Source organism: Pleurodeles waltl, chromosome 4_1 (genome assembly GCF_031143425.1).
Source record: "Pleurodeles waltl isolate 20211129_DDA chromosome 4_1, aPleWal1.hap1.20221129, whole genome shotgun sequence".
NCBI classification, from domain to species: domain Eukaryota; kingdom Metazoa; phylum Chordata; class Amphibia; order Caudata; family Salamandridae; genus Pleurodeles; species Pleurodeles waltl.
The window spans coordinates 992,121,784-992,193,872 of record NC_090442.1 but is presented as its reverse complement, the minus strand read 5'-3'; positions in this window follow the sequence as shown (position 1 = coordinate 992,193,872).

Sequence of the window (72,089 nt, the reverse complement as noted above, 5' to 3'; positions counted from 1 at the left end):
AGGTTATAGGAAGGTGGTATGTGCTTATATGGTAAGAGATATACTTTTTATTTGTAGTTTATCACTTCTGCACTTTCAGTGCCATATGGTTTATGATAGGTACAGTGTCTCACTGTAGGAGGCTGGCCTGGTTTGTAGTGGGTACCTTGGGTACTTACACCTTTTACCAGGTCCAGTTATCGCTTGTTAGTGAATGTAGTAGTGTTCTAGCATCTTAGGCTGATAGAGGTAGCTATATCAGAGCAGCTTAGGCCGAACTAGGAATCATGCAAAGCTCATGCAATACCACTTATAGTTACATAGCACTGATACACAAGTCAAAACAATACTCAGTGTTTCCAAAAATAAAGGTATTTATTTGGGTGACACAGTACCAAAACTTTCTTAGAGACAATACTCCTTCTGGAGGTAAGTATTATACACAATATATACACTAGACACCAAAATTAGACAAGTAAGTAGTCATAGAACAATGCAAACGGTAAGAAATCCTATAGAATGCTATGGGAGAAAATAGGTCTAGGGGCAACACAAACCATATACTAAAAAAGTGGAATGTGAATCACGAATTCCCCCTAGACAAGTGTAGTGTGTGCAGAATCGCTGGGAGAGTAAGAATATAGAAAAGGTAAGTAAATTACCCCACCCCAGAGCCCAGAAATGCAGGAGTAAAGTACTGCAAGTTTCCTTAGGACACACTACACCTCGTTTTTGGGATTTTGCAGCAGCCAACCAAGTCTGCAAAGAACAACTGCTGGATTATGGGACCTGAAGACCTGCAAAGGAAGGAGACAAGTCCAGAACTTGAAAGAAGTTCCATGAAGGACAGGAGCCACTGCCTACTCAGAAGAGGGTGCAAAAGAAGAGCCCCTGGTGAGTCGAAGACTGCAGAAATACACCTTTGGAAGTAGCCAGTGGCTTTCTGCATGATGCAAAAGATGTCCCACGATGTGAAGATTGTTGCAGATGAGATTTCGTGTTGGAAGGCACCAGCAAGCCTTGGCTACGACAAAAGTGCATTTTCCATCAAAATGGCGCTGGATGGATCCAGTAGGGACCTGGGGCCTCAACTCTGTGCAAGAAGGAAGAGGTAGCTCTCAGCACTTTAGAGAGCCCTCAGGATGCCAGCCAGCACCCCCAGAAGCCACTGGGATCCAGGTTCAAAGGAGGTGCAAAATGCAGTTGATGCAGCACAATAAAAGAAGGTCCCATGCCACCGGAGAACGACTCAGCGAGTTGAGCATCACAGGGTGGAGTGATAGGAACCTGGGCCAGGATGTGCACAAAGGAATTTTGAAAAGAGTGCACAGAGGCCTCAGGAGGCAAAGAAGACACAATACACAGAGGTACCATCGTTTTTGGGGAAGGCAAGGTCTTACCTCCTCCAAATTGCATCAGTAGGACCTCAGGGCAGTCTACATTGATGTCCACCCTCTGTGTCCTTAGGAGCACGCTCGTCACCATGAGAGAAGTCCCAGGGTACCAGTCGTCACTTTGAAAGGTGCCTGCTTAGAGCAGGGGAGTGACTGTCACTCCACGGAAGATTCCTTTGGTCCTTGTGGTGCAGGATGAAGACAGGGAGTCCCCAGATCATGCACACCATAGAAACTGTTGCAGTTGCTGACTTGGAGCTGAGGTTGCTGAAGAAAAGTGTCTCTTGTAAACACTTTGTTGCAGTTACAGCATTTCTTGTAGCAGGCTGCGGTTGATCCGAGGTCAGCAGAGTCTGAAGCTGTTGCAGAGGATTCCTGAAGGAAACTTGCAAGCAGTATCTGAAAATGACGTCACCTGCTGGCACTGGCCACTCAGAGCCCTCCAGAGTGACCCCACACCTTGCAAAGCAAGATGGCCGAAGTCTGGGACACACTGGAGGAGCTATGGGCACCACCCCTGGGGTGGTGATGGACAGGGGAGTGGTCACTCCCCCCTCCTTTGTCCAGTTTCCCACCAGAGCAGGGGAGAAGGGATCCTGAACTGGTGTAGACTGGCTTATGCAAGGAGGGCACCATCTGTGCCCTTCAAAGCGTTACCAGAGGCTGGGGGAGGCTGCCCCTCCCCAGCCTGTAACACCTATTTCCAAAGGGAAAGGGTGTAACACCCTGCTCTCAGAGGAAATGCTTTGTTCTGCCTTCCTGGGACTGGGCTGCCCAGACCCCAGGAGGGCAGAACCCTGTTTGTGAGGTGGCAGTAGCTTAGCTGCAGTGCAAGCCCCAGAGAGCTGGTTTGGCAGTACTGGGGGTCCATGGTGGAGCCCCCAGGATGCATGGAATTGGCTCCCCAATACCAGATTTGAAATTGGGGGACAATTCCATGATCTTAGACATGTTACATGGCCATATTCGGAGTTACCATTGTTAAGCTACATATAGGTATTGACCTATATGTAGTGCACGAGTGTAATGGCATCCCCACACTCACAAAATCTGAGGATATGGGCCTGAACTATGTGGGGACACCTTTGCTAGTGCAATGGTGCCCTCACACTTAGTTACTTTGCACCTAACCTTCAGCAAATGAAGGTTAGACACATAGGTGACTTATAAGTTACTTAAGTGCAGTAAAAATGGCTGTGAAATATTGTGTGCACTATTTCACGCAGGCTGCAGTGACAGTCCTGTGTAAGGGTTTGTCTGAGCTCCCTATGGGTGGAAAAAGAAATGCTGCAGCCCATATGGATCTCCTGGAGCCCCAATGCTCTGGGTACCTACGTACCATATACTAGGGACTTATAAGGGGGCTGCCAATTGAAATTGGTAAATGTAGTCACTGGCCTACAGTGACAAATTTAAAAGCAGAGAGGGCATAAGCACTGAGGTTCTGATTAGCAGAGCCTCAGTGACACAGTTAGGCACTATAAAGGCATACACATTAGGCGAAACTATGAGCACTGGGGTCCTGGCAAAACACACTGACATAGGTTTTTATCTATGAAGACTGGGGTCCTGGCTAGCAGGATCCCAGTGACACAGTAAAAACACACTGACACAAACTCAGAAACAGGTCAAAAGTGGGGGTAACCATGCTAGAATGAAGCTACTTTCTCACACTCACCTATATTCACAAACCTGTTCTATAAAACTTAGGGCATAGTTATGAAAATTAGGCGCTGCACCTAGTGCAGCAACACTTTTTCAGCACCCCTTAGCACCCCTCTAACACCACCATTTTTGCAGCGTATTTAATATACGGTGTACCATGGCGGTACTTAGGAAACTAGTGTCATAATTTGACGATAGTTTGGCACTTTGCAGGATTAGTGTCAAAAATGTTGACGGTAATCCTGCAAAGCACTGAGAAGCCCATGATAACCAATAAGAGCCTCATTTTAACGCCTGAAAATTGCTGAAGAAAATGACGCAAGGATATCTCAGATTTCTTTGCACCATTTTAGGCCCCCCTAACAGGGGAACACCCCCTTTGCATACATTATGCCTGGCGCAGGCATAATGTAGCGCAAGGGGTTAGAAAGTGGCGCAGTGCATACATTGCACCACTTTGTAAATATGCAGCTTTATTGGCCATCTAACACCATATTAGCTTAAAAAATGACAGTAAGATGTTGTTAGAACGGCGATAGGCCCTCTTAAATCTGGGTCTTAGTGGTTGTGCTCGTGTAGAGGTTGCAAAGGGTCAGGGACCCCTAGAGCACAGCTGGTTTTCTGAAGCAAGGTCCAGAGAGTCTGGGTGCAGTGCAGATAGATCAGCGAAGGGTCGTGTGTCAAGGAGCTTTTGGAGCCAGGTTCAGGTCACTTGGATGGTGGATTGCAGTTCAGCAGGGCCACTCTTTTGGGGGGGTGGGTCTTGGGTGTCCTGAAGTCCCTCCACTGTGCTTGCTTCTGGTCCTCAGAGAGTCCTCAGTGGACTTTTCTTCTGGGTGTCTGAGACTGGGGGTCCAGCACCCTGGTCTATGACATGTCTCAGCCACTGGAGGCTGCAGTGCCACCAAACTTTCCACACTGACAGGGTTTGTCATCTGGGTCCACAGAGTTAAATTTGGATTGGCTGCTGTGTCCTGTTCATTGGTCAGCCCGTCAGTGAACTAGATTTCACTGGTTCTTGCTTGTTGGGTGGAAGGAGTGATGTCTTAGCTCTGGAGGGAGGTTCTTACCAATTTTTGGAAGGTTGGAGGTCCTCTGGGGTTCTTTAAGTCTGTCTGGTGACCAGTTGACCCATCAGCACTGATTGTCGAGTCCTGGGTGCAGCAAGCAGGGTTCAGTACCTTTTTTTTCTTGCAGCAGGACTTCTGTTCTCAAACCTTGGGTCTTCTTTGTCACTGATGTTATTGTGTCCATCAAATCTCATATGCAGATCTAGGAATACCCACTAAATATTGCATTTAGTGGGTGTTTAGGGGAGTACCTGTTAGTGGCCAATGGGCCACCCACCTTAGGGTGGCCACACCCAGTATGTGACCACTTCCTGTGGAAAGAAGTCACATCGCTATCAACGTTTTGGTTCCACCTGCTTCTCTTTTCAAGGCACCACTTGGCAGGGTAGGGGTCTCTGCAATAGACTCCAGGTGCTGGCCGAAGATGTCTTTGATGGACGTGAGACTTCAGAACAGGGGGCAAGCTTAATCCAAGCCCTTGGAGACACTTCACAAGCAGGAAAACACAGCAAAGTCCAGTTGTTGTCCTGTCAAAGGCAGAAGCAGCAACAGCATACCACCCCAGCAAAGCACACTTACAGGCAAAGGGGCAGTACTCCTCTTCCTACTCTTCAGCTCTTCTCCTTGGCAGAGGCTCCTCTTGATCCAGAAGTAATCGAAAAGTCTGGGGTTTTAGGCTCACTACTTATACCCCTTTCTGCCTTTGAAGTAGGCAAAGTTCAAAGGAAAGTCTCTATTGTTGACAAGATCATCTTTTGCCCAGGCCTGGCCCCAGTCACGTACCAGGGGGTTGGAGACTGCATTGTGTGAAGAAGGACACAGCACTTTCAGGTGTGTTGGCTCCTACCTCCCCACTCTAGCCCAGGAGACTCATCAGGATATCCAGGAAATTCCCCAGCTCCCTCTGTGTCACCGTCTTGAGGGAATTCACAAACAGCCAAACATCAGTCTGACCCAGGAGTGAATTCCACAGACAGGCAGAGGCACATAATTGTTAAGCAAGAGAATGCCCACTTTCGAAAAGTAAGATTTTCTTACTGACAATCTAAAAAAACAACTTTACCAAAAAGATGTAGTTTTAAATTGTGAGTTCAGAGAACCCACACCTCACATCTTATCTGCTCCCATTGGGAAACTGCACGTAAAAGATATTTAAAGGCAGTCCCCATGTGAACCTATGAGAGAGATAGGCTTAGCAGTAGTGGTAGTATTTCAGGACATGTAAAGCACATCAGTACATGTCCTACCTTTAAAATACACTGCCTCCTGGCCATGGTGCTACCTAGAGCCTACTGTAGGGGTGCCTAACATGTACAAAAAGGGAAGGTTTTGGCCTGGCAAGCGGGTACACTTGCCCGGTTGAATTGGCAGGTTAAAACTATACACAGAGACACTGCAGTGGCAGGTCTGAGCCACGTTTACACACTTACTCATGTGGATGGCACAATCAGTGCTGCAGGCCCACTAGTAGCATTTGATTTATAGGCCCAGGGAACCTCTAGTGCACTTTACTAGGGGCTTACTAGTAAATAAAATATGCCAATCATGGAAAAGGCAATTACACATACAGTTTACAAAGGGAGCACTTGCCCTTTAGCACTGGTCAGTAGTAGTAAAGTGCCCAGAGGACCAAAACCAGCAAAAACAAAGGGGGTCATTCTTACCTCGGCGGTAAAAGGCGCTTTCCGTCGGTCAGAAGACCGCCATAACACCGCCGCGGGCGCAGTAAACCGCCACGGTCATTCTGACCCGCAACTGGCAAACCGCCAAAAACCCGACATCCACAAAAGTCCGCCACACCAACGGCCAGCGAAAAACTGGCGATGACCAAACCTCCACCGTCACGCCAACAGAAATACGCCCATGCCATTACGACCCACAAATCCCTGCAGCGGTCTTTCAACCGCGGTATTCCATTGGCGTACACACCGCCGCGCTCAAAATACACACACCTTTACAAAACACAGCCACATTGGACAATTCAAAATACACACACCTGAGACACATACACACAACACTCCCACACACCCAACACAATATAAAACACACACCCACATCACCCACAAACCCTTATGACCAAAAAATCCGACAGAAGGCCAGAGAGAGACAGCACAGAATAGAGAACACCATCACACAGAGGCAAATCACACCATCACCCACACAATATCCACGCACAAAACACCACAGACCACCACACTCACCACACTCTACAAAACATACACCACCCCACACCTCATCCACACCACCCCATGGCACCCCAAATACACCCCCGGTTTTCAGACGCTGAACTCCGGGTCATGGTGGAGGAAATAGTTCGGGTAGAGCCCCAGCTCTTCGGGACACAGGTGCAGCACACCACCAATGCCAGGAAGATGGAGCTATGGCAAAGAATAGTGGACAGGGTCAACGCTGTGGGACAGCATCCACGAAATCGGGACGACATCAGGAAGCGTTGGAACGACCTACGGGGGAAGGTGCGTTCCATGGTATCAAGGCACAACATCGCGGTGCAGAAGACTGGCGGCGGACCCCCACCTACTCCCCCAGAATTCACAGCATGGGAGGAGCAAGTCTTGAACATCCTGCATCCTGAGGGCCTTGCAGGAGTAGCTGGAGGAATGGACTCTGGTAAGTCAAATCTACACTACTTCATTCCCCCCACCCCACCTGCATGCCAAATCATACCCCCACCCTCACCCCCACCCCCATCACACCAACTCCTTGCAAATGGCTCACCATCACAACCCACCCATCCCAACACCTAGCCCTGCATGCGTCCACAAAGCATGGACACCCATCACCAAAGCATGCCCACTGCACATACCCATCTCCCCCAGAAGCCACCGTCACAACAGCCCCCACAAGGGAATGCCAGCACTGGGGTACACGGGCACCCACCCATTGCACACTATGGCACACACAGAAGCAATAACCATACTCTTATACCCCTGCAGGACCCGAACGCCACCACACCGCCCAGGAGGGTCGAGAAATGTCCATTCCACCCCCAGAAGAGGCCCACAGTGATGACAGCAGCTCTGTCTCCCTGGACCCAGATGACCAGCCCGGCCCATCGGGGACCTCGGGACAGTCGGTTCCCCTCACACAGCCACAGTCCACAGCAGACCTAACCCCCTCTGGGAACACCAGCACAGCTCCCACCCAGCGGGCCCATGCCTCTGTCTCCAGGACACGTCAATCAGCGGTGTGTCCACCACTACAGGGCACCCAGGTTGACCCACCACCCCAACAACAGCAGGGACCTGGGGGCAGTGGTAGTGGGCACACGGTCCAGGGGACAGAGGCCCAGGGAAACAGGGGAACTGGGACGGCTGCTGTGCGACAGGGGGGGGGACAGGCCCAGGGAACCCACTCTCCACGAGGCCCTCTCCTCCATCATGGGAGCATACCACCACTCCCAGGAGACGATGGCTACGGTACTGGCCAGGTTCCAGGAGATCCAGGTACTGCAGGAGGAACAGTACATGGGGTTCAGGGAAGAACTCCGAACCATTAGTTCCGCAATGGAAACCAGATTGTCACCACATTGCGGGACCATGTGGCACCACAAAGGGCCCCTGTCACTAGCATGGACCAAGAACAGGCTACCACCTCCGCTAGTGGACAGGAGGCCCCCACACAACAACAGGCCACCAGAACCCCACCTCCTGCAGAAGAAGAACCACCCCGCAAGCGGGGCCTGAGATCTCGGAAGAAGACAGAGTAGGATGCCAAGACCCTCGCCAGCAAAGGATACCCCCTGATGTCATCCTACTGTCCCACATTGTCACCCTGTCCAACCTTAAACTGCCCCTGCTCCATCCATCCACAGGCATATGGACAATGCACCTGTGAGACTGAAAATCTGGACTCTGCCATGGACAATACTCCACCATCACCCATCACCGATTTGCAACCATGTCCCTAAATTTAGCACTTAAATAAAATCACTTATTGCACAAAAACAATCTGGAGTCTGCTTGTATTTTGAACAAATGTATTAGACATAACAGTGCCAAAATGTTCAGTTACATTGTGATGACAACATACCACTGTCACACAGCTGAAGTCCATGGGCAAACAAAGCAGAGGTCACGCAGTGGGGCCCACATCTCTGAAAACGGAAGGGAAAGTCACAACTCAGTTAACATACACTGGGGGGAAACTCAGACAGTAGAGAGGCACGAGACTGAAAGTAATTGTAAAATGGCGGTGTTGATTCTTACCTGTGTGTTATTGAAAATACTGTTGTATCACTGTGTTCCTGTTGTCTGTGTCGTCCCTGTCGTCTTCCTCCTCTTCACTCTCCACAGGCTCCACAGCTGCCACAACACCACCATCTTGACCATCCTCCTGCAGGAAAGGCACCTGGCGTCGCAAAGCCAGGTTGTGAAGCATACAGCAGGCCACGATGATATGGCACACCTTCTTTGGTGAGTATATTAGGGACCCACCTGTCATATGCAGGCACCTAAACCTAGCCTTCAGGAGGCCGAAGGTCCGCTCGATCACCCTCCTAGTACGCCCATGGGCCTCATTGTACCGTTCCTCTGCCCTGGTCCTGGGATTCCTCACTGGGGTCAGTAGCCATGACAGGTTGGGGTAACCAGAGTCACCAATTAGCCACACACGGTGCCTCTGTAGCTGTTCCATCACATAAGGGATGCTGCTATTTCGCATGATGTACGCATCATGCACTGACCCAGGGAACTTGGCATTGACATGGGAGATGTACTGGTCAGCCAAACAGACCACTTGGACATTCATTGAATGATAACTTTTTCTGTTCCTGTACACCTGTTCACTTTCTCTGGGGGGAACCAAAGCCACATGGGTCCCATCAATGGCACCAATGATGTTGGGAATATGTCCAAGGGCATAGAAATCACCCTTCACTGTAGCCAAATCGCCCACCTCAGGGAAAACAATGTAGCTCCGCATGTATTTCGTCAGGGCAGACAACACTCTGGACTACACCTTTGAAAACATAGGCTGAGACATCCCTGATGAAATGGCCACTGTAGTTTGAAATGACCCACTTGCCAAAAAATGGAGTACTGACAGAACCTGCACTAGAGGGGGAATCCCTGTGGGTTGGCGGATGGGTGACATCAGGTCTGGCTCCAGCTGGGCACACAGTTCCTGTATAGTGGCTCTGTCAAGCCTGTATGTCAGTATGACATGTCTTTCTTCCATTGTCGACAGGTCCACCAGCGGTCTGTACACGGGAAGATTCCACCATCTCCTCGCAAGTCCCAGCGGATGGTGCCTAGGAAGGACAACATGGAGCACAGAGTCAATCAACCCACAGGTACGTTCCCACAGCTTACACAGTACACGAATCTCTATGCATTGAATGGCTTGTATGAGTGGCGATGCAAGGCCTAGGCCTGTGTGACGCAGTAGAATTTAAGCCATGTGGGCCCTTGAAATGGCGTCTGCCTGACCTGTGAAGTGTGACAGTGGGATGTGAGGTCAATGCGCTGGCGTGGCACACCGTGGCGGTAGGCGGTCGCAGACCGCGGTGCAAAGCCGCATTGGTTAACATTGAACCCTATGGGTTTCAGGAGCCAATGACGATGTGCGCCGGCGGTCGCGGTACGCACCGCCGCGGTACGGACCGCCGCGGGCGTGACCGCCATTTTTTATCAGCTTAATCACTCGAGACCTGATCATCCACAGGAGAGGACCTATACTGCAAGTGCTGCTGTGACCTCGGTCTGGAAGAGACAATGGCTGCTGCGACTGGGGAAAGGGCCCCTGCCTTCACTTCTGAGGAATTGGAGAAACTCGTGGATGGGGTCCTCCCCCAGTATGCGCTACTCTACTGTCCTCCAGACCAACAGGTAAGTACACTGGGACCATGCTTTACCACCAATGCCTGGGTTGAGTGGGGTGAATGAACGATGGTGGGGAGGGGAGCGAATGAGGCATGCATCAAACGACAGATGAGAGCATGTGCCATATGGCAAGGGTGGGGAGGGGGTCCACTCACATCGAGCATGCAGAAAATTATGATATTTTATTTCCTCTCCCTGTACATGTCACATAGGTCAGCGCCCATCAGAAAATCGACATTTGGCGTGCCATCGCCAAGGACGTCCGGACCCTGGGGGTCCACAACAGACAGGGCACCCACTGCCGCAAGAGGTGGGAGGACATCCGCCGCGGGAGCAGAAAGACCGCGGAGGCTCTGCTGGGGATGGCCTCCCAACGTAGGAGGGGTGCCACTCGTCAATTGACCCCCTGATGTCTCAGATCATGGCGGTGGCCTACCCAGATTTGGATGGGCGCATGAGGACATCACAGCAGACACAAGGGGGTGAGTACCAGCACATTCTGCTATCTTAGCGCGCAGTGGAGGTGTCTGGGTGGGGGAGGAGGGCTGTGGGTATCCCTAGGCCATGGCGATTTCTGTAGGCTAGTCCCACCCGTAAGGCATGGCCCTGTGCCCCCACCTCTGTAGGGTGCCAAGTACAGCTATCCATGGCCCTGTGTCACATATGTGTGCAGTTGTCGTCCATTGGCTTGTAGGGCAAGTCTCACTGATTGAGTAGTGTACCCCAAGTGCGCGGCATAGTGCAGGGGGCTTCTGTGTCTGTCCTCTCCACCAACTGTGTTGTCAATGCATGCACTCAACATGTCTTTATGTCCCCCCCCCCTTTTTTTGCTGCTCTTCCTGTTCATGTGTGCATTAGCATCATCAGGCGGAGGAGAAGTGGCATCGGAGCACGAGGGAGCTGCATCTCACATGGCCCCGGAGGGCCATGCAACGGACTCTGATTTCACCAGTGAGACGGAGGGCGAGGGGGGCTCCACAACGGGGACCCGTGGAGACATCAGCGACACAGACACGTCCTCGGAAGGGCGCTCCCTTATGGTGGCGGCAACATCCGTGCCCACCGCAACAACAGGTACAGCCGCCACCCAGCGCACCCGCTCTGCCCTCCAAGCAGCTCCTCAGCATTCGCCCCGTGCCCGCTCGCACACCAAGGCGGGCATCTCCTTCGCCCCAGGCACCTCAGGCCCTGCCCCAGTTACCCCTGCTGCCCTCAGTGAGGAGGTCATTGACCTCCTCCGGACGCTCATTGTTGGGCATTCTACCCGTTTGAATGCCATCCAGGGTGTAGAAAGGGAGGTGCACCGGAGCAATGCATCCCTGGAGGGCATTCATTCGGGTCAGGCTGCCCATCAGCGATCGTTCAACGCTCTGGCCTCAGCACTGACGACAGCCATTGTCCCTGTCTCCTGCCTCCCTCCTCCAACTCCCTCCACCCAGTCCCACTCCCCTGTTCCTCTGACTATCCCAGACACACCTACAGACCAGCCTGCACACACCTCAACACCCAAGGGCAGCTCATCCAGACATAAGCACCACACATCACACAGGCATTCACACAAGCAACAGCCACATGCAGACATACCAACAGCCACTGCCTCCTCTGTGTCCCCCTCCTCCTCGTCTCCCTCCTCCCTCCCTGTGACGTCTCCACTCACACTTGCATGCACAACATCATCAGCCACTACGTCCATCACCAGCACACCCACCAGAACACTCCGCACACGTGCAGTCACCAGCCCCACTGCCATTTACACATCCCCTGTGTCCTCTCCCACTGTGTCTGTCACCCCCTCTTCCAAACCACACAAACGCAGGCAGCCACCCACCCAACAGCCATCCACCTCACGACAGCCTCCAGCACAAGCACCTGCACCCAAAGACAGCACACTTGACTCTCCTACAACCACATCCTCTTCCTCCACTCCCATACCCACTGCCCCTACCCTTCCCATTGCTCCTAAAAAGTTTTTCCTCCCCAAAATTAACCTCTTTCCATCACCTGACCCACCCCCTCCATCTCGTAAGAGTCCAATCAGCACCTCAGCCACCACAACCCCTGGACCTACAAGGACCATAGTCCAGGGATATTGGAGTCCACCACCTTCAAGGGCAGGTACATCGGCCAGCAGTAAAGGGACAGCCAGCCCACCCCCTGGGAAGAAATCCAAAAAAGGGAAGGCCCGGCGCGAGAGGACAGAGACGGCAGCCTCCACAGGCACTACCCTGGCACCGTCAGGAAGTGGGGTGCCACCTAGCACATCTACAAAGGGAGGCAAGGGCCACAGAGACTCACGGAAGGATGGCAAGGGCAGCACGGCCGACAAGTTCGGCAGCAGGCGAGCTGCCCAGGAGGGGCCAACCAGCCCCATTCCGGGGTTGAAGGAGGACATCCACGGGCACGGGACACCAGCACAGGAGGGCCCGCAAGCGAGAAATCGGATGGCGAGTGAACACCATATATTGGCCGGATCTGGTGCCCTGGAGACACATGTCAAGCACCGCTGAACAAGGCCCTTCAAGACAAGAACCGCTGAAAAGGGCCCTTCAAGTCAAGCACCGCTGAACAGGGCCCCGCCGTCTCAAGAACCGCTGAACAGGGCCCTTCAAGACAAGCACCGCTGAACAGGGCCCTTCAAGACAAGAACCGCTGAACAGGGCCCTTCAAGTCAAGCACCCCTGAACAGGGCCCGCCGTCTCCAGAACCGCTGAACAGGGCCCTTCAAGACAAGCAACGCTGAACAGGGACCTTCAAGTCAAGCACCGCTGAACAGGGCCCGCCGTCTCAAGAACCGCTGAACAGGGCCCTTCAAGACAAGCACCGCTGAACAGGGCCCTTCAAGACAAGAACCGCTGAACAGGCCCCTTCAAGTCAAGAACCGCTGAACAGGGCCCTTCAAGATAAGCACCGCTGAACAGGGCCCTTCAAGACAAGCACCGCTGAACAGGGCCCTTCAAGACAAGAACTGCAGAACAGGGCCCTTCAAGTCAAGCACCGCTGAACAGGGCCCCGCCGTCTCAAGAACCGCTGAACAGGGCCCTTCAAGACAAGCACCGCTGAACAGGGCCCTTCAAGACAAGAACCGCTGAACAGGGCCCTTCAAGTCAAGCACCCCTGAACAGGGCCCCGCCGTCTCCAGAACCGCTGAACAGGGCCCTTCAAGACAAGCACCGCTGAACAGGGCCCTGCCGTCTCAAGCACTGCTCCGCTGGGCCCATCCTCTCAAGCACCGCTCCGCTGGGCCCTTCCTCTCAAGCACCGCTCCGCTGGGTAACGCCGTCTCTGCACCGCTCCGCTGGGCCCTTCATCTCAAGCACCACTCTGCTGGGCCCTTCCTCTCAAGCACCGCTCCGCTGGGCCCATCCTCTCAAGCACCGCTCCGCTGGGCACCGCCGTCTCTGCAACGCTCCGCTGGGCCCTTCCTCTCAAGCACCGCTCCGCTGGGCACCGCCGTCTCTGCACCGCTCCGCTGGGCCCTTCATCTCAAGCACCGCTCCGCTGGGCCCTTCCTCTCAAGCACCGCTCCGCTGGCCACCGCCGTCTCAGCACCGCTCCGCTGGGCCCTTCCTCTCAAGCACCGCTCCGCTGGGCCCATCCTCTCAAGCACTGCTCTGCTGGGCCCTTCATCTCAAGCACCGCTCCGCTGGGCCCTTCCTCTCAAGCACAGCTCCGCTGGGCACCGCCGTCTCTGCACCGCTCCGCTGGGCCCTTCATCTCAAGCACCGCTCCGCTGGGCCCTTCATCTCAAGCACCGCTTCGCTGGGCCCTTCCTCTCAAGCACCGCTCCGCTGGGCCCTTCATCTCAAGCACCGCTCCGCTGGGACCTTCATCTCAAGCACCGCTCCGCTAGGCCCTTCATCTCAAGCACTGCTCCGCTGGGCCCATCCTCTCAAGCACCGCTCCGCTGGCCACCGCCGTCTCAGCACCGCTGGCCCATTGGCAGAAGGGGCAGGCCCGGATCTGTGTCAGGCAGGGCTGCACGATACACTCTGGGCACCAAGACTCCTCCAGTACCAGTGGAGTCTGTAATCCACTTGAGTGACTGTGGCTTTGCACTCCCCAGGATATGACAGTGGGCAGCCAACCCACTGTAGGGACTTGAGAGACTGTGGCTTTGCACTCCCCAGGATATGACAGTGGGCAGCCCACCCACTGTAGGGACTTGTGAGACTGTGGCTTTGCAGTCCCCAGTATATGACAGTGGGCAGCCCACCCACTGTAGGGACTTGAGAGACTGTGGCTTTGCACTCCCCAGGATATGACAGTGGGCAGCCCACTCACTGTAGGGACTTGAGAGACTGTGGCTTTGCACTCCCCAGGATATGACAGTGGGCAGCCCATCCACTGTAGGGACTTGAGAGACTGTGGCTTTGCACTCCCCAGGATTTGACAGTGGGCAGCCAACCCACTGTAGGGACTTGAGAGACTGTGGCTTTGCACTCCTCAGGATGGCACAGTGGCCATGGAGGCCCCTCGTGGATCTGGCATCATGGACTCATGTGGCTGAGGTGCCCCCCCTTCCCTTCCCCCTGAGGTGCCTGTAGTTTTGCTATCTGATGCCCCTGCAGTGTTCTCTCCAATGGATTCGGGTCTCCTGTGTGGGCTTTGCCCATGTGTTGCGGACCATTGGCCCACGTACAATGACTGAAAGCCTATTTTGACAGGACAATTTACATATGTGTATATAGTTATGAGATGTTCGAATTATTTTTTTACTTAGCCTTACAATATATTTGAATTTCATGATAATATTATTTTGTCTTTGCATTCTTCCGGGGGGTTTGGGGGGTGTCACTCTGAGTTGTTGCTCTGCATTGATTGGGTGTGTTGCGTATGTGTGTGCCCGTAATCTTTTCTCCTCCCCCCTCCCCTGTGTCGTAGGTGCAGTTCTCACCGTTGTCTTCTGCGCCGGCGTTCGTGCTCCTGGTAGAGGAGCAGGTAGACAATAGCTGGTAGGATGTGTAGTTCTGGTTCCATGCTGTCCAGATTCCTCGTGGAGTGTGTAGAGGTGAGCGTTTTCCCGTTCGTAGTCTGTTTCCGCCGGAAAAGGTGGCGGATTGGTGAGTTGTGATAGGATGGGCGGTACATTGTCTGCCGCCTGTCTGTTGGCGGTGACCGCCGCGCTGTTTGTTTGTCCCGCCGTGGCGGTCGGAGTGTTAAAGTGGCGGGCTGTGTTGGCGGTTTCCGCCAGGGTCAGAATTCCATTTTTTTGACCGCTTGCCTGTTGGCGGTTTGGCCGCCGCTTTAACACCGACCGCCAGGGTTGGAATGACCCCCAAAGTCCTGCACACAGTCAAAAACACAGGAAGCAGAGGCATAAAGACAGGGGAAACCACACCAAGGATGCCAGGTCTAGCTGTAAGTTTGGGCCTATCTAGTACATGAAATAGAGTGTTAAGGTCTTTCCCAAAAAAACAGTACCTAGCAGAGTCTGACTAGCAAAGTACAGACATTGTGAAGTCAAATATGTTGGATACATTTTATCCAAGAAGAAGTCCAGATCCAGAAGACACGTGTCTTTATGAAATTCTTCAAAAAATAGAAGCAATGTAAGTGAAAACATAGAAAGGAAATATGCAGTACTTGGATGTGTCAGTGGTGTGGTGGTACACGCAAAAGGAAATCGAATTAACATCTGAAAAAGTAGCTGTCAAACAAGAGTTTTTTCATCGTGCTCTTCAACTGTTCAAAACTTGGCGTAGAGAATTGGAATTACTGGGAGACTATGGGGGTCATTACAACATTGGCGGTAAAAGCCGCTTACCGCCGTGCAGAAGACCGCCAATACACCGCCGCGGCAGCGGTAGACCGCCACAGCTATTATGACACACATCACGGATTCCGCCGAAATTCAGACACCCACACAAGTCCGCCACACCAAAGGTCAGCGATACTAATGCGGAAACAAATCCTCCACCTCCACGCCAACAGAAACATGCCCATGCTATTACGACCCACGAATCCACGCGGCGGTCTTTCAAACGCGGTATTCCATTGGCGGTACACACCACCACGCTCAAAATACACACACAGCTCCAAAACACCGCCACATTGGACAATTACAAATACACACAACTGATACACATACACACACCACTCCCACACACCAAACACAATATAAAACACACACCCACATCACACACAAACCCCTACGACCACAATTTCGAGACGAAGGCCAGAGAGAGACAGCACAGAATAGATAACACCATCACACAGAGGCACACTACACCATCACCCACACAACATCCACGCACAAAACACCACATACCACTACACTCACCACACTCATCAACACATACACCACCCCACACATCACACACAACACCCCATGTCACGCCAAAGACACCCCCGCTTCTCCGAGGAGGAGCTCAGGGTCATGGTCGAGGAAATCATCAGGGTAGAGCCACAGCTATTTGGCTCACAGGTACAGTACACATCCATAGCCAGGAAGATGGAGCTATGGCAAAGAATAGTCGACAAGGTCAACGCTGTGGGACAGCACCCAAGAAATAGGGAGGACATCAGGAAGAGGTGGAACGACCTACGGGGGAAGGTGCGCTCCACGGTATCCAGGCACCACATCGCGGTACAGCGGACTGGCGGCGTACCCCCACCTCCTCCCCCACAACTAACAACATGGGAGGGGCAAGTCTTGTCCATCCTGCATCCTGAGGGCCTTGCAGGAGTCGTTGGAGGAACGGACACTGGTAAGTATAATCTTCACTATCATATCCCCCACCCTACCTGCATGACATCACACACCTCCACCCTCACACCCTCCCCTATCACCCTAACTCCTCACTAATCTACCCATAACACCAACCACCCATCCCAACCCAAAGACCTACATGACACAACTAAGCATGGACACCCATCACTAAAGCATGCCCACTGCACAGACCCACAACACCCCCCAAACATCACCACACAAGCCCCCACACAGGAATGCCTGCACTGGGGTTCACGCACACCCAACCATTGCACACCATGAAACACACACATGCCATAATCATGTACTTATACCCCCGTAGGAACCCGAAGGAACGTCACCACACCAGAGGGTCCAGACAACACCACTCCACCCCCAGGAGAGGCCCACAGTGACAACAGCAGCTCTGCCCTACTGGATCTTGATGACTAGCCCAGACCATTGTCGGCCTCAGGACAGTCGGTTCCCCTTGCCCAGCCACAGCCCAACACCGAGATTACACCCTCTGGTAACACCAGCACAGCACCCACCCAGCGGGCCCATACCTCCCTACCCAGGACAGGTCAATCAGCGGTGTGTCCACCACTACAGGTCACCCAGGGTAACCCACCACCCCAACAACAACAGGGACCTGGGGGCAGTGGTAGTGGGCACATGGTCCAGGGGACGGAGGCACAGGAACACAGGGGAACTGGGAGGGCTGCTGTGCGACAGAGGGAGGACAGGCCAAGGGAACCTACTCTCAACGAGGCCCTATCCTCCATCATGGGAGCATACCACCACTCCCAGGAGACAATGGCAACGGTACTGGCCAAGTTGCAGGAGACACTGCATCTGCAGGAGGAACAGTATTTGGGGTTCAGGGAGGAGCTCAGGACCATCGGCTCCGCCCTGGGCACCATCGTAGGGGTGCTGACGGACATTCAAAAGACCTTGAGGGACTCCGTGGCACTCCAAGGGGCCCCTGACACTAGCCAGGACGATGAAATGCCCACCACCTCCGCCGGCGCTAGTGGACAGGACGCCCCGCCACAGGACCAACACACCAGCACCCCACCCCCTGCAGACGGACAACCACCACGAAAGCGGGCCCTGAGATCCAGGAACAGGACAGAGCAAGATGGCAAGACCCTCACCAGGAAATAAGACCAGCCTGATTGTCCCCCCACTGTCCCACTTTGGTACCCTATCCAGCTTGGAACTGCCCCAGCTCCACTTCCAATGGCCAGATGTGCAATGTACCTGTGAGACTAATAGACTGGACTCTGCCATGGACATTCCTCCACCATCACCCATCACCATTTCACAAACCCCCTACATTTTTATGCACTTCAATAAACACCCTTGAAACCTCAATAATATTGGAGTCAGTCAATGATTGTGAACTTTGTATTGTCAATTACAGTGTTAAAAAAGGTTACCCATTGGAAGGTCAACATACCAATGTCACACATCACAAGCCTTTCAAGGGTGCAAGCTGTTGACACGTAGGTTACCACAATAGTGAAACTGAAAGGGAAGGGGACAACTCAGTTACCAAATAGGGAGTGAAATGTAGGTAGAGGATAGAGGTAGACGTGTGAAATGTAATATAATGTGAAACATGAAATTGTACTCACCTGTGTCTCATTGAAAATATTGCTGTATGACTGACTCCCTGTTGTCGTTTTCATCTTCATCAGCTTCATCCTCATCACTGTCCACAGGCTCCACAGGCTCAACCGCTGCAACAACACAGTCATCTGGATCATCCTCCTGCAGAAAAGGCACCTGGCATCGCAATGCCAAGTTATGGAGCATGGAGCAGGCGATGATGATGTCGCACACCTTCTTCGGTGAGTAGAATAGGGACCCACCTGTTATATGGAGGCACCTGAACCTGGCCTTCAGGAGGCCAAAGGTCCACTCGATCACCCTCCTAGTCCGCCCATGGGCCTCATTGTACCGTTCCTCTGCCCTGGTCCTGGGATTCCTCACTGGGGTCAGTAGCCAGGACAGGTTGGGGTAACCAGAGTCCCCCAATAGCCATACACGGTGCCTCTGGAGTTCACCCATCATATCAGGGATGCTGCTATTCCACAGGATGTAGGCGTCATGCACTGAGCCAGGGAACATTGCATTTACCTGCGAGATGTACTGGTCTGCCAAACAGACCATCTGGACATTCATGGAATGATAACTGTTCCTGTTCCTGTACACCTGTTCATTCCTGCGGGGGGGACCAGAGCTACATGGGTCCCATCAATGGCACCTATGACGTTGGGGATATGTCCAAGGGCATAGAAGTCACCTTTCACTGTAGGCAAATCCTCCACCTCAGGGAAAATGATGTATCTCCTTACGTGTTTCAGCAGGGCAGACAACACTCTGGACAACAACAACACGTTGGAAAACATAGGCTGGGACATTCCTGATGCCATGGCTACAGTTGTCTGAAAAGACCCACTTGCAAGGAAATGGAGCACTGACAGCACCTGCACGTTGGGGGGATTCCAGTCGGATGGCGGATTGGTGACATCAGGTCTGGCTCCAACTGGGTACATAGTTCCTGGATTGTGGCACGGTCAAACCGGTAGGTCACGATGACATGTCGCTCTTCCATTGTCAACAGGTCCACCAGCGGTCGGTACACCGGCGGATTCCGCCATCTTCCAATATGTCCCAACTGATGGTGCCTAGGAAGGACAACAGCGAAGAAACTGTCAGCATTCCTCCAGGTATGTACCCACAGTCACACACAAGACTACAACAGACAATTAATCCATCCGGGAAAGGTTTTGAGTGTAGGCCTCGGTATGTGTGACGCAGTAGTAATTAAAGCCATGTGGGCCCCTGAAATGGCGGCTGCCTGACCTCTAAACTGGGACATTGGAATTGTGGGGTAACTGCGCTGGCATTGGACACCGTCGCGGTAGGCGGTCGTAGAGCGCGGCGCAATGCTGCATTGGTTAACATTGGACCCTATGGGTCCCAGGAGACAATGAACAGGTGCGCTGGCGGTGATGATGCGCACCGCCGCGGACGTCACCGCCGCGGACGTCACCACCATTTTCTATCTGTTCAATCACTAGATACCTGACCTTCGACAGGAGAGGACCTACACTGCTAGTGCTGCTGTGACCTCGGTCTGGAAGCGACGATGGCTGCTGCGTCTGGGGAAAGGGCCCCTGACTTCACTGCACAGGAGTTGGAGAAACTTGTGGATGGGGTCCTCCCCCAGTATACGCTACTCCACAGTCCTCCAGACCAACAGGTTAGTAGACAGGGAGCACGTTGTATGGGCTAGGCCTGGGTGGAGAGGGCTGGGTGGATGAGGGAAGGGGGCAGAGTACATAGAACAGTCATGCATGGGGATGAATGGGCCACAGGGATAGAGTTGGGAGGGGGCCAATTACAACAACGGTGCTGTAGGTAATGACTGTTCCTCTTTCCTTGTGCATGTCATGTAGGTCAGCGCCCACCAGAAGAGGGACATTTGGCGTGCCATCGCCAAGGAAGTCTGGACCCTGGTGGCCCACCAGAGACGGGGCACCCACTGCCGGAAGAGATGGGAGGACATTCGCCGCTGCAGCAAGAAGACGGCGGAGGCTCAGCTGGGGATGGCCTCCCAACGTGGGAGGGGTGCCCGTTGCACCATGACCCCTCTGATGTTCCGGATCCTGGCGGTGGCCTACCCGGAGTTGGATGGGCGCTTAAGGACATCACAGCAGACACAAGGAGGTGAGTACAACCTCATCCTATGGACTTTGCGTGCAGTGGAGCTGTCTGGCTGGGGGTGGTGGGCTGTGGGTGTCCCTAGGCCAGGGCGAGTTAGGTAGGCAAGGCACCTCCGTTATGTAGGCCATGTGGCACTCTACCCCAGTTAAAAAAAAAAGGCAAATTGATGTATACTTGCCCCTTTGCCATCCATGTGGGCTGATTTCTACCATTGCCATGTAGGCCATATCCCAGAAATTGCATGTGCAGAGGGCAGGAACATGGCGTAATGCAGGGGGCTGCTGTGTTTGTCTTGTCCGCCAACGGTAGCAGTATGCCATGCACTAAACCTCTCTTTCTTCTGTCTCCACCCTTTTTCTGCTCTCCCTGTCCTTCTGTACATCAGCATCAACAGGCGGAGGTACAGTGGCACCGGAGCACAAGGGAGCTGCATCCCACATGGCCATGGAGGGCCACACCACAGACTCTGAATTCACCAGTGGGACGGAGGGCGAGGGGAGCTTCACGTCGGCCACAGGATCACCAAACAGCGACACAGACTCGTCCGCCGATGGGAGCTCCCCTGTGGTGGCGGCACCATCTGTGTGCCCCACTTCTACAGGTACAGCCGCCACCTCCCCTACCAGCACCGCCATCCCAGCAGCCCCTCAGCGTTCGCCCCGTGCCCGCTCACCCAGGAGGGTGGGCATCACCTTCGCCTCAGGCACCTCAGGGTCTGCCCCAGTCACCCCTGCTGCCCTCAGTGAGGAGGCCATTGACCTCCTCAGGTCACTCACTGTTGGGCAGTCTACCATTGTGAATGCCATCCAGGGTGTAGAACGAGAGTTGAAACACGATAATGCATTCCTGGAAGGCATTCATTCTGGTCAGGCTGTCCTTCAGCGAACCCTGCAATCTCTGGCCTCAGCACTGATGGCAGTCATTGTCCCTGTGTCCAGCCTCCCCCCTCCAACTTCCTCCACCCAGACCCAATCCCCTGTACCCCAGCCCATCCCAAGCACACCTACAGACCAGCATACACACAAGTAGCTCAAGCAAACATAGGCACCACACACACCACAGGCACTCACACAAGCATCAGACCCAAACAGACACAGCAACATCCACTGCCTCCACTGTGTCCCCCTCCTCTTCTCCCTCCTCCCTCCTCCCTCCCAGTGTCGTCTACACACACACCTGCATGCACCACATCTACAGGCACTAGGACTTGCACCAGGACACCCAGCACCACTAGCCGCTCACCTGTACTCACCACCTCCACTGCCATTTACACCTCCCCTGTGTCCTCTCCCAGTGTGTCTGTGACGCCCCCTCCCAAAGTACACAAACTCCGGCAATCACTCACCCAACATCCATCCACCTCACGACAGCTTCCAGTACCTGCACCCAAAACACCTAAAGTGACACCTCCTACAACCACCTCCTCTTCCTCCACTCCAAGAGCCCCTCCAGCTACCCATCCCAGTGTACGTCAGAAACTGTCCCTATGTCAAATTGACCTTTTTGCCCCCACCCCTCCTCCAATTCATCAGTCCCGTCGTAGCGCCTCAGACAAAAAGCCTCCAGTACCAGTGGTGCGTGTACCAGGTTTTTGGAGTGCCCCGTCCACCAGGGCAGGCAGTAGGACCCGGAGCCAAGGCACTGTCAGCCCACCCACTGTAAAGGCTTCGAAATTGGAGAGTGGACGACGGGACCGTGTCAAGACTCCTGGTGGGACAAACAGTTACATGGGATCCAAGGCGATTGGTGAGTCATCTGTAACTCAAAAGAAGGTGGGGAATGTCCAGAGGAAGTCTCCCCAACCTGTTGTGAGTGTCACAGCGGAGAAGTGCGCCATCATTTCCGGCGGTCCAGACCCAACCGCCAGCACCGTCGTTACTGGTCAGGAGACCACCGCCAGAGTCATAGCCCAGGAGGGCCCAAGTATCGTTACTGGTCAGAGACCACCGCCAGAGTCATAGCCCAGGAGGGCTCAAGTATCGTTACTGGTCAGGAGACCACCGCCAGAGTCATAGCCCAGGAGGGCTCAAGTATCGTTACTGGTCAGGAGACCACCGCCAGAGTCAGTGCCCAGGAGGGCCAAAGTATCGTTACTGGTCAGGAGACCACCGCCAGAGTCAGTGCCCAGGAGGGCCCAAGTATCGTTACTGGTCAGACCACCGCCAGAGTCAGTGCCCAGGAGGGCCCAAGTATCGTTACTGATCAGGAGACCACCGCCAGTGTCATAGCCCAGGAGGGCCCAAGTATCGTTACTGGTCAGGAGACCACCGCCAGAGTCAGTGCCCAGGAGGGCCCAAGTATTGTTACTGGTCAGGAGACCACCGCCAGAGTCAGTGCCCATGAGGGCCCAAGTATCGTTACTGGTCAGGAGACCACCGCCAGAGCCATAGCCCAGGAGGGCCCAAGTATCGTTACTGGTCAGGAGACCACCACCAGAGTCAGTGCCCAGGAGGGCCCAAGTATCGTTACTGGTCAGGAGACCACCGCCAGAGTCAGTGCCCAGGAGGGACCAGGATCCCACAGCCCCGCTGGGCGATGATGGAACGTCATGCCACACACCAATGTCCAGTGTGGAGTTCGTCATGCCACACACCAATGTCCAGTGTGGAGATCGTAATGCCACACACCAATGTCCAGTGTGGAGTTCGTCATGCCACACACCAATGTCAAGTGTGGAGATCGTCATGCAACACACCAATGTCCAGTGTGGAGTTCGTCATGCCACACACCAATGTCCAGTGTGGAGTTCGTCATGCCACACACCAATGTCCAATGTGGAGATCATAAAGCCACACACCAATGTTCAGTGTGGAGTTCGTCATGCCACACACCAATGTCCAGTGTGGAGATCGTCATGCCACACACCAATGTCCAGTGTGGAGTTTGTCATGCCACACACAAATGTCCAGTGTGGAGTTCGTCATGCCACACACCAATGTCCAATGTGGATATCGTAATGCCACACACCAATGTTCAGTGTGGAGTTTGTCATGCCACACACCAATGTCCAGTGTGGAGATTGTCATGCCACACACCAATGTCCAGTGTGGAGTTCGGCATGCCACACACCAATGTCCAGTGTGGAGATCGTAATGCCACACATCAATATCTGTACCAGAACCGCCATGGTGAAGACTGCTGAACAGGGCAAAGACCGCCATGGTGAAGACCGCTGAACAGGGCAAAGACCGCCATGGTGAAGACCGCTGAACAAGGCCAAGACTGCCATGGTGAAGACCGCTGAACAGGGCAAACACTGCCATGGTGAAGACCGCTGAACAGGGCAAAGACCGCCATAGTGAAGACCGCTGAACAAGGCCAAGACTGCCATGGTGAAGACCGCTGAACAGGGCAAAGACTGCCATGGTGAAGACAGCTGAACAGGGCAAAGACCGCCATGGTGAAGACCGCTGAACAGGGCAAAGACTGCCATGGTGAAGAGCGCTGAACAGGGCAAAGACCGCCATGGTGAAGACCGCTGAACAGGGCAAAGACCGCCATGGCTAAGCACCGCTGCACAAGGCCAAGACCGCCATGGCTAAGCACCGCTGAACAAGGCCAAGACTGCCATGGCTAAGCACCGCTGAACAGGGCAAAGACTGCCATGGTGAAGACCGCTGAGAGACTGTGGCTTTGCAGTCCCCAGGATGTAACAGTGGGCAAGCCACCCACTGTAGAGACTTGAGAGACTCTGGCTTTGCAGTCCCCAGGATGTAACAGTGGGCAAGCCACCCACTGTAGAGACTTGAGAGACTGTGGCTTTGCACTCCCCAGGATGGCACAGTGGGCAACCCACCCACTGTATAGACTTGAGAGACTGTGGCTTTGCACTCCCCAGGATGGCACAGTGGGCAACCCACCCACTGTAGAGACTTGAGAGACTGTGGCTTTGCACTCCCCAGGATGGCACAGTGGGCAACCCACCCACTGAAGTGACTTGAGAGACTGTGGCTTTGCACTCCCCAGGATACATCAATGGGCATGGAGCCCCGTCGTGGATCTGGCTTCGCATTCATGTGGCTGAGGTTCCCCCCCTTCCCTTCCTCCTGAGGTGCCTGTATTGTTTCTATCTGATGCCCCGGCAGTGTTCTCTCGGATTTGGTCAGGTATCTATTGTGGGCGTCGCCCATGCATTTTTGGACGGTTGGTGCACGGACATTGTTGTGTACATATCTGCACTACTTCTTGTATTGTACATTTATTTTCGTCAGATTTCGTGATATATATATCTGTATATTTTTTAATGAGTAGTATATTGACACAATACAAAGTTTGACCGCTATTCGCTTTGTCTTTGCATTCTTCCGGGGGGATTGTGGGTTGTTACTGTGATTTTTGTGACTGCATTGGTGTGTATGTTGTAATATGCGAGGGTGGGAGTGTTTGGTGGGTGTCCCCGTAACTTTTGCCTCCCCCCTCCCCGTGTCGCAGGTGCTGTACTCACCGGTATGTTCTGCGCCTACGCCGCTGTTGCTCGTAGATGAGCAGGAATGCAAGGGCAGGTAAGATTTGTAGTTCCGGCTCCATGGTGTCGTCGTTCCTCGTGGGATGTGTTGAGGTGAGCGTTTTCCCATAGCAAAGGCTGTTTCCGCCGTGTTTTTATCCATGGTGAATCCGCCCCGGAAAAGGTGGCGGATTGGTGTGTTGTGATAGTGTGGGCGGTACATTGTCTTCCGCCTGTCTGTTGGCGGTGACCGCCGTGCTGTTTGTCTGTAACGCCGTGGCGGGCGATGTGTTAAAGTGGCTGTCTTAGTTGGCGGTTTCCGCCAGGGTCGTAATTCCCTTTTTTTGTCCGCCGGCCTGTTTGCGGTCTTACCGCAGCTTTAACACCGTCCGCCAGGGTTGTAATGACCACCTATGACTACTATGAAGATTCTTTCAATGCTGTCAAATATACTATTCAGTGTTAAATTTTCACTAACTATTTACAAATGCTAAATTATGAAATACAACAAGAAGAAATGATTGCTGCTGAGGTAGCTAAGGATAGTTCTCAAAACAGCCATAGTTCAGGACCACTGAGTCAGGATCCTTTTAGACAACCTATTATTGAAAATGAAGCTGCCATAGCTATGAATGAAGCGGAAACTGTAATGGAGCAAGCAAGACAGGAATCTGTTGACCTGGAACAGTTAGTTGCACAACTCAACAATGAACAGAAAGACATTTATATTGAAGTAAAATGCACAATCGATCATGGATATTTTCATTAGTAGAAACCATGCAATTGTTCATCATTCAAGCCCATACTATTATATATTAGTGGTCAAGCTGGTACCAGGAAAAGCTTTTAAATTAAAGTGAATCTCTACTTACATACCTAAGGCTACAGAATCAAACATACTGTTTGTAGGAACAGCACCTACTGGATTAGCTGCACAGAATATCAAATAAATACTTTACGTAGACGACTTATGCTACCGGTTGAATATGGCAATGAACTGGAATACCAGAAGTTATCTGGTGAAGCTTGTCATGAAGTGGCAGGAGTTTTAAAGAAATGTAAGCTTTTAATTATTGTTGAGGTAAGCATGGTTTCAAATTTAATGCTTGCCTTTGTTCATTTGAGAATGCAACAAATTTGAAAAACAGAATATGACATCTTGTTTGGAGGAAAGCATTGAATTGTTTTTGGTGACCTACTGCAACTAACTCATGTAAAAGAAAAGCCTGTTTTCAAGACTCTTTTGCATGAAGAAACCAGGAACTCATTGAGAAGTATTGGAAATCTAAACATCTGGCAATACTTCAAGTACCAGCATGACATGGAATAGGGAAATATTTTTAAGGACGTTAGAGTATGAGTTTTGACATAGGAGGGAAAATGTACTTTGGGAAGTCAACTTAGCAAGAAACTGATTTCCTCTAACAACTCAGCTGCAGGGCTAATATTTAATTTCTGAAATGAGGGGAAATCCATAGTTTCTTTAGTGCCTACTCTTCAAGAGTGTGCCAATTTCAATTCAGAATTATTGGTACTGGAAAAAGAAGACATTTTGGAAATTACAGCTATCAACAAAATGGAACACCAGGGAGGGACAGTGCTGCTGAGTGTAAAACTACAAGAAAAATTGAACTCTTTGGAGAAATCTGTATCCCGGACTGCTGGACTGGAGAAGTGTTTATAAGTGTGCAAAAACTGTAGAGTAATTTTGAGACTTAATTTAAATGTTGAAGAAGGACTAGTAAATGTTGCTATAGGTAAAGTTACTGATTCCCTAATGGTGATGAGGTTAAATTCTTAGCTATAAAGTTCGATTAGGTTGATGGCATAAGGCAAATTAGACAATGGCCCTCATTACAACCCTGGCGGTCGGTGTTAAAGCGGCAGTAATATCGCCAACAGGCCGGCGGTAAAAAAAATGGGATCACGACCATGGCGGAAACTGCCAACATAGACAGCCACTTTAACACTCCGACCGCCACGGCGGTAGAAACAAACACTGCAGCGGTAACCGCCAACAGACAGAGGGAAGACAATTTACCGCCCACTGTATTACAAGGCACCAATCCGCCAGCTTTTCTGGGCGTGGTACCAACGCCATCAAAAGCACAGCAGAAACAGTACACAGAAGGGAAACCACTCACCTCTCGACACCCAACGAGGAACCAGGATGCCATGGAGCCTGAACTACAGGTGTTACCAATGTTGGTTTCCCTCCTCTTCTACCAGGAACATCAAAGACGGCGGCGGCGACGACCACAGTGAGTACTGCACCTAGCACACAGTGGAGGGAGGGGGAGGGAAAAGAGAGTGACACACACACACACACAACACGCATCACCCCCACCCTTACCCACAACACCATGCACACAAATACATGCAGCAACATTACACTTACCCCCCGTAACCCTCTGGAAGAATGCGAGGACCAAATGAAATGATTGTAACAAGTGTAATCATTGAAAATCCAGATAGGGAAACAGGTCTGTAAAAGAGCAATATATACAAAATGTACAGCAACTACACAAATCCGGATAGTGTTCCATTCATTGTCCGTGGACCAGTGGTCCTAAAATGCACGGGCGAAACCCACACATGATACCTGCCTCTAAACGGAGGGAACACAGCAGGGGCATCAGGTTGAAAATAAACAGGCACCTCAGGGGGAAGGGGAAGGAGGCACCTCTGCCGGATGATGGGACGACACCACTACGCCATGAGGGGGCTCCATGCCCACTGCCTGGTCCTGAGGAGTGCAAAGCCACAGTCTCACAAGTCTCTCAAGTGGGTGGGTTGCCCACTGTTTGGTCCTGGGGAGTGCAAAGCCACAGTCTCACAAGTCTCTCAAGTGGGTGGGTTGCCCACTGATTGGTCCTGGGGAGTGCAAAGCCACGGTCTCTCTAGTGGATCCTTTTCTCCACTGGTTCTGGAGGGTCTTGGTGCCCAGAGTGCGTCATCCTGCCAAGGACTGGGGTAGTGGATGTATCTCTCCACTGGTTCTGGAGGGGGCTTGGTGCCCAGAGTGCTTCATCCTGCCAAGGACTGGGGTAGTGGATGTATCTCCACTGGTTCTGGAGGGAGCTTGGTGCCCAGTGTGCTTCATCCTGCCAAGGACTGGGGTAGTGGATGTATCTCTCCACTGGTTCTGGAGGGGGCTTGGTGCCCAGAGTGCTTCATCCTGCCAAGGACTGGGGTATTGGATGCTTTTCTCCACTGGTTCTGGAGGGGGCTTTGTGCCCAAAGTGCTTCATCCTGCCAAGGACTGGGGTAGTAGATGCTTTTCTCCACTGGTTCTGGAGGGGGCTTGGTGCCCAGAGTGCTGCACATGGTGTGTGGCAGTTCCCATTCCCTCGCCTGGGTGTGTGAGCCACGAGATTTTCTGGGAAGAGGTAGCATGATACTCCATGGAGGAAGAGACGCACTCCACCCTGTGGCTACTTTGCCTGCCAACTGCTGGTACTGCCAGTGCTGGTTGTGATGCCTCATGCAGTCTGTGCAGGGTCCAGGATGTCTCCTGCAGCCTTGGACGACTGCCCACTGGGAATGATGTTCATGTCGGCTGCGGTGGCACTGTCTGAGCACGTCGCGGGGCATGTGACGGTGGTGTCTGTGGCGGAGATGCTGGCGATGGTGCATGTGTCAGCACCTGTTAAGGGAGACAGCAGGACGTCTCCTGCAGCCTCGGACGGCTTCCCACTGGGGATGATGCTGGGGACTGTGCAGAGGCAGCAGACGTGCAGGTGACGGTGCAGGTGGCGGTACAGGTAGCAGTGCAGGTGGAGGTGCAGGTGCAGGTGGAGGTGTTTGCTGCATTGGCCACCGCCTTACAGGTTGCTGTTCTGTCTTGCAGAAGGGGTGATCAGTCCCTCACCCGGAGGCTCTGTGCCCCGAGCTGACTTTCCTTTAGCCTTGCGTCCCTTCCCCACCTTGGAAGTCGCTGCTGGGACCTTGGCACTGTCCTCTTTTGTCTTGGATGATGGCTTGCTGGGTGGTTGGTGCGGCTTTTCCCTACGGCACATGGGCCCCTTCTTCACCTTGGCAGGTGGTGGAATAGGGTGATCCTTGGCCTCACTAGATGGCACACTGGCAGCCCTGATGGGTGCCGCCTTTCATGTTACTGGACTTGAAGGGATCACAGTGCTTGAAGATTTTGTGGCTGAGGTGCTGGGCTGGGATCTGGACATCCTGGCCCTGGGGAAGGATGGGGTGTGTAGGGAAGAGGTCAATGTTAGCCAGGAAAAGTTTTTTAGACACACTGGGATGGGAAGATGGAAGGGGTTTGGGAGTGGAGGAGGAAGTAGTGGTTGTATGAGGTGTACGTCTGCTGAGTTTGGGTGAGGGTGCATGGGCTGGAGGCTGTTGTGAGGCGGATGGCTGTTGAGTCGGTGTGTGCTGGCGTTTGTGTACTTTGGGAGGAGGGCTCACAGACACACTGGGAGAGGACATAGGGGACATGTGCATGGTAGTGGGGGTGGTGATTGCACGTGAGCGGTGTGTGGTGATGGGCATGCTGGTAATGGAGGTAGTGGCTGAGGATGTAGTGCATGCAGGTGTGAGTGGAGACGAGACTGGGAGGGAGGAGGAGGAGGACCTGGAGGAGGAGGACACAGTGGAGGCAGTGGATGTTGGTGTGTCTGCATGGGGATAGTGCTTGTATGAGTGCCTGTGGGATGTGTGGTGCTTATGTTTGCCATGTCCACTGTTGTGTGTTGATGTGTGCATGCTGGTCTGATGGTGTGCTTGGGATAGGCTGAGGTAGAGGGGATTGGGTCTGGGTAGTGGAAGTTGGAGGGGGGAGGCTGGACACAGGGACAATGGCTGCCATCAGTGCTGAGGCCAGAGCCTGAAATGCTCTCTGTTGGACTGCCATGCCAGAATGAATGCCCTCCAGGTATGCATTTATTTGTTGCAAATGCCTCTCGACACCCTGGATGGCATTCAGAATGGTTGATTGCCCAACAGTGAGGGATCTCAGGAGGTCAATAGCCTCCTCACTGAGGGCAGCAGGGCTGACTGGAGCAGGGCCTGAGGTGCCTGGGGCGAAGGAGATGCCCACCCTCCTGGGTGAGCGGGCACGGGAACCACGCTGAGGGGCTGCTGGGAGGGCGGTGCTGGTAGGGGGGGTGGCGGCTGTACCTGTTGATGCGGTGGGCACAGATGTGCCCGCCTCCGCAAGGGAGCTCCCATCAGAGGAGGAGTCGCTGTCACTAGTGTCTCCTCCTGTGCGTGTCGTGGAGCTCCTCTCGCCCTCCGTCCCACTGGTGCCTTCAGATTCCGTACATTCACCCTCCTGGGCCATGTGGGTTGCAGCTCCCTTTTGCTCCGGTGCCAATGCTCTTCCGCCAGATGATGCTAATGCACACAAGGACAGGGTGACAAAACCAAAAGGGGAGGCAAGACAGAAGAGACACATGCTCAATGCCTGTAACACCACAACACAACACAACACACAGGGAGCAGCCCTATGCACTAGGCCATGCACTAACAGTTCAGGGGAAAATCACATGCCCCTGGGGGACGGTGCCTAGGCCCATTTGATGCACACCTGGAACCCACAGGAGCCTGACTAGGTGTAGAGGGCCACTACCACTTTTGAGGTGGGAGTGCCACTGAGCCTGCCTAACAATGGATCTACCCTGGCACGTCTGCCCTAGCCTAGGGGAACCCACAGCCCACTTTCCCCACCCAGAAACCTCATAAAGCGTGCAGAGTCATCTGAATGAGACTGTACTCACCCCCTTATGGCTGCTGTGATGCCCTCAAGCGCCCAGCCAACTCAGGATATGCCACCGCCAGGATCCGGTACATCAGGGGGGCCATGGTGCACCGAGCACCACTTCCATGTTGGGAGGCCATCCCCAGCTGGGCCTCTGCCATCTTCTTGCTCCAGCGGTGCAGGTCCTCCCATCTTTTGCGGCAGTGGATGCTCCGACTGTGATAGATCCCCAGGGACCGCACTTCCTTGGGCGCTGACCTAGAGGAAAAGTGAAGTAAGAATAGATTTTACTCCCCCGTCCGGTTCTTCTTACTCATTGGCCCCAAACCTCCCACCCTAGCCCAGGAACACATACACTGACCATCCTCACATGCTGGCCTCTGCCCCCCGTATCTTCCATCCACGCCACTCCATAAATTCATGTCCCATCCATCATGCTCACAGTGTACTCACCTGTTTGTCTGGCAGACCGTAGAGTAGCGTCTACTGGGGGAGGACCCCAGCCACCAGGTTGTCCAACTCCTCTGCGGTGAAGTCAGGGGCCCTTTCCCCAGACACTGTAGCCATTGTCGCTTCCAGACTCAGGTCACAGCAGCACTTGCAGTGTAGGTCCTCTCCTGTTGAAGGTCAGGTATCAAGTGAGTGAACAGATAGAAAATGGCAGTCACACTCGCGGTGGTGCGTACCGTCACCGCCTGCGTGCATCGTCATTGGCTCCTGGAACCCACAGGGCCCAATGATAACCAATGCCGATTTGCGCTGCAGTCTTCGTCCGCCTACCGCGACGCTGCACAACGCCAGCGCAGTTACATCATTTCCCCTTGCCCCTCCTTACAGGTCAGGCAGCTGACATTTCAGGGGGGCACATGGCAGGGCAACTAACTGCATCACAGCAATTTTGGGCAGGAGTACGGACAGACAGCGCAACACAACTATTACATCACGATTGTTCTAAACACCCTTGTGAAGCTATGTGGTGTATGACCCTCTGCTCACCCTTCTCTTCCATAGGGCACGTACGCTGGAGCAGATGATGAGATGGCGTCATCCTCCAGTATACAGACCCTTGGTGGACCTGTCGACAATGGAAGACAGACACATCATTATCACCTACAGACTTGATAGGGCCACAATTGAAGAACTGTGTGCCCAATTGGAGCCAGAACTGATGTCAGCTATCCGCCAGCCCACAGGTATCCCCCCCTCTAGTGCAGGTCCTGTCAGTACTCCATTTCCTGGCCAGTGGGTCCTTTCAGACAACAGTGGCCATGGCATCAGGGATGTCACAACCAATGTTTTCTAACGTGTTGTCCAGAGTGTTGTCTGCCCTGCTGAAACACTTGCGCAGCTACATCATTTTCCCTCAGGTGGAGGATTTGCCCACAGTAAAAGGTGACTTCTATGCCCTGGGACATATCCCCGACATCATTGGTGCCATTGTTGGTACACATGTGGCATTTGTCCCCCCTGCAGGAATGAACAGGTGTACAGAAACCGCAAAAGCTACCATTCCATGAATGTGCAGATGGTGTGTTTGGCAGACCAGTACATCTCCCATGTGAATGCCAAGTATCCTGGCTCAGTGCATGACGCTTACATTTTGAGAATTAGCAGCATCCCTTATGTGATGGGGCAACTCCAGAGGCACCGTGTGTGGCTAATAGGTGAGCCCAAGGTCCCAACACAGTTGACATAGGTGTCTGGGTATGGGGTTGTCCCTAAGGGTTGGTGTGTGTCTAACAGTTGTCTCTCGATATTTGCAGGTGACTCTGGTTACCCCAAGCTTTCATGGCTACTGACCCCAAGTGAGGAATCCCAGGACAAGGGCAGAGTAACGCTACAATGAGGCACATGGGTGAACCTATTATTGAAAATGAAGCTGCCATAGCTATGAATGAAGTGGAAACTGTAATGGAGCAAGCAAGACAGGAATCTGTTGACCTGGAACAGTTAGTTGCACAACTCAACAATGAACAGAAAGACATTTATATTGAAGTAAAATGCACAATCGATCATGGATATTTTCATTAGTAGAAACCATGCAATTGTTCATCATTCAAGCCCATACTATTATATATTAGTGGTCAAGCTGGTACCAGGAAAAGCTTTTAAATTAAAGTGAATCTCTACTTACATACCTAAGGCTACAGAATCAAACATACTGTTTGTAGGAACAGCACCTACTGGATTAGCTGCACAGAATATCAAATAAATACTTTACGTAGACGACTTATGCTACCGGTTGAATATGGCAATGAACTGGAATACCAGAAGTTATCTGGTGAAGCTTGTCTTGAAGTGGCAGGAGTTTTAAAGAAATGTAAGCTTTTAATTATTGTTGAGGTAAGCATGGTTTCAAATTTAATGCTTGCCTTTGTTTATTTGAGAATGCAACAAATTTGAAAAACAGAATATGACATCTTGTTTGGAGGAAAGCATTGAATTGTTTTTGGTGACCTACTGCAACTAACTCATGTAAAAGAAAAGCCTGTTTTCAAGACTCTTTTGCATGAAGAAACCAGGAACTCATTGAGAAGTATTGGAAATCTAAACATCTGGCAATACTTCAAGTACCAGCATGACATGGAATAGGGAAATATTTTTAAGGACGTTAGAGTATGAGTTTTGACATAGGAGGGAAAATGTACTTTGGGAAGTCAACTTAGCAAGAAACTGATTTCCTCTAACAACTCAGCTGCAGGGCTAATATTTAATTTCTGAAATGAGGGGAAATCCATAGTTTCTTTAGTGCCTACTCTTCAAGAGTGTGCCAATTTCAATTCAGAATTATTGGTACTGGAAAAAGAAGACATTTTGGAAATTACAGCTATCAACAAAATGGAACACCAGGGAGGGACAGTGCTGCTGAGTGTAAAACTACAAGAAAAATTGAACTCTTTGGAGAAATCTGTATCCCGGACTGCTGGACTGGAGAAGTGATTATAAGTGTGCAAAAACTGTAGAGTAATTTTGAGACTTAATTTAAATGTTGAAGAAGGACTAGTAAATGTTGCTATAGGTAAAGTTACTGATTCCCTAATGGTGATGAGGTTAAATTCTTAGCTATAAAGTTCGATTAGGTTGATGGCATAAGGCAAATTAGACAATGGCCCTCATTACAACCCTGGCGGTCGGTGTTAAAGTGGCAGTAATATCGCCAACAGGCCGGCGGTAAAAAAAATGGGATCACGACCATGGCGGAAACTGCCAACATAGACAGCCACTTTAACACTCCGACCGCCACGGCGGTAGAAACAAACACTGCAGCGGTAACCGCCAACAGACAGAGGGAAGACAATTTACCGCCCACTGTATTACAAGGCACCAATCCGCCAGCTTTTCTGGGCGTGGTACCAACGCCATCAAAAGCACAGCAGAAACAGTACACAGAAGGGAAACCACTCACCTCTCGACACCCAACGAGGAACCAGGATGCCATGGAGCCTGAACTACAGGTGTTACCAATGTTGGTTTCCCTCCTCTTCTACCAGGAACATCAAAGACGGCGGCGGCGACGACCACAGTGAGTACTGCACCTAGCACACAGTGGAGGGAGGGGGAGGGAAAAGAGAGTGACACACATACACACACAACACGCATCACCCCCACCCTTACCCACAACACCATGCACACAAATACATGCAGCAACATTACACTTACCCCCCGTAACCCTCTGGAAGAATGCGAGGACCAAATGAAATGATTGTAACAAGTGTAATCATTGAAAATCCAGATAGGGAAACAGGTCTGTAAAAGAGCAATATATACAAAATGTACAGCAACTACACAAATCCGGATAGTGTTCCATTCATTGTCCGTGGACCAGTGGTCCCAAAATGCACGGGTGAAACCCACACATGATACCTGCCTCTAAACGGAGGGAACACAGCAGGGGCATCAGGTTGAAAATAAACAGGCACCTCAGGGGGAAGGGGAAGGGGGGCACCTCAGCCGGATGATGGGACGACACCACTACGCCATGAGGGGGCTCCATGCCCACTGCCTGGTCCTGAGGAGTGCAAAGCCACAGTCTCACAAGTCTCTCAAGTGGGTGGGTTGCCCACTGTTTGGTCCTGGGGAGTGCAAAGCCACAGTCTCACAAGTCTCTCAAGTGGGTGGGTTGCCCACTGATTGGTCCTGGGGAGTGCAAAGCCACGGTCTCTCTAGTGGATCCTTTTCTCCACTGGTTCTGGAGGGTCTTGGTGCCCAGAGTGCGTCATCCTGCCAAGGACTGGGGTAGTGGATGTATCTCTCCACTGGTTCTGGAGGGGGCTTGGTGCCCAGAGTGCTTCATCCTGCCAAGGACTGGGGTAGTGGATGTATCTCCACTGGTTCTGGAGGGGGCTTGGTGCCCAGTGTGCTTCATCCTGCCAAGGACTGGGGTAGTGGATGTATCTCTCCACTGGTTCTGGAGGGGGCTTGGTGCCCAGAGTGCTTCATCCTGCCAAGGACTGGGGTATTGGATGCTTTTCTCCACTGGTTCTGGAGGGGGCTTTGTGCCCAAAGTGCTTCATCCTGCCAAGGACTGGGGTAGTAGATGCTTTTCTCCACTGGTTCTGGAGGGGGCTTGGTGCCCAGAGTGCTGCACATGGTGTGTGGCAGTTCCCATTCCCTCGCCTGGGTGTGTGAGCCACGAGATTTTCTGGGAAGAGGTAGCATGATACTCCATGGAGGAAGAGACGCACTCCACCCTGTGGCGACTTTGCCTGCCAACTGCTGGTACTGCCAGTGCTGGTTGTGATGCCTCATGCAGTCTGTGCAGGGTCCAGGACGTCTCCTGCAGCCTTGGACGACTGCCCACTGGGAATGATGTTCATGTGGGCTGTGGTGGCACTGTCTGAGCACGTCGCGGGGCATGTGACGGTGGTGTCTGTGGCGGAGATGCTGGCGATGGTGCATGTGTCAGCACCTGTGGAGGGAGACAGCAGGACGTCTCCTGCAGCCTCGGACGGCTTCCCACTGGGGATGATGCTGGGGACTGTGCAGAGGCAGCAGACGTGCAGGTGACGGTGCAGGTGGCGGTACAGGTAGCAGTGCAGGTGGAGGTGCAGGTGCAGGTGGAGGTGTTTGCTGCATTGGCCACCGCCTTACAGGTTGCTGTTCTGTCTTGCAGAAGGGGTGATCAGTCCCTCACCCGGAGGCTCTGTGCCCCGAGCTGACTTTCCTTTAGCCTTGCGTCCCTTCCCCACCTTGGAAGTCGCTGCTGGGACCTTGGCACTGTCCTCTTTTGTCTTGGATGATGGCTTGCTGGGTGGTTGGTGCGGCTTTTCCCTACGGCACATGGGCCCCTTCTTCACCTTGGCAGGTGGTGGAATAGGGTGATCCTTGGCCTCACTAGATGGCACACTGGCAGCCCTGATGGGTGCCGCCTTTCATGTTACTGGACTTGAAGGGATCACAGTGCTTGAAGATTTTGTGGCTGAGGTGCTGGGCTGGGATCTGGACATCCTGGCCCTAGGGGAAGGATGGGGTGTGTAGGGAAGAGGTCAATGTTAGCCAGGAAAAGTTTTTTAGACACACTGGGATGGGAAGATGGAAGGGGTTTGGGAGTGGAGGAAGAAGTAGTGGTTGTATGAGGTGTACGTCTGCTGAGTTTGGGTGAGGGTGCATGGGCTGGAGGCTGTTGTGAGGCGGATGGCTGTTGAGTCGGTGTGTGCTGGCGTTTGTGTACTTTGGGAGGAGGGCTCACAGACACACTGGGAGAGGACATAGGGGACATGTGCATGGTAGTGGGGGTGGTGATTGCACGTGAGCGGTGTGTGGTGATGGGCATGCTGGTAATGGAGGTAGTGGCTGAGGATGTAGTGCATGCAGGTGTGAGTGGAGACGAGACTGGGAGGGAGGAGGAGGAGGACGTGGAGGCAGTGGATGTTGGTGTGTCTGCATGGGGATGGTGCTTGTATGAGTGCCTGTGGGATGTGTGGTGCTTATTTTTGCCATGTCCACTGTTGTGTGTTGATGTGTGCATGCTGGTCTGATGGTGTGCTTGGGATAGGCTGAGGTAGAGGGGATTGGGTCTGGGTAGTGGAAGTTGGAGGGGGGAGGCTGGACACAGGGACAATGGCTGCCATCAGTGCTGAGGCCAGAGCCTGAAATGCTCTCTGTTGGACTGCCATGCCAGAATGAATGCCCTCCAGGTATGCATTTATTTGTTGCAAATGCCTCTCGACACCCTGGATGGCATTCAGAATGGTTGATTGCCCAACAGTGAGGGATCTCAGGAGGTCAATAGCCTCCTCACTGAGGGCAGCAGGGCTGACTGGAGCAGGGCCTGAGGTGCCTGGGGCGAAGGAGATGCCCACCCTCCTGGGTGAGCGGGCACGGGAACCACGCTGAGGGGCTGCTGGGAGGGCGGTGCCGGTAGGGGGGGGGTGGCGGCTGTACCTGTTGATGCGGTGGGCACAGATGTGCCCGCCACCGCAAGGGAGCTCCCATCAGAGGAGGAGTCGCTGTCACTAGTGTCTCCTCCCGTGCCCGTCGTGGAGCTCCTCTCGCCCTCCGTCCCACTGGTGCCTTCAGATTCCGTACATTCACCCTCCTGGGCCATGTGGGTTGCAGCTCCCTTTTGCTCCGGTGCCAATGCTCTTCCGCCAGATGATGCTAATGCACACAAGGACAGGGTGACAAAACCAAAAGGGGAGGCAAGACAGAAGAGACACATGCTCAATGCCTGTAACACCACAACACAACACAACACACAGGGAGCAGCCCTATGCACTAGGCCATGCACTAACAGTTCAGGGGAAAATCACATGCCCCTGGGGGACGGTGCCTAGGCCCATTTGATGCACACCTGGAACCCACAGGAGCCTGACTAGGTGTAGAGGGCCACTACCACTTTTGAGGTGGGAGTGCCACTGAGCCTGCCTAACAATGGATCTACCCTGGCACGTCTGCCCTAGCCTAGGGGAACCCACAGCCCACTTTCCCCACCCAGAAACCTCATAAAGCGTGCAGAGTCATCTGAATGAGACTGTACTCATCCCCTTATGGCTGCTGTGATGCCCTCAAGCGCCCAGCCAACTCAGGATATGCCACCGCCAGGATCCGGTACATCAGGGGGGCCATGGTGCACCGAGCACCACTTCCATGTTGGGAGGCCATCCCCAGCTGGGCCTCTGCCATCTTCTTGCTCCAGCGGTGCAGGTCCTCCCATCTTTTGCGGCAGTGGATGCTCCGACTGTGATAGATCCCCAGGGTCCGCACTTCCTTGGGCGCGGACCTAGAGGAAAAGTGAAGTAAGAATAGATTTTACTCCCCCGTCCGGTTCTTCTTACTCATTGGCCCCAAACCTCCCACCCTAGCCCAGGAACACATACACTGACCATCCTCACATGCTGGCCTCTGCCCCCGTATCTTCCATCCACGCCACTCCATACATTCATGTCCCATCCATCATGCTCACAGTGTACTCACCTGTTTGTCTGGCAGACCGTAGAGTAGCGTCTACTGGGGGAGGACCCCAGCCACCAGGTTGTCCAACTCCTCAGCGGTGAAGTCAGGGGCCCTTTCCCCAGACACTGTAGCCATTGTTGCTTCCAGACTCAGGTCACAGCAGCACTTGCAGTGTAGGTCCTCTCCTGTTGAAGGTCAGGTATCAAGTGAGTGAACAGATAGAAAATGGCAGTCACACTCGCGGTGGTGCGTACCGTCACCGCCTGCGTGCATCGTCATTGGCTCCTGGAACCCACAGGGCCCAATGATAACCAATGCTGATTTGCGCTGCAGTTTTCGTCCGCCTACCGCGACGCTGCACAACGCCAGCGCAGTTACATCATTTCCCCTTGCCCCTTCTTACAGGTCAGGCAGCTGACATTTCAGGGGGGCACATGGCAGGGCAACTAACTGCATCACAGCAATTTTGGGCAGGAGTACGGACAGACAGCGCAACACAACTATTACATCACGATTGTTCTAAACACCCTTGTGAAGCTATGTGGTGTATGACCCTCTGCTCACCCTTCTCTTCCATAGGGCACGTCCGCTGGAGCAGATGATGAGATGGCGTCATCCTCCAGTATACAGACCCTTGGAGGACCTGTCGACAATGGAAGACAGACACATCATTATCACCTACAGACTTGATAGGGCCACAATTGAAGAACTGTGTGCCCAATTGGAGCCAGACCTGATGTCAGCTATCCGCCAGCCCACAGGTATCCCCCCCTCTAGTGCAGGTCCTGTCAGTACTCCATTTCCTGGCCAGTGGGTCCTTTCAGACAACAGTGGCCATGGCATCAGGGATGTCACAACCAATGTTTTCTAACGTGTTGTCCAGAGTGTTGTCTGCCCTGCTGAAACACTTGCGCAGCTACATCGTTTTCCCTCAGGTGGAGGATTTGCCCACAGTAAAAGGTGACTTCTATGCCCTGGGACATATCCCCGACATCATTGGTGCCATTGTTGGTACACATGTGGCATTTGTCCCCCCTGCAGGAATGAACAGGTGTACAGAAACCGCAAAAGCTACCGTTCCATGAATGTGCAGATGGTGTGTTTGGCAGACCAGTACATCTCCCATGTGAATGCCAAGTATCCTGGCTCAGTGCATGACGCTTACATTTTGAGAATTAGCAGCATCCCTTATGTGATGGGGCAACTCCAGAGGCACCGTGTGTGGCTAATAGGTGAGTGTAGGAGGCTGGACTGGCTTGTAGTGAGTACTAAGGGGTACTTGCACCTTGCACCAGGCCCAGTTATCCCTTATTAGTGTATAGGGTGTCTAGCAGCTTAGGCTGATAGATAATGGTAGCTTAGCAGAGCAGCTTAGGCTGAACTAGGAGACGTGTGAAGCTACTACAGTACCACCTAGTGTCATATGCACAATATCATAAGAAAACACAATACACAGTTATACTAAAAATAAAGGTACTTTATTTTTATGACAATATGCCAAAGTATCTTAGAGTGTACCCTCAGTGAGAGGATAGGAAATATACACAAGATATATATACACAATAGCAAAAATATGCAATATAGTCTTAGAAAACAGTGCAAACAATGTATAGTTACAATAGGCTGCAATGGGGAAACATAGGGATAGGGGCAACACAAACCATATACTCTAAAAGTGGAATGCGAACCACGAATGGACCCCAAACCTATGTGACCTTGTAGAGGGTCGCTGGGACTATAAGAAAATAGTGAGAGTTAGAAAAATAACCCTCCCCAAGACCCTGAAAAGTGAGTGCAAAGTGCACTAAAGTTCCCCTAAGGACAAAATAGTCGTGTTAGAGGAATAATGCAGGATAGACACAAACCAGCAATGCAACAACTGTGGATTTCCAATCTAGGGTACCTGTGGAACAAGGGGACCAAGTCCAAAAGTCACAAGCAAGTCGGAGATGGGCAGATGCCCAGGAAATGCCAGCTGCAGGTGCAAAGAAGCTTCGACTGGACAGAAGAAGCTGAGGTTTCTGCAGGAACGAAAAAGGCTAGAGACTTCCCCTTTGGTGGACGGATCCCACTCGCCATGGAGAGTCGTGCAAAAGTATTTTCCCGCCGTAAGAATGCCAATAAGCCTTGCTAGCTGCAAATTATGCGTTTGGCGTTTTTGGACGCTGCTGGGGCCCAGGAGGGACCAGGAGGTCGCAAATTGGACCTGAAGAGAGACGGGACATCGAGCAAGACAAAGAGCCCTCACTGAAGCAGGTAGCACCCGGAGAAGTGCCAGAAACAGGCACTACGAGGATGCGTGAAACGGTGCTTGCCGAAGTTGCACAAAGGAGTCCCACGTCGCCGGAGACCAACTTAGAAAGTCGTGCAATGCAGGTTAGAGTGCCGTGGACCCAGGCTTGGCTGTGCACAAAGGATTTCTGCCAGAAGTGCACAGGGGCCGGAGTAGCTGCAAAGTCGCGTTTCCCAGCAATGCAGCCCAGCGAGGTGAGGCAAGGACTTACCTCCACCAAACTTGGGCTGAAGAGTCACTGGACTGTGGGGGTCACTTGGACAGAGTCGCTGGATTCGAGGGACCTCGCTCGTCGTGCTGAGAGGAGACCCAAGGGACCGGTAATGCAGCTTTTTGGTGCCTGCGGTTGCAGGGGGAAGATTCCGTCGACCCACGGGAGATTTCTTCGGAGCTTCTGGTGCAGAGAGGAGGCAGGCTACCCCCACAGCATGCACAAGCAGGAAAACAGTCGAGAAGGCGGCAGGATCAGCGTTACAGAGTTGCAGTAGTCGTCTTTGCTACTATGTTGCAGGTTTGCAGGCTTCCAGCGCGGTCAGCGGTCGTTTCCTTATCAGAAGGTGAAGAGAGAGATGCAGAGGAACTCGGATGAGCTCTTGCATTCGTTATCTAAAGTTTCCCCAGAGACAGAGACCCTAAATAGCCAGAAAAGAGGGTTTGGCTACTTAGGAGAGAGGATAGGCTACTAACACCTGAAGGAGCCTATCAGCAGGAGTCTCTGACGTCACCTGGTGGCACTGGCCACTCAGAGCAGTCCAGTGTGCCAGCAGCACCTCTGTTTCCAAGATGGCAGAGGTCTGGAGCACACTGGAGGAGCTCTGGACACCTCCCAGGGGAGGTGCAGGTCAGGGGAGTGGTCACTCCCCTTTCCTTTGTCCAGTTTCGCGCCAGAGCAGGGGCTAAGGGGTCCCTGAACCGGTGTAGACTGGCTTATGCAGAATTGGGCACCTCTGTGCCCAACAAAGCATTTCCAGAGGCTGGGGGAGGCTACTCCTCCCCTGCCTTCACACCATTTTCCAAAGGGAGAGGGTGTCACACCCTCTCTCAGAGGAAGTTCTTTGTTCTGCCATCCTGGGCCAGGCCTGGCTGGACCCCAGGAGGGCAGCTGCCTGTCTGAGGGGTTGGCAGCAGCAGCAGCTGCAGTGAAACCCCAGGAAGGGCAGTTTGGCAGTACCAGGGTCTGTGCTACAGACCACTGGGATCATGGGATTGTGCCAACTATGCCAGGATGGTATAGAGGGGGCAATTCCATGATCATAGACATGTTACATGGCCATATTCGGAGTTACCATTGTGAAGCTACATATAGGTAGTGACCTATATGTAGTGCACGCGTGTAATGGTGTCCCCGCACTCACAAAGTTCAGGGAATTGGCTCTGAACAATGTGGGGGCACCTTGGCTAGTGCCAGGGTGCCCTCACACTAAGTAACTTTGCACCTAACCTTTACCAGGTAAAGGTTAGACATATAGGTGACTTATAAGTTACTTAAGTGCAGTGTAAAATGGCTGTGAAATAACGTGGACGTTATTTCACTCAGGCTGCAGTGGCAGGCCTGTGTAAGAATTGTCAGAGCTCCCTATGGGTGGCAAAAGAAATGCTGCAGCCCATAGGGATCTCCTGGAACCCCAATACCCTGGGTACCTCAGTACCATATACTAGGGAATTATAAGGGTGTTCCAGTAAGCCAATGTAAATTGGTAAAAATGGTCACTAGCCTGTCAGTGACAATTTGGAAAGAAATGAGAGAGCATAACCACTGAGGTTCTGGTTAGCAGAGCCTCAGTGAGACAGTTAGTCACTACACAGGTAACACATTCAGGCACACTTATGAGCACTGGGGCCCTGGGTTACCAGGGTCCCAGTGACACATACAACTAAAACAACATATATACAGTGAAAAATGGGGGTAACATGCCAGGCAAGATGGTACTTTCCTACACAACCCCCCCCCCCAAACGAAGGACAATAAGACTAGCCATGACCTGATGAGTCTTCATTGTCTAAGTGGAAATATCTGGAGAGTCCATCTGCATTGGAGTGGCTACTCCCAGGTCTATGTTCCACTGTATAGTCCATTCCCTGTAGGGATATGGACCACCTCAACAATTTAGGATTTTCACCTTTCATTTGTTTTAGCCAAAGTAGAGGTTTGTGGTCTGTCTGAACAATGAAGTGAGTGCCAAACAGGTATGGCCTCAACTTCTTCAGAGCCCAGACCACAGCAAAGGCCTCCCTCTCAATGGCAGACCAACGCTTTTCTCTAGGGGTCAACCTCCTACTAATAAAAGCAACAGGTTGATCCTGGCCCTCAGAATTAAGTTGTGATAGGACTGCCCCTACTCCTAATTCAGATGCATCAGTTTGGACATAGAATTTTTTTAGAGTAACAAGGGCTTTTCAGGACAGGTGCAGAGCATATGGCCTGCTTCAGCTCCTCAAAAGCTTTCTGACAGTTTGCTGTCCATAATACCTTTTTAGGCATTTTCTTGGATGTGAGGTCATTAAGAGGGGCTGCAATGGAGCCATAGTTCTTAATGAACCTCCTGTAGTACCCAGTGAGGCCTAGGAAGGCTCTCACCTGAGTCTGAGTGGTAGGGGGAACCCAATCAATAATTGTCTGGATTTTCCCCTGAAGTGGTGCAATCTGTTCCCCACCAACAAGGTGTCCCAGATAAACCACCTTACCCTGCCCTATCTGGCACTTTGAAGCCTTGATAGTGAGGCCTGCCTTTTGCAGGGCCTCCAAAACTTTCCATAGGTGGACCAGGTGATCATCCCAGCTGGAGCTAAAGACAGCTATATCGTCCAAATATGCTGCACTGAAAGCTTCCAGCCCTTGCAGGACTGTGTTCACCAACCTCTGAAAAGTGGCAGGTGCATTTTTCAAACCAAAAGGCATTACAGTAAACTGGTAATGTCCTCCAATGGTAGAAAATGCAGTCTTAGATTTAGCATCTTCTGATAATTTGATCTGCCAATACCATGCAGTCAAATCAAAAGTGCTTAGATACTTGGCAGATGCCAGTGTATCTATAAGCTCATCTGCCCTGGGTATAGGGTGAGCATCAGTTTTGGTTACCAAGTTGAGACCTCTATAGTCTACACAAAACCGCATTTCCTTCTTTCCATCTTTAGAATTGGGTTTTGGTACTAGTACCACAGGGGAAGCCCATGGACTGTCAGAGTGCTCAACCACTCCTAGTTCCAACATTTTCTGAACTTCTTGCTTTATGCAGTCCCTGACATGGTCAGGCTGCCTATAGATCTTACTTTTGACAGGTAAACTGTCTCCAGTATCTATAGTGTGCTCACACCAAGAAGTGGTGCCTGGCACAGTAGAGAAGAGTTCTGAAAATTGTCCTAGGAGATTTATGCAATGGTCTTTCTGCTCAGCAGTAAGACAATCTGCCAAAACTACACCTTCCACAAGAGCATCTTGTTCTGTGGAAGAGAAGAGATCAGGTAGAGGATCACTGTCTTCTTCCTGTCCCTCATCAGTTGCCATGAGCAGGGTGAGATCAGCCCTGTCATAGTAGGGTTTCAGGCGGTTGACATGGAGCACCCTAAGGGGACTCCTGGCAGTGCCTAAGTCAACTAAATAGGTGACTTCTCCCTTCTTTTCAACAATTGTGTGGGGACCACTCCATTTATCTTGGAGTGCTCTTGGGGCCACAGGCTCCAAGACCCATACTTTCTGCCCTGGTTGGTACTGAACCAAAACAGCCTTCTGATCATGCCATTGCTTCTGGAGCTCTTGGCTGGCCTGAAGGTTTTTAATGGCCTTTTTCATGTACTCAGCCATCCTTGATCTGAGGCCAAGTACATAATCCACAATATCCTGATTAGGAGCTTTTAAAGGTTGTTCCCAACCCTCCTTTACAAGTGTGAGTGGACCCCTAACAGGGTGTCCAAAAAGAAGTTCAAAGGGGCTGAAGCCCACTCCTTTCTGGGGTACCTCCCTGTAGGCAAAAAGGAGGCATGGTAGAAGGATATCCCATCTCCTGCGGAGTTTTTCAGGGAGACCCATAATCATGCCTTTGAGAGTTTTATTAAATCTCTCCACCAGTCCATTTGTTTGTGGATGATAGGGTGTTGTGAACTTGTACGTTACACCACACTCCTTCCACATGGCCTTTAAGTATGCAGACATGAAATTGCTTCCTCTGTCTGATACTACTTCCTTTGGGAAGCCCACCCTGGAAAATATTCCCAGGAGGGCCTTTGCCACTGCAGGAGCTGTAGTGGTCCTTAAAGGAATTGCTTCAGGATATCTTGTGGCATGGTCCACTACCACCAAGATAAACCTATTGCCTGAAGCAGTAGGAGGGTCAAGGGGGCCAACTATGTCAACCCCTACCCTTTCAAAGGGAACCCCGACCACAGGCAGTGGGATAAGGGGTGCCTTTGGGGTGCCACCTGTCTTGCCACTGGCTTGACAGGTTTCACAGGACTTACAAAATTCTTTTGTGTCCTCAGACATCCTAGGCCAATGAAACAATGGAACCAATCTGTCCCAAGTTTTCATTTGACCCAGGTGCCCAGCTAGGGGAATGTCATGTGCCAGTGTTAGGAGAAACTTTCTGTACTCCTGAGGAATCACTAATCTCCTGGCAGCTCCAGGTTTAGGATCCCTATGCTCAGTGTACAAGAGGTTGTCCTCCCAGTAAACTCTGTGAGAGTCACTGACATCCCCATTAGCCTGTTTGACAGCTTGCTGTCTGAGACCCTCTAATGTGGGACAGGTTTGCTGTGCCACACTCAGCTCCTCTCTGGCAGGCCCCCCTTCACCCAAAAGCTCAGCAGTGTCTGCTTCCAGCTCCTCTGGTGTAGGTTCTGCACAGGGAGGGAATTCTTCTTCCTCAGAAGTTGAATCCACTGTAGAGGGAGGGATAGTAGGAAGTGGTTTGCTTCTACTAGCCCTAGCTTTAGGGAGCACTTGGTCCATTGTTCCAGGATCCAAGCTTCCCTGTCCTTTTTGCTTTTTGGCCTGAGCCCTTGTCAAAGCAAAAATATGCCCTGGGATGCCCAGCATTGCTGCATGGGCCTCCAACTCCACATCTGACCAAGCTGATGTCTCCAAATCATTCCCTAATAGACAGTCTACAGGTAAATCTGAAGCTACCACAACTTTCTTTGGACCAGTTACCCCCCCCAGTTGAGATTTACAACAGCCATGGGGTGGCTTTGTGTTATGTTGTGAGCATCGGTTACTTGGTACTGGTGTCCAAGTATGTGTTGTTCAGGGTGCACCAGTTTCTCAATCACCATTGTGACACTGGCACCTGTGTCCCTGTAGGCCTGGACCTCAACACCATTTATTAGGGTTAGTTGCTTGTACTTCTCCAAGTTATGGGGGCAAGCAACCAAAGTGGCTAAATCAATAGCCCCTTCAGAGACTAAAGTAGCCTCTGTGGTCTCCCTAATCAGACCAACCAAAACTAAATTACCAAAAGTGAGCCCAGCTACTCCCTTGGATTGGCTATTAGTAGGTTTGCTCCCACCACCACTGCTATTAGTAGGGACACTAGGTGTAGCAGTAGGGGTTGTAGTGGTAGGAGCTGTGGTGCCTTTCTTTGGACAACTGGGATCTGTTGTCCAATGGCCTTTTATTTTACATAAATAGCACCATGGTTTCTTTTCCTTGTTCTGATTGAAGGAGGATTTGGACCCACCACCCCCACCAGAGTGTTTTTGTGGGCCTGATGAAGACTCATTTTTAGATTTGTCCCCACCCTTGTCAGAAGACTTACCATCTTTCTTTTTGTTGCCATCTTGGTCACCCCCTGTATGAACTTTTCTATTCACTCTTGTTCTGACCCATTTGTCTGCCTTCTTTCCCAATTCTTGGGGAGAGGTCAGATCAGAGTCCACCAAGTACTGGTGCAACAAATCAGACACACAATTATTAAGAATATGCTCTCTCAGGATCAAGTTATACAGGCTGTCATAATCAGTAACTTTACTGCCATGTAACCACCCCTCCAAGGCCTTCACTGCCTGGTCAATGAAATCAACCCAGTCTTGTGAAGACTCCTTTTTGGTCTCTCTGAACTTTATCCTGTACTGTTCAGTGGTTAAGCCATAACCATCCAGGAGTGCATTCTTAAGAACTTGGAAATTATTAGCATCATTTTCTTTCACAGTAAGGAGCCTATCCCTACCTTTTCCACTAAATGATAGCCATAGGATAGCAGCCCACTGCCTTTGAGGGACATCCTGTACAACACAGGCCCTCTCAAGTGCAGCAAACCACTTGTTAATGTCATCCCCCTCCTTATAAGGGGGAACTATCTTGTGCAGATTCCTGGAATCATGCTCTTTTGCAGGATGACTATGGGGAATACTGCTGCTGCCACCATGGGTATCTAAACCCAACTTCTGTCTTTCCTTCTCTAATTCAAAAGACTGTCTATCCAAATCCAGATGTTGCTTTTTAAGCTTCAGTCTGGTTTGTTCCACCCTCAACTTATTGAGTTCCCTCTCTAACATTCTGTCATCAGGGTTGGTGGGAGGGACATTTCTAGAAACAGAGCTATGATGGGAATGAACAGAAGGAGACCTGTCCCTTACAGAAGGCACCCTAACAGCTTGGTTTACAGAAACATTACTACCAGTATGGTGAGAATAAATGCTTTTGCTATGATGTGAGACAACACTATTTATTTGGTGTGGCTCATCATCATTACCATCTATGCTAGATTGTCTAGTAATGGGCAGGCTAGGAAGTTTCTTTCCTGAATCTTTTCCTGGGGGAGTCCCTGAATCAGATTGGGAACTATTAGGTACTTTTTCAACAGATGGGGCACCTATGGCCTTATCCTGTTCTCTAAGCATGTTTAGTAACAGTTCCAAGGAAGGATTCTTCCCTACACTCAAACCTCTCTCTATACAGAGACTCCTTGCTTTTTTCCAGCTAAGGTTGTCATATGCAAGTTTGGACAGATCAACACTTTGGCCTGTGCCAGACATTTTTAGAGAGAGTTAAAGTGATAGAAAAAGAGAAAAAAGTTTTCAGAACTTTTTGGAAAGACAGAAAAAAACTTTTTAAACTTTTAAGAACTTTTTGAAAGTTTAGGAGTACTTTTCAGCACTTAGAAAAGAGTGAAAAGAGGAAATGCAAAACTTTTTGGCTATGTGTATATACACTGACCTTGTTTTGTATATTTTTCTCTTATGAAAAGTACAATGACAAGAGTGGTAAGTAGTCTCAAGCACTTATCCCACCGCTGCCCAACCAATGTAGGAGGCTGGACTGGCTTGTAGTGAGTACCAAGGGGTACTTGCACCTTGCACCAGGCCCAGTTATCCCTTATTAGTGTATAGGGTGTCTAGCAGCTTAGGCTGATAGATAATGGTAGCTTAGCAGAGCAGCTTAGGCTGAACTAGGAGACGTGTGAAGCTACTACAGTACCACCTAGTGTCATATGCACAATATCATAAGAAAACACAATACACAGTTATACTAAAAATAAAGGTACTTTATTTTTATGACAATATGCCAAAGTATCTTAGAGTGTACCCTCAGTGAGAGGATAGGAAATATACACAAGATATATATACACAATAGCAAAAATATGCAGTATAGTCTTAGAAAACAGTGCAAACAATGTATAGTTACAATAGGCTGCAATGGGGAAACATAGGGATAGGGGCAACACAAACCATATACTCCAAAAGTGGAATGCGAACCACGAATGGACCCCAAACCTATGTGACCTTGTAGAGGGTCGCTGGGACTATTAGAAAATAGTGAGAGTTAGAAAAATAACCCTCCCCAAGACCCTGAAAAGTGAGTGCAAAGTGCACTAAAGTTCCCCTAAGGACAAAATAGTCGTGTTAGAGGAATAATGCAGGATAGACACAAACCAGCAATGCAACAACTGTGGATTTCCAATCTAGGGTACCTGTGGAACAAGGGGACCAAGTCCAAAAGTCACAAGCAAGTCGGAGATGGGCAGATGCCCAGGAAATGCCAGCTGCGGGTGCAAAGAAGCTTCGACTGGACAGAAGAAGCTGAGGTTTCTGCAGGAACGAAAAGGGCTAGAGACTTCCCCTTTGGTGGACGGATCCCTCTTGCCGTGGAGAGTCGTGCAGAAGTGTTTTCCCGCCGAAAGAATGCCAACAAGCCTTGCTAGCTGCAAATCGTGCATTTAGTGTTTTTGGACGCTGCTGGGGCCCAGGAGGGACCAGGAGGTCGCAAATTTGACCCGAAGAGAGAGGGGACGTCGAGCAAGACAAAGAGCCCTCACTGAAGCAGGTAGCACCCAGAGAAGTGTGGACGAGGATGCGTGAAACGGTGCTCACTGAAGTTGCACAAAGGAGTCCCACGTCGCCGGAGACCAACTTAGAAAGTCGTGCAATGCAGGTTCGAGTGCCGTGGACCCAGGCTTGGCTGTGCACAAAGGATTTCCGCCGGAAGTGCACAGGGGCCGGAGTAGCTGCAAAGTCGCGGTTCCCAGCAATGCAGCCAGGCAAGGTGAGGCAAGGACTTACCTCCACCAAACTTGGGCTGAAGAGTCACTGGACTGTGGGGGTCACTTGGACAGAGTCGCTGGATTCGAGGGACCTCGCTCGTTGTGCTGAGAGGAGACCCAAGGGACCGGTAATGCAGCTTTTTGGTGCCTGCGGTTGCAGGGGGAAGATTCCGTCGACCCACGGGAGATTTCTTCGGAGCTTCTGGTGCAGAGAGGAGGCAGGCTACCCCCACAGCATGCACAAGCAGGAAAACAGTCGAGAAGGCGGCAGGATCAGCGTTACAGAGTTGCAGTAGTCGTCTTTGCTACTATGTTGCAGGTTTGCAGGCTTCCAGCGCGGTCAGCGGTCGTTTCCTTATCAGAAGGTGAAGAGAGAGATGCAGAGGAACTCGGATGAGCTCTTGCATTCGTTATCTAAAGTTTCCCCAGAGACAGAGACCCTAAATAGCCAGAAAAGAGGGTATGGCTACTTAGGAGAGAGGATAGGCTACTAACACCTGAAGGAGCCTATCAGCAGGAGTCTCTGACGTCACCTGGTGGCACTGGCCACTCAGAGCAGTCCAGTGTGCCAGCAGCACCTCTGTTTCCAAGATGGCAGAGGTCTGGAGCACACTGGAGGAGCTCTGGACACCTCCCAGGGGAGGTGCAGGTCAGGGGAGTGGTCACTCCCCTTTCCTTTGTCCAGTTTCGCGCCAGAGCAGGGGCTAAGGGGTCCCTGAACCGGTGTAGACTGGCTTATGCAGAATTGGGCACCTCTGTGCCCAACAAAGCATTTCCAGAGGCTGGGGGAGGCTACTCCTCCCCTGCCTTCACACCATTTTCCAAAGGGAGAGGGTGTCACACCCTCTCTCAGAGGAAGTTCTTTGTTCTGCCATCCTGGGCCAGGCCTGGCTGGACCCCAGGAGGGCAGCTGCCTGTCTGAGGGGTTGGCAGCAGCAGCAGCTGCAGTGAAACCCCAGGAAGGGCAGTTTGGCAGTACCAGGGTCTGTGCTACAGACCACTGGGATCATGGGATTGTGCCAACTATGCCAGGATGGTATAGAGGGGGCAATTCCATGATCATAGACATGTTACATGGCCATATTCGGAGTTACCATTGTGAAGCTACATATAGGTAGTGACCTATATGTAGTGCACGCGTGTAATGGTGTCCCCGCACTCACAAAGTTCAGGGAATTGGCTCTGAACAATGTGGGGGCACCTTGGCTAGTGCCAGGGTGCCCTCACACTAAGTAACTTTGCACCTAACCTTTACCAGGTAAAGGTTAGACATATAGGTGACTTATAAGTTACTTAAGTGCAGTGTAAAATGGCTGTGAAATAACGTGGACGTTATTTCACTCAGGCTGCAGTGGCAGGCCTGTGTAAGAATTGTCAGAGCTCCCTATGGGTGGCAAAAGAAATGCTGCAGCCCATAGGGATCTCCTGGAACCCCAATACCCTGGGTACTTCAGTACCATATACTAGGGAATTATAAGGGTGTTCCAGTAAGCCAATGTAAATTGGTAAAAATGGTCACTAGCCTGTCAGTGACAATTTGGAAAGAAATGAGAGAGCATAACCACTGAGGTTCTGGTTAGCAGAGCCTCAGTGAGACAGTTAGTCACTACACAGGTAACACATTCAGGCACACTTATGAGCACTGGGGCCCTGGGTTACCAGGGTCCCAGTGACACATACAACTAAAACAACATATATACAGTGAAAAATGGGGGTAACATGCCAGGCAAGATGGTACTTTCCTACAGTGAGCCCAAGGTCCCAACACAGTTGACATAGGTGTCTGGGTATGGGGTTGTCCCTAAGGGTTGGTGTGTGTCTAACAGTTGTCTCTCGATATTTGCAGGTGACTCTGGTTACCCCAAGCTTTCATGGCTACTGACCCCAAGTGAGGAATCCCAGGACAAGGGCAGAGTAACGCTACAATGAGGCACATGGGTGAACTAGGAGGATAATTGTGCGCACTTTCAGCCTCCTGAAGGCCAGGTTCCGGTGCCTCCATCTGACAGGTGGCTCCCTATACTACTCACCGAAGAAGGTGTGCCAGATCATCGTGGCATGCTGTATGTTGCACAACCTGGCTTTGCGACGCCAGATGCCTTTTCTGCAGAAGGATGGGCCTGTAGGAGGCTGGCCTGGTTTGTAGTGGGTACCAAGGGGTACTTACACTCTGTACCAGGTCCAGTTATCCCTTATTAGTGTAGAAGAGGTGTTTCTAGCAGCTTAGGCTGATAGAAGGTAGCTATAGCAGAGCAGCTTAGGCTGAACTAGGAGACATGCAAAGCTCCTACTATACCACTGGTGTCATATGCACAATATCATAAGAAAACACAATACACAGATATACTAAAAATAAAGGTACTTTATTTTTATGACAATATGCCAAAAGTATCTCAGTGAGTACCCTCAGTATGAGGATGCCAAATATACACAAGATATATGTACACAATACCAAAAATATGCAGTAATAGCAAAAAGAAGTAATGCAAGCAATGTAAAGTTACAGTAGATTGCAATAGGAGCACATAGGTATAGGGGCAACACAAACCATATACTCCAAAAGTGGAATGCGAACCACGAATGGACCCCAAACCTATGTGACCTTGTAGAGGGTCGCTGGGACTGTAAGAAAACAGTGAGGGTTAGAAAAATAGCCCACCCCAAGACCCTGAAAAGTAGGTGTAAAGGGCACCTATATTCCCCAGAGAGCTCAGAAGTCGTGATAGGGGAATTCTGCAAAGAAGACCAACACCAGCAATGCAACCAAAGTGGATTTCCAGCCGAGAGTACCTGTGGATCAAGGGGACCAAGTCCAAGAGTCGTGACAAAGTCGAGAGTGGGCAGATGCCCAGGAAATGCCAGCTGAGGCTGCAAAGAAGCTGCCACCGGATGGTAGAAGCTGGGGATTCTGCAAGAACGAAGAGGGCTAGAAACTTCCCCTTTGGAGGATGGATCTCCCACGTCGTGTAGAAGCTTGCAGAGGTGTTCCCACACAGAAAGACCGCAAACAAGCCTTGCTAGCTGCAAGGGTCACAGTTAGGGTTTTTGGATGCTGCTGGGGCCCAGGAGGGACCAGGATGTCGCCACTTGGATGAGGAGACAGAGGGGGTGCCCAGCAAGTCAGGGAGCCCTCACAGAAGCAGGCAGCACCCACAGAAGTATCAGAACAGGCACTTGGAAGAGGAGTGAACCGGAGCTCACCCAAAGACACAAAAGGGAGTCCCACGACGCCGGAGGACAACTCAGAAGGTTGTGCACTGCAGGTTAGAGTGTCGGGGACCCAGGCTTGGCTGTGCACAAAGGAAATCCTCGAAGAGTGCACAGAAGCCAGAGCAGCTGAAAATCACGTGGTACCCAGCAATGCAGTCTAGCGTGGGGAGGCAAGGACTTACCTCCACCAAACTTGGACTGAAGAGTCACTGGACTGTGGGAGTCACTTGGACAGAGTTGCTGAGTTCCAGGGACCACCCTCGTTGTGCTGAGAGGGGACCCAGAGGACCGGTGATGCAGTCTTTTGTTGCCTGCGGTTGCAGGGGGAAGATTCCGTCGACCCACGGGAGATTTCTTCAGAGCTCCTGGTGCAAGAAGGAGGCAGGCTACCCCCAGAGCATGCACCACCAGGAAAACAGTAGAGAAGGCGGCAGGATCAGCGATACCAGGTTGCAGTAGTCATCTTTGCTACTTTGTTGCGGTTTTGCAGGCGTCCTGAGCAGTCAGCGGTCGATCCTTTGGCAAAAGGTGAAGAGAGAGATGCAGAGGAAATCTGATGAGCTCTTGCATTCGTTATCTAAAGAATTCCCCAAAGCAGAGACCCTAAATAGCCAGAAAAGGAGGTTTGGCTACCTAGGAAGGAGGATAGGCTAGCAACACAGGTAAGAGCCTATCAGAAGGAGTCTCTGACGTCACCTGCTGGCACTGGCCACTCAGAGCATTCCAGTGTGCCAGCAGCGCCTCTGTTTACAAGATGGCAGAGGTCTGGAGCACACTGGAGGAGCTCTGGGCACCTCCCCTGGGAGGTGCAGGTCAGGGGAGTGGTCACTCCCCTTTCCTTTGTCCAGTTTCGCGCCAGAGCAGGGCTGGGGGATCCCAGAACCGGTGTAGACTGGTTTATGCAGAGATGGGCACCATCTGTGTCCATCAAAGCATTTCCAGAGGCTGGGGGAGGCTACTCCTCCCCAGCCGTGACACCTTTTTCCAAAGGGAGAGGGTGTAACACCCTCTCTCTGAGGAAGTCCTTTGTTCTGACTTCCTGGGCCAAGCCTGGCTGGACCCCAGGAGGGCAGAAACCTGTCTGAGGGGTTGGCAGTAGCAGCAGCTGCAGTGAAACCCCGGGAAAGGTAGTTTGGCAGTACCCGGGTCTGTGCTAGAGACTCAGGGGATCATGGAATTGTCTCCCCAATGCCAGAATGGCATTGGGGTGACAATACCATTATCTTAGACATGTTACATGGCCATGTTCACAGTTACCATGGTGACGATATACATAGGTAGTGACCTATGTATAGTGCACGCGTGTAATGGTGTCCCCGCACTCACAAAGTCCGGGGAATTTGCCCTGAACGATGTGGGGGCACCTTGGCTAGTGCCAGGGTGCCCACACACTAAGTAACTTAGCACCCAACCTTTACCAGGTAAAGGTTAGACATATAGGTGACTTATAAGTTACTTAAGTGCAGTGGTAAATGGCTGTGAAATAACGTGGACGTTATTTCACTCAGGCTGCAGTGGCAGGCCTGTGTAAGAATTGTCAGAGCTCCCTATGGGTGGCAAAAGAAATGCTGCAGCCCATAGGGAACTCCTGGAACCCCAATACCCTGGGTACCTCAGTATCATATACTAGGGAATTATAAGGGTGTTCCAGTATGCCAATGTGAATTGGTGAAATTGGTCACTAGCCTGTTAGTGACAATTTAGAAAGCAGAGCGAGCATAACCACTGAGGTTCTGGTTAGCAGAGCCTCAGTGAGACAGTTAGTCATCACACAGGGAACACATACAGGGCACACTTATGAGCACTGGGGCCCTGGCTGGCAGGGTCCCAGTGACACATACACTAAAACAACATATATACAGTGAAATATGGGTGTAACATGCCAGGCAAGATGGTACTTTCCTACAGCCTGATGTTGGTCTTGTGGCAGCTGTGGAGGCTGTGCACAGTGAAGAAGAGGAGGCAGAAGAAGAAGATATAGACAACCGAAACAACATCATGCAATAGATCCAGTGAGACACAGGTAAGAGACTGGCACTGCTCCTCTCATATCATACTACTATAGGACATTGCATGATTCTGCCTTTTTACCTCGGTGTATGGACCCTGATATTTCACTTTGGCTTTCCATTTCACAGATCTGGGTACCACTTTCTTCCTTCTACTATGTTTACTGATGCCCAATAACTGTCGAACATTGGTATGTGCAATGAACATTGACACTGCTATTTTTCTGAGAGGTTGCAATTACAAATTTGTGAAAGTACAGACTGACTCCAGATTGATTTTTGATTCAAGGGTGTTTATTTCTGTGCTAATAAGTGGAGGGGCTGTGCAATGGGCTGGGGTGATGGTGGAGGAATGTCCATGGTAGAGTCCAGTCTCTTGGCATCACAGGTGCATTGTCCAAGGGGGCATAGGAAGTGGAGTGATGGCAGGTCAAGGTTGTCGGGTTGACATAGTGGGACAGAAGGGTGACAATCAGGAGAGTATTATTTCCTGGCGGGGGTCTTGGCAAGGTTCTCTGTCTTGTTCCTGGATCTCAGGGACCGTTTGCGGGCTGGTTCTCCTTCTGCAGGGGGTGGGGTGCTGGTGGCCTGTTGTTCCTGTGGCGGGGCCTCCTGTCCACTATCGCCGGCGGAGGTGGAGGACTGTCCTTCAGTTTGGCTAGTGTCAGGGGCCCTTTGGTGTGCCACTGCCTCCCTCATGGTGTTGGCCAGGTCTGCCAGCACCCCTGCAATGGTGACCAGGGTGGTGTTAATAGACTTCAAGTCCTCCCTGATCCCTAGGTACTGTTCCTCCTGCAGCCGCTGGGTCTCCTGAAACTTGGCCAGTACCGTGTCCATGGTCTCCTGGGAGTGATGGTATGCTCCCATGATGTTGGAGAGTGCCTCGTCGAGAGTGGGTTCCCTGGGCCTGTCCTCCTCCAGTCGCACAGCAGTCCTCCCAGTTTCCCTGTTATCCTGTGCCTCTGTCCCCTGAACCGTGTGTGCCTACTGCCACTGACCCCAGGTCCCTAATTGTCTTGGGTTGGTGGGTTTGCCTGGGGTCCATGTAGTGGAAGACACACTGCTGATTGACGTGTCCTGGGGACAGAGGGATGGGCCCACTGGGTGGGTGCTGTTTCCTGAGGGGGGAGGTTTCAGTGGTGGTTTGGGCCTGTGGAAAGGGAACCGACTGTCCAGAGGTCCCTGATGGGCCGGGCTGGTCCTCTTGATCCAGGCGTGCAGACCTCCTGTCGTCACTGTGGGCCTCTTCTGTGGGGTGACTGGATATCTCTGGCACCTTCTGTCCGGTGACATTGGGTATGGGTCTTGTTGGGGTATAAATGCAGTGTTATTGTATTTGTGTGTGCCATCTTGTGCAATGTGTGAGTTACCCTCTACTCCTGTACTTGGCTTATTGTCTTTGCCCCTTGTGTGATTGGTGATTTTGGGGCCTGGGTGAGTATCTGTACTGGACATGCTTTGGTGATGGGTGTCCATGCATTGGTGTGACATGCAAGGCTTGGTTTTAGGATGTGTGGATTGTGATAGTGGGGTATCCTTGGGGTGTTGGGGTGATGGGTGTGAGGGTGGGGCTAGGGGTTTGTGATAGCATGCAGGTAGGGTGGGGGGGACATAGTAGTAAAGATATGACTTACCAGAGTCCAGTCCTCCTGCTACTCCTGCAAGGCCCTCAGGATGCATTATTGCCAAGACTTGCTCCTCCAATGTCAGTTGTGGGGGAGGAGGTGGTGGTCTACCTCCAGTCCTCTGTACTGCTACCTGGTGTCTTGATACCACGGAACGCACCTTCCCCCGTAGGTTGTTCCACCTCTTCCTGCTGTCATCCCGTGTTCTGGGGTGCTGTCCCACTGCGTTGACCCTGTTGACAATTCTGACTGTGCGTAGATGTTGTATGAGTGATGGTGTTGTGTGCCTGTGGATGCTGGTGTTGTGTTTGCTAGTCTCTCTCTCTGTGCTTCTTCCAAAAAATGTGTTGTAAGGGTTTGTGGGTAATATGGGTGTGTGTTTTATAGTGTTATGAGTGTGTATGTGTATCAGGTGTGTGTATTTTGAATTGTCCAATGTGGTTGTGTTTTGTAAATGTGTGTGTATTTTGAGCGCGGCGGTGTGTACCGCCAATGGATTACAGTGGTTGAATGACCGCTGTGTTGATTCGTAGGTTGTGATAGTGTGGGCGTATTCCTGTTGGTGTGACGGTGTAGTTTTTGCTATTGCCAGTTTATCACTGATCTTTGGTGTGGCGGACTTGTGGTGTGGGTATCTGTATTGTGGCGGATTACAAGATGTGGGTCGTAATACCAGTAGCGGATTTCCGCCGCGGCCATGGTATCTTAAACGCCCGGGTTGTAATGAGGGCCAATGTGTTGTACTCTTTTTACTTGTAAAAGACTTCTATGTCTGGCAGAAGTAGTTCCCATTCTGTCTTGCGTATGCTGTAACTATCCATAAATCACAAGGTTTAAGTGCAGATTCTGCATTTATTAATATTGGATGTACAGTATTTAAAGAAGGAATGTCATATGTAGCATTGTCACTATTTTGAACATTGTTGGGTTTGTTTCTGGTTAATTGTAGGAGGCTGGCCTGGTTTGTAGTGGGTACCTAAGGTATTTACACCTTATACCAGGTCCAGTTATCCCTTATTAGTGAAATGTAGTCAGTGTCTAGAAGCCAAGCTCTCTAGGAGTACTATGGATGAGCAGCCAAGGCCTAACTAGGAGACATGCAAAGCTCATGCAATACACTGTAGTCACACAGTACGCACACACATGAAAGAAAATACTCAGTATTACAAAAATAAAGGTACTTTATTTTGGTGACACAAATGCCAAAAATCCCATAGAGACTATACTCCCTTAGGAGGTAAGTAATACACAAATTATATACACTGGAATGCAGAAATAGCTGTACAAACAGAAAACAGTGCAAATACTAAAAATCACAATAGTTAGAAATGGACCAATACTAACCATATACTAAGAAAGTGGGATGCGAAAGTCGGTTTCCCACCTAGGCAAGTGTAGTGTGTAGAAGGGCGCTGGGAGAATTAGAAAACACCAAAGGTAAGCAATAGAACCCACCCCAGAGCCCAGGAAAACAGGAGTAAATTACATTAACTTTCCTAGAACACACAAGAACACGATAAAGAAGATTATGCAAGAACCATAAGAGACTGCAAGACACCAACAATAGATTCCCTGACCTGAAAGACCTGTTGAAGTAGGGGACCAAGTCAAAGAAGAACTGAAGAGTCCAGGGAGAACAAGACCCCCTGCTAACCCGGATGAAGGTGCAAAAGAAGAACCAACAGTGAGTACTGTATCCAAGCAGACAGATGCGGGTTTCTGGATGGTGAGGAAGATGTCCCACGCTGAATGGATGATTGCAGTCTGGGTTGAGTTGCTGGATTGCACCAACAAGCCTTGGCATATGCAAAGATTGTGGTTAGCAGAAAATGTTGCTGCCCGGGACCAGGAGGGACCTGGTGGACTCCACCCAGGAGGGAGAGTATGAGGGGACTCTCAGCAACTCAGAGAACCCTCAGAAGACCAGGAAGTGTGCACAGTAGTCTCACAGCACGGGAACAAAAAAGGTGCAAAAGGAGGCCCACACAGCACTACACAAAGGGAACTACTGCTGCAGAACCATGCAGGAAATTATGTGTCGCAGGAAGGGGTGCTGGGGGCCGGAGCTGCATGGTGCACAAAGAAGTTTGTGGAAAACTAACAACAGGCCTTGGCAACTGCAAAACACGCTGTGCACTGGGGTACTGCCTTGCATGGGGAGGCAAGCTCTTACCTCCACCAAAGTTGGATAGTTGGACATCAGGACTATCATGACTACTTCAGTCCACCACACGTGATGCTGGATCCACACACTTTAACGGTAGCGGGGACCCAAGCCACCAGTCGTCGCTGCAGAGGGGTGCCTGCTGAAGCAGGGAAGTGACTCCTTCACTTCAAGGGAGATTCCTTCGTTCATCTGGTGCAGGCTGAAGACTGGCTGTCCTCTGAGGATGTATGACCAGGAAACAGTTGCAGTTGCTGGCAGGAGCTGAAGATACAATGTTGCAGAAGTCATCTTTCTTTCTCTGTTGCAGTTGTAGAGTTCCTTGAGGGTCCATATGCAGTTTCTTCGATGAGAAGGTGAAGTATAGGATGCAGAGGATTCCTGCTGGAGTCTTGCAATCTGAATCTGAATACCCACCCAAAAAAAGAGACTCTAAATAGCCTTGAAAGTGGGATTGGTCAGCTACACAGGTAAGCACCTATCAGGGTGGGCTCTGACATCACCTGCTGGCACTGGCCACTCAGATGCTCCTGGAGTTCCCTGCCACCTTGGAATCCAAGATGGCAAAACCCAGGGACCCTCTGAAGGAGCTCTGAGCACCACCCCTGGGGTAGTGATGGACAGGGGAGTGGTCACTCCCCTTTACTTTGTCCAGTTTCACACCAGAGCAGGGACTGGGGATCCCTGAACCGGTGTAGACAAGTGCAGTACACATAGCCTGCTTTAGCTCCTCAAAAGCTTTGATAGCTGTCTGTCCACAATAACTTTTTAGGCATATTCTTTGAGGTGAGGTAATTAAGAGGGGCAACAATGGAGTCATAGTTCTCAATGAACCTCCTACAACACCCAGTGAGACCAAAAAAGGCTCTGAACTGGGTCTGTGTTGTAGGGGGAGCCCTGTCTAAGATAGTCTGTATGTTACCCTGTAGTGTTTCAATCTGTTCTCCACCTACCAGGTGTCCCAGATAAACCACCTTCGCCTGCCCTAGCTGGCACTTTAAAGCCTTGATAGTGAGGCCGGCCTTTTGCAGGGCCTCCAAAACTTTCCAGAGGTGGACAAGGTGATCATCCCAGGTAGAGCTGAAGACAGCAACATCTGAAGATATGCTGCACTAAAAGCTTCCAGACCTTGGAGGACTGTGTTCACCAGCCTCTGAAAAGTGTCAGGTGCATTCTTCAAACCAAAGGGCACAACAGTGAACTGATAATGCCCTCCAATGGTGGAGAAAGCGGTTTTAGGTTTAGCCTCTTCTGATAGCTTGATCTGCCAATACCCTGCAGTCAAGTCAAAAGTGCTGAGATACTTGGCAGATGCCAGTGTATCTATAAGCTGGGTGTAGGGTGAGCATCCATCATTGTGACTGTATTGAGCCCTCTATAATCTACACAAAACCTCATCTCCTTTTCCCATTTTGAGAATGAGGCTTGGGCACAAGCAACACTGGGCTGGCTCAGGGGCTGAGTGCTCAATCACTCCTAAGTCCAACATCTTCTGAACTTCAGATTTAATGCGGACCCTGACACGGTCATGCTGCCCATAAATCTTACTTTTGACAGGTAAACCATCTCTAGTATCTATGGTGTGCTCACACCAAGTGATCTGGCCAGGCGTCAGAGAGAAAAATTCTGAATTGTCCTAGGAGGTTCTTGCAATCCTCCTTCGGCTCTTCAGAAAGAAAATCTGCAAGAACAACTTCTTCTACTGAGCCATCAGCTGCAGAGAAGAGATCAGGGAGAGGGTCACTCATCTTCCTGTCCCTGTAGGGTTTCAGGCGATTTACATGAAGTACTCTAAGAGGACTTCTGGGAGTGCCTAGGTCTACTAAATAAGTGACCTCGCCCTTCTTTTCCACTATCAGCTGTAGGACACTCCATTTGTCCTGGAGTGCTCTGGGTGCCAGGGGCTCCAGTACCCACAACTTCTGTCCGTGTTGGTACACCCGCAGGACAGCCTTCTGGTCATTCCATTGTTTTTGCAACTATTGGCTTGCCTGAAGGCTTTTAGTGGCCTTCTTCATGTACTCAGCCATTCTAGATCTTAGGCCAAGTACATAATCCACTATATCTTGTTTAGGGGGCTTCGTTGGTTGCTCCCACCACTCTTTCACAAGAGCTAATGGACCCCTAACAGGGTGACCAAAAAGGAGTTCAAATGGGCTCTAGCCCACTCCCTTCTGGGGTACTTCCCTGTTGGTAAAAAGGAGGCATGGTAATAGGACATCCCATCTCATTCTGAGCTTTTCAGATAGTCCCATAATCATACCTTTGAGAGTTTTATTAAATCCCTAAACCAACCCATTTTTCTGGGAATGATAAGATGTGGTGAACGTTTAGGTTACCCCACACGCTTTCCACATTGCTTTCAAATATGCAGACATGACGTTACTACTTATGTCTGACACCACCTCTTTTGGGAAGCCCACCCTGGAAAATATTCCCAGTAGGGCATTTACCACTGCAGGAGCTGTAGTGGTCCTCAGAGGAATTGCTTCTGGATATCTAGTGGCATGGTCCACTACAACCAAGATAAACCTATTCCCAGAAGTAGTAGGAGGGTCAAGGGGGCCAACTATGTCAACTCCTACTCTTTCAAAGGGCACCCCAACCACTGGCAGGGTGATCAAGGAGGCCTTTGGGTTGCCACCAGTCTTACCACTGGCTCAGCAAGTGACACAGGAGTGACCAAACTCTTTTGTGTCTTCTGACATGTGAGGCCACTGAAAGTGAGGGACTAGTCTGTCCCAGGTCTTGCTTTGCCCCAAATGTCCAGCAAGGGGAATGTCATGTGCTAGTGTCAGAAGAAACTCCCTATACTGCAAGGGAATGACCAGTCTCCTGGTAGCACCAGGATTTGGGTCCCTTGCCTCTGTATAAAGGAGATTATTTTCCCAGTACACTCTGTGGGAGTCACCAAAATCCCCTGCCTCCTGTTTGACAGCTTGCTGTCTCAAACCCTCAAGTGTAAGACAGGTTTGCTGTGCCACACGTAACTCCTCCCTGGCAAGCCCCGCTGCACTCAAGAGCTCAGCTGTGTCAGCCAGAAGCTCCTATGGTGTAGGTTCTGCATATGAAGTAGCCTCCTTCTCATCAAAAGAGGAATCTTCAGTGGAGGGAGAGTTAGTGGATAATGATTTACCCTTTCAACCCCTAGTTGTTGGGAGCACTTGGTCCATTGTTCCAGGATCCACGTTTCCCTGTCCTCTTTGCTTCTTGACCAGAGCTCTGGTTAAAGCAAATATATACCCAGGAATGCCCAGTATTGCTGCATGAGCCTCCAACTCCACCTCAGCCCAAGCTGAAATCTCCAGATCATTGCCTAGTAGACACTCTACAAGTAGGTCAGTTGATACCACAACTTTCTTTGAAACAGTAATCCCCCCCACCCAGTTGAGATTCACAACAGCAATGGGGTGGCTAACAGTGTTATTATGGGTGTCAGTCACCTGGTACTGATCACCAAGTAGGTGTTGCTCAGAGGCTTCCAGTTTTTCCACTAGTATTGTGACACTGGCACCTGTGTCCCTGTAGGCCTCAACCTGAACACCATTGATTAGGGGTTGTTGCTTGTACTTATCCATATTAAGGGGCTATCCATATTAAAGGGACAAGCAACAAGGGTAGCAAGGTCAATGTCACCATCAGAGACCAAAACAGCATCAGTGGTTTCCCTAACTAAACCAACCACCACTACTCAAAGTGAGCCCAGCTACACCCTTGGATTGGTTATTTGCAGTGTTTTCCCACCACCACTTCTATTACTAGGGGTACTAGTGGATGTGGGGGTTGTGGTGGTGGGAGCTTTAGTGTTTTTCTTGGGACAACTGCTGTCACTTGCCCAATGGCCTTTGTTTCAACACATGTATCACCAAGGGTTTTTATTCAGTTGGTTGGAAGAGGATTTAGACCCACCACCAGAGGATTTTTGTGGGCCTGATGAAGACTCTTGTTTTTTATCTTTGTACCCACCCTGGTCATGTGACTTACCATCCTTCTTGTTGTCTTTGTCACCCCATGTATGAGCTTTCCTGCTCAACCTTATTCTGACCCAATTGTCTGCCTTCTTTCCCAATTTTTGGTGAGAGGTCAGATCTGAGTCTACCAAGTATCGATGTAACAAGTCAGACACACAGTTATTTAGAATATGCTCTCTCAGAATCAGATTATAAATACCATCATAGTCAGATACTTTGCTGCCATGTAACCAACCTTCTAAAGCCTTCACAGAACAGTCCACAAAGTCTATTCAATCTTGTGAAGACTCTTTTCTGGTTTCTCTTAACTTAATTCTGTATTGTTCAGTGCTAAAGCAAAATCCATCCAAGAGTTCTGTCTTCAAACTATTGTAGTTATCTGAATCTTCCTGCCTCACAGTGAGAAGTCTACCTCTCCCTTTGCCAGAAAAGGACAACCACAGAATAGCAGCTCACTGCATCTGTGTGACCCTCTGTACTTACATGCCCTCTCAAGTGCAGCAAACCACTTGTAGATATCATCCCCCTCCTTGTAAGGGGGAACAATTTTTTGCAAGTTTCTTGAATCAAAAGGTATTCTCCCTAACACCATAACTCCTGAAAGTACCGTTGCTGCTGCCACCATGGGGAACTAACCCCAACCCCTGCCTTTCCCTTTCCACAGCTAAGGCTTCCCGATCTAAGGCCAACTGTTGCAGCCTCAGTCTAGCCTCCTCCAATCTCAGCTTTCTGAGTTCCCTATCTATGGAGTCATCACCTGGAGTTGAACCTTGGGATCCCTCAGAAACTGAGGTGATATGAGAGTGGGCAGAGGTAGATCTTTCCCTAATCTTACTAACACTGACCTCTAGCTGTGAAGGGAGCCCTCTCAGAGTGACTAGCCCTCCCACTGCCAGCTACACTAGATGGTTTGCAAGGGGGAAGATCTTTGGAAGAGCCCTCCCTTGAATCTTCTGGATGATTCCCTGACTCTAAGGGGTCAGAATTTTCCTCCACGTCATTCTCCTGGTTTTCAGTTTGCTCCTGATCATCCTTGAGAGGATGCACTACCTGGTCCTGGGTAGCGCCATCTTCCGCCAACCATGATTTTCGCGTGTGCCAAGGCTTGTTGGCAGAATCCAGCGACGCAAACCAGACTGCAATCATCCATTCTGTGTGGGACATCATCTGCACCAACCAGGAACCTGCATCTGTCTTCTTGGGTGCATAACTGAGTTTGTCTCCTTACCGGTGGGGCTTCTTTTGCAACTTCATCTGGGTTAGCAGGGGCTCCTGTTCTCCCTGGACTCCTCAGTGCTTCTTGGACTTGGTCCCCTTCTTCCACAGGTCTTCAGGTCCAGGAATCCATCGTTGGTGTCTTGCATTCTCTTCTGGTTCTTGCACAATCTTCTATCACAACTTCTTGTGTGTTTCAGGAAACTTACTATGATTTACTCCTCTTTTCCTGGGCTCTGGGTGGGTTTTATTACTTACCTTTGGTGTTTTCTTACACTCCTAGCACCCCTCTACACACTACACTTGCCTAGGCGGGAAACAGGCTTTCGCATTCCACTATTTCAGTATATGGTTTGTGCTCCCCCCCCAGGCTCATTGCAACCTATTGTGATTTTAACTATTTGCACTGTTTTCAGACTGTACCTACCTGTTTTTGGATACTAGTGCATATATTGTGTATATTACTTACCTCCTAAAGGAGTATAGTTTCTAAGGTATTTTTGTCATTTGTGTCAGCAAAATAAAGTACCTTTATTTTTGTAACACTGAGGATTTTCTTTCATGTGTGTGAGTACTGTGTGACTACAATGGTATTGCAAGAGCTTTGACTGTCTCCTAGTTTAGCCTTGGCTGCTCTGCTACAAGCTACCTCTAGACAGCCTAGCTGCTAGACACTGACTACATTTCACCAATAAGGGATCACTGGACCTGGTATAAGGTATAAGTACCTTTGGTACCCACTACAAACTAGTCCAGCCTCCTACAATGTCAGACATCAAAGTACCAGGTACACACACAGCATTCACATCATAAGCATATGTGATGTGACCTACATCACTCACAAATATCATGGTGGCAGGACCATGTTGTGAAAACTGCTGAGCTCTGGCGTGGGATGAATCATACTTTTCCCACAACCATCTGGAGCCGAGTTGTCTACTAATTGTGTACACTACTGACTGTTGTGCAACATAATATGGGTCCTTGCAGTACTACAGTCTCATTATATATGAAGGGTTCCGAGGCACCTGTGGTTCATGCATCTCCTACATAAGCCCTCTAGAGAAGTCTGAAGTTATAACCCACATCTATACAGTCTTGTCAGTAAGTGTAAACTATGTGTGGCACTTAGTGTTGACAACAGTGCTGTGACAAAGTGGTTGTCAACAGGCATGCTATATACATTAACAGCTGCCCTGACACCTATTATGGTAGACATCAATGAATATGCGGCCAGACATTACAATTTCTATTACACACAATTCGATGCCAGCACACGCTGCCCCATGTGCTACAAGCAAGTCATTCTCATTGCACAATATTCCAGTAGACATGATGTCACCATCCATTCTCCAATGATATTATATCATTGGTCAGGCAAAACCATATTTCATAGCATTCCACACTTCAGACTGACTCACACCAAACCCAGGATTGACATACATGATGCACAAGATGACACTTACTGGCTGCATTGGGATCTTCAAATTGGGCCTCCTCACCGACTGTGTAGGGCGGAGGTCCACCTGCAAGACATGAATGGAAAACATTGCTTAAGGTAAATTGTACATATCAGCCTAACAAGTTGACAGTGAATAATGTCATCCATTAGCTGAGTGAGCAAATCATCCTAGTGGTAGATCAGAGCAACTGAAATATCTATGATCAGGCAATCACACATAGGCCCTTATTACAACCCTGGCGGTAAATGCCACCTACCGCCATGATGACGGCCGCCAACATACAGTACTCGTGGAGGTATTCCGCCATGAGTAGTATGACCCACACTGAGAATTCCACCACAATGCAGACACACACCAAAAGTCAGTGATAAACTGGCGATAGCAAAACCCACACTGTTATGCCAACAGGAATACGCCCACAGTATCAGGACCCACGAATCACCGTGGTGGTCTTTCAACCGCGGTAAACCATTGGCGGTACACACCGCTGCGCTCAAAATACACACACACTTACAAAACTACACCACATTAGACAATTCAAACTACACACACCTGACACACATACACACACACCACACCCACATCACTATAAAACAAACACCATTACCCACAACCCCTTACAGTGAAAAAGTAAGATAGCAAGCAGAGAGAGCCAAGCCAGGAGCACCCACTCACAGGCACAGAACACCATTACCCATACACCATCCACACACATCACAGCATACACCCCAACGCATCACCCCATACATCGTCACACATATCACTCACACCACATCCTCGGCACCCCAAAGACACCCCAGGTTTTCTGAGGAGGAGCTAAGGGTCATAGTGGAGGAAATCATCCGGGTAGAGCCACAGCTATTCGGATCACAGTTGCAGCAGATTTCCATTGCAAGGAAGATGGAGCTATGGTGGGGAATTGTGGACACATTCAACGCCGTGGGACAGCACCCAAGAACCAGGGATGACATCAGGAAGAGGTGGAACGACCTACGGGGGAAAGGTGCGTTCCATGGTAGCAAAACACCAGGTAGCAGTACAGAGGACTGGCGGTGGACCCCCACCTCCTCCCCCACAACTAACAACATGGGAGGAGCAAATCTTGACGATCATGCATCCTGAGGGCCTTGCAGGAGTAGCAGGTGGACTGGACTCTGGTAAGTCAAATCTTAACTACTTTATCCCCCCCACCCTACCTGCATGCCATCACAAACTCCTACCCCTACCCTCATCCCCATCACTCCACCACCTCACATATACCCCACCATCACAACCCACCCACCCAAATTCCAAGCCCTGCAAGCTAACCAATGCATGGACACCCATCACCACAGCATGCCCAGTATAGAGACTCACCCAGCCCACAAAATCACCACTCACACAAGGCCAAGCTGACAAATCACAATCATACAGGGAAACACACCCATGCACAAGATGGCACACGCAGATACATTAACAATGCATTTGCATCCCCACAGGACCCATACTGAACGTCAACGGAGAGGAGGTGCCAGCTACATCCAGTCCCCCTTCTCCCCCCTGAAGAGGCTCACAGTGACGACAACAGCTCTGCACGTCTGGACACACCTCACCCATCAGGAACCTCTGGACAGTCGGTTCCCCTACCACAGTCCCAACCCACCACAGAGCCTCCCCCTCAGGAAACAAAAGCACAGCACCTAACCAGAGGTCCCATGCCACTGTCCCCAGGACACATCAATCAGCAGTTTGTCCACCACTACAGGGACCCCAAGCAACGCCACAAACACAGGACAATCAGGGACCTGGGGTCAATGGCAGTGGGCACACGGTTCAGGGGACAGAGGCACAGGACAACAGGGAAGCTGGGAAGACTGCTGTGCGACAGGGGGAGGACAGGCCCAGAAAATCCACTCTCCAACATCCTGGGAGCATACCACCATTCCCAGGAGACCATGGGCCACATACTGGCCAAGTTGCAGGAGACCCAGCGGCTGCAGGAGGGACACTACCTGGGGATCAGGGAGGACCTAACAAAAATCTACACAATCCTGGTCACCATTGCAGGTATGCAGGCTGGCATGGGCAAGACCATGAGGAAGGCAGTGGCACAATAACGGGCGCCTGACAGTAGCCAAACCGAGGAACAGCCTTCCACCTCTGCCGGCGCTCGTGGATAGGAGGCCTGCCACAGGACCAACAGGCTACCAGCACCCCACCCCCTGCAGAAGGAGAACCACCCCGCAAACTGTCCCGGCGATCCAGGCAGAAGCCAGAGAACATTGCCAAGACCCCCGCCAGGAAATAAGACTCTCCTGATTGTCACCCTTCTGTCCCACACTATCACCCTGTCCACCTTGAACTGCCATTGCTCCCCTTCCTATGCCCCATTGAACAATGCACCTGTGATACCAAGAGACTGGACTCTACCCTGAACTTTCCTCCACCATCAGCCCAGCCCCTTGCACATCCCCCTCCACTTTTGAGCACCTAAATAAACACCCTTGGAATAAATACAAATATGGAGTCTGTCAAATGATTCACCAATGCATTAGTACAACATTATCAAAGCATTGCAACTCAAATGTACAGTGAAATATACTTTAGGATGACCTTTGGTGGGCAGCAGTACACATAGCAGGAGCCAGAGTGGGCCACAGAGGTCTGAAAATAGAGATGCCAAAGGGTACAGTCAGTGGCCATAGACCTAGGGAAAGAGGCTGCCTTGTACAATGTCCAACAGATAACTGAAATGTAAAGTGAAGTTACAGTGTCTTACCTGTGTGTCACTGGAAGTACTGCTGAATTATATTGGTTCTGTTGTCACCATCTTCCTCTGCCTCCTCTTCCTCACTGTCCACGGGCTCCACCGCAACCATAAGAACATCTCCAGGCACATCCTCCTGCAGAAAAGGCACCTGGCGCCTCAAGGCCAGGTTGTGCAACATTCAACATGCAACGATGATATGGCACACCTTCTTGGGTGAGTAGTACAGTGATCCACCTGTCAGATGGAGGCACCGGAACCTGGCCTTCAAGAGGCCGAAGGTCCTTTCTATAATCCTCCTTGTACGCCCATGTGCCTCATTGTAACGTTCCTCTGCCCTTGTCCTGGGATTCCTCACTGGGGTCAGTAGCCATGAGAGGTTGGGGTAACCAGAGTCGCCTGCAAATATCGAGGGCCAACTGTTAGACACACACTAACCCTTAGGGACAACCCAATACCCAGACACCTACTCATGGTGTGTAGGGACCTTTGGCTCACCTATTAGCCACACCCGGTGCCTCTGGAGTTGGCCCATCACATATGGGATGCTGCTATTCCTCAAGATGAAGGTGTCATGCACAGAGCCAGGATATTTGGCATTCACATGGGAGATGTACTGGTCCGCCAAACACACCATCTGCACATTCATAGTGTGATAGCTCTTTCTGTTCCAGTAAACCTGTTTATTTCTCCGGGGGGGGCAGGGGGGGACAAATGCCACTTATGTACCATCAATGGCACCAATGATGTTGGGGATATGTCCCGGGGCATAAAGGTCAGCCTTCACTGTGGCCAAATCCTCCACCTGGGGGAACACGATGTAGCTGCACATGTGTTTCAGCAGGGCAGATAATACTCTGGTCAACACGTTGAGAACATTGGCTGAGACATCCCTGATGCCATGGCCACTGTTGTTCTAAAGGAACAACTTGCCAGGAAATGGAGCACTGACAGGACCTGCACTAGAGGGGGGATACCTGTGGGCTGGCGGATAGCTGACATCAGGTCTGGCTCACATTTCTTGGGCTGTGGCACAATCAAGTCTGTAGGTAATGATAATGTATCTGTCCACCATTGTCGCAAGGTCCACCAGGGGTAGGTACATCGGAGGATGCCGCCATCTCATATTCTGCCTCAGTGGTTGGAGTCTATGGAAGAGAACGGTGAGCAGAGGGTCATATTCACACATCTATTGCACTAATGATTATTTGTTTACTTCACAGAAACAAAATATGAATCCAACAATCAGTTGCCGTGCCAATGTCTGCTGTAACGCATTTAGGTGCCATGGCCTGTGCCCCCCTGAAATGGGAGCTGCCTGACCTGTGAGGAGGGAGAAGTGGAAATGAGGCAATTACGCTGGTGTTGTGCGCCGTCGCTGTAGGCGTCGATGACCGCCGCGTAAAATCGCATTGGTCATCATTGGGCCCTATGGGTCCCAGGAGCCATTGGCGATGTACGCCGGTGGTGAAGGTATGCACTGCCGCGGAGGTTACCGCCATTTTCTGTCTGTTCACTCACTTGCTACCTGACCTTCAACAGGAGAGGACCTATACTGCAAGTGCTTCTGTGACCTGTGTCTGGAACCGACCATGGCTCATGTGTCTGGGGGAAAGGGCCCCTGCCTTCACTGCGGAGGAGCTGGAGAAACTGGTGAATGGGGTCCTACCCCCAGTACACATTACTCTACAGTCTTCCAGACAAACAGGAGAGTACACTGTGAGGATGATGTGTGGGCCAGGAATGTAGGGATTGCTGTGTGTGTAAGCCATATGGTGGGGGAGGGCAGAGGTGTCCTGGCCAGAGTGCAGCATGTATAGTGGTCAATGTATGTGCATCAGAGGATGGGTGGGATCTGGTGGGCAAGGAGTCTGATGGTCGGGACAGGTGACTAATTCCAGTTTCTGCTGTCTTTTCCCTGCAGGTCAGCACCCACCAGAAAAAGGGTATTTGGCATGCCATCGCCAAGGAGGTGCAGACCCTGGGGGTCTTTGACAGGCGGAGCACCCACTGCCGAAAGAGGTGGGAGGACTTGCGCTGCTGGGCAAAGATAACGGCGGAGGCCCAGCTGGGGCTGGCCTCCCAACGAGGAAAGGGTGCCCGTCGCACCATCACCCCCCTGATGTTCCGCATCCTGGCAGTGGCCTATCCGGAGCTGGATGGGCGCTTGAAGGTATCACAGCAGCCACAAGGGGGTGAGTACTGAGTCTGAAACCTGACTTTGCGCGCGTTAGGAGGTACCTGGGTGGGGATGTGGGCTGTGGATGCCCCAGGCCAGGGTGAACATGGCAGGGTAGGTCTCTTGTTGGGCAGGCTCTGGAGCACTCCTACCCCAATAGTGTTATTGGGCATCTACTACTGGGCAGGGTCCTGTGGGTTTCTGGTGTGCAGATGATGGCGTTAGGCATGGTACCCCATGGGCTGGTGACTCTCTTAGTAAATGGTTGGGCATGGCCTAGTGCATAGGGCTGCTCCCTGTGTGTTGTGTACGCCAACGGTAGTGGTGTTGCTGGCATTGACCAAGTGTATCCTCTGTCTCTTCCTTTTTGTATTGTCACCTTGTCCTAATGTGCATTAGCATCATCTGGCAGAGGAGCAGAGGCACCGGCGACGGAGAGAGCTGCATCCCACATGGGCCTGGAGGCCGAATCCACTGACGGTGAGGGCACCAGTGGGATGGAGGGCGAGGGGAGCACAACAACGGGGACAGGAGGGGACACCACAGACAGCGACGATTCCTCCGATGGAGGCTCCCCGGCAGTGGCGGACACCTCTGTGCCCACCCCAACAACAGGTACAGCCGCCACCCCCCCTACCAGCACCACCCGCCCAGCAGCCTCTCAGCGTGTTTCCCGTGCCTGCTCACCCAGGAGGGTGGGCATCTCATTCGCCCCAGGCACCTCAGGCCCTACCCCAGTCAGCCCTGCTGCCCTCAGTGAGGAGGCTATTGCCCTCCTGAGATCGCTCCCTGTAGGGCAGTCATCCTTACTGAATGCCATCCAGGGTGTCGAGAGGCATTTACAACAATCAAATTCATACCTGGAGTGCATTCACTCTGGCGTGGCGGCCCAACAGAGAGCATTTCAGGCTCTGGCCTCTGCACTGATAGCATCCCTTGTCCCTGTGTCCAGCCTCCTTCCTCCAACTTCCTCTACCCAGACCCAAACCCCTCATCCCCAGCCTATCCCAAGCACACTTTCAGACCAGCATTCACCCAAATCACCACACAAAAGTGGCTCAGGAAAACATAAGCACCAAACTTCATCTCACAGGCACTTGCACAAGCACCATACCCATGCAGACACACCAACATCCACTGCCTCCACTGTGTCCCCCTCCTCCTCTTCGTCCACCTCCCTCCCAGTAGCGTCTCCACTCACACATGCATGCACTACATCCTCATCCACTACCTCCATCACCAGCCCGCCCATCACAACACACCCCTCATGAGCATTCACCACCCCCTCTACCATGCACACGTCCCCTGTGTCCTCTCCCAGTGCGTCTGTGACCCCTCCTCCCAAAGTACACAAACGCAAGCACCCACCCACCCAACAGCCATCCACCTCACAACAGCATCCAGTCCATGCACCTTCACCCAAACTTAGCAGACAGAGACCTCCTACAACTACTCCCTCTTCCTCTACTCCCAAACCCTCATCATCTCCCCGCCCCTGTGTGTCTAAAAATCTTTTCCTGGTATAGATTGCCCTGTTCCCTAGCCCTCCCCACGTCCTTCCCCTCGGGCCAGGTTGTCCAGAACCCAGGCCAGCACCTCAGCTCCCAAGTCTGCGTCCGCTGTGGTACCTGCAACTCCCAGAGGCTCAAAGGGGACACCCATGAGGCAAGCCAGTGTGCCACTGACCCCTGCAAAGGACCAAACCAATCTGCCACCTGCCAAGGTGAAGAAGGGGACAGCATGCAGCAATGGCAAGGAGCACGACCCACCCAGCAAGGCCTCCTCCAAATCTCCAGCTGCCAGAGCCAAGGTCACAACAGCATCTGCCAAGATGAGGAAGCGGGCAGAAAACCCAAGGTAAGGCACTTCAGGTGTCGGAGGCTGCAGATGAGGGCCTGGTGGCCACCATCAAAACCACCAGGCCCACCACCTGCACCGAGGGCAGCACTGCCAGCATCCCCGTAGGAAGCACCGCCATCTACACCGCCACTGCCACCACTAGCGTCAGCAGCAGCATCCTCAGTGGCCAGCCGTCTGAGGCTGCAGGAGAAGAGCTGGTGCCTCCTTCCACCACTGGCAACACCGGCACCTGCACCATGGGCAGCACCGCCAGCATCCCCACCGCAAGCACTACCACCTGCACCGCTGACAGTAGGACCCCTACCAGCAGCAGCAGCCCCAGTGTGCGACCGTCCGAGGCTGCAGGAGACTGGCTGGAGCCTCTTACCACCACTGACTGCACCCCCACCAGCACTGGCACTACCACCAGTTTGCAGCCTTAGGTGCCGCAGGATGGAGTCTAGCCCTGCCTCCATGGACTATCATGCTACCTGGTCCCTGCAAATCTCGTGCCTCAGACACCCAGGTGAGGGAATGTGAACTGCCACACCCCATGTGCTGCATCACTTGGCAAAAAGCCCCCTCCAGAACCAGTAGAGATATGCATCCACTCACCCTTTCCTTGGCAGGACGAAGCAGACTGGGTACAAAAACCCCCTCCAGAACCAGTGGAGATATGCATTCACTCACCCTTCCTTGCCAGGATGAAACACACTGGGCACAAAGTCCCCTCCAGAACCAGTGGAGATATGCATCCACTCACCCTTTCCTTGGCAGGATGAAGCAGACTGGGCACAAAGCCCCCTTCAGATATACATTCACTCACCCATTCCTTGGCAGGATGAAGCAGACTGGGCAAAAAGCCCCCTCCAGAACCAGTGGAGATATGCATCCACTCACCCTTTCCTTGGCAGGATGAAGCAGACTGGGCAAAAAGCCCCCTCCAGAACCAGTGGAGATATGCATCCACTC